The 62,526-nt window shown below is 38.5% G+C and overlaps 3 protein-coding genes across 5 annotated transcripts; 2 read left to right on the top strand and 1 right to left on the bottom strand.

The window, feature by feature from the left end:
* Positions 1-12,106: 12,106 nt before the first annotated feature.
* On the top strand, positions 12,107-45,350 carry LOC122655665 (formin-like protein 20). 2 transcript variants are annotated; one of them, XM_043849923.1, is made up of 19 exons: positions 12,107-12,472; positions 12,535-12,698; positions 14,469-15,172; positions 15,250-15,471; positions 15,551-18,261; positions 18,563-18,695; positions 18,898-18,969; positions 20,089-20,187; positions 20,390-20,431; positions 21,380-21,460; positions 21,536-21,586; positions 21,674-21,755; positions 22,950-23,044; positions 29,752-29,823; positions 29,917-30,033; positions 40,198-40,266; positions 40,364-40,430; positions 43,975-44,270; positions 44,995-45,350. In XM_043849923.1, the coding sequence occupies exons 2-18, from the start codon at positions 12,626-12,628 to the stop codon at positions 44,124-44,126; spliced, it is 4,842 nt and encodes a 1,613-aa protein (XP_043705858.1). In that variant the 5' UTR covers positions 12,107-12,472; positions 12,535-12,625; the 3' UTR covers positions 44,127-44,270; positions 44,995-45,350. The 2 variants fall into 2 exon arrangements, with proteins under 2 accessions (XP_043705858.1, XP_043705857.1); XM_043849922.1 differs by having other exon boundaries at positions 12,107-12,698.
* A 7,391-nt stretch (positions 45,351-52,741) lies between these two features.
* On the top strand, positions 52,742-60,637 carry LOC122655666 (probable protein S-acyltransferase 22). Of its 2 annotated transcripts, XM_043849925.1 has the most exons (11): positions 52,742-53,008; positions 53,080-53,092; positions 53,189-53,236; positions 53,321-53,434; positions 56,334-56,741; positions 57,533-57,601; positions 57,683-57,754; positions 58,096-58,224; positions 58,416-58,496; positions 58,697-58,879; positions 59,483-60,637. In XM_043849925.1, the coding sequence occupies exons 3-11, from the start codon at positions 53,195-53,197 to the stop codon at positions 60,275-60,277; spliced, it is 1,893 nt and encodes a 630-aa protein (XP_043705860.1). In that variant the 5' UTR covers positions 52,742-53,008; positions 53,080-53,092; positions 53,189-53,194; the 3' UTR covers positions 60,278-60,637. The 2 variants fall into 2 exon arrangements, with proteins under 2 accessions (XP_043705860.1, XP_043705859.1); XM_043849924.1 differs by lacking the exon at positions 53,080-53,092 and having other exon boundaries at positions 52,742-53,021; positions 53,188-53,236.
* Positions 60,638-61,126: 489 nt separating this feature from the next.
* On the bottom strand, positions 61,127-62,110 carry LOC122654859. Its single transcript, XM_043849126.1, has one exon. It carries the CDS (start codon positions 62,108-62,110, stop codon positions 61,127-61,129), a length of 984 nt encoding a protein of 327 aa, XP_043705061.1.
* Between the last annotated feature and the right edge of the window lie 416 nt (positions 62,111-62,526).

Genomic DNA, 62,526 nt, shown 5'->3' with positions numbered 1-62,526 from the left:
TTATTAGCATGAATAAGTGGGTCCTTACGTCACTCTTTCTAAACCCTAACCCAGTGAAGATTATTAATTTAATACATTGGTGACGGTTTTATTTATGATTTATTAAGATTTAAGGATCTTAGGGCATGATAACACTTCTTTTCCATATTTCTCTCTCTTATGGTTTTTGGAACAAAAAAGGATAGAAATCTGTTTGTTAATAATGATTCATTTTTTTGTTCTTGGGAATGAATCGGGACAAAAAAAATTGCTTAGAAATAGGAGAAAAAAAATTTCTTCAATTTGAAGCTTCTCTGTACCGAAAATACAAAAAAGAAATAAAGGGGAGAGTTGTTCTTTAATAAGCACATGGTTAATTTGATGAACAAAGCACAACGCCACTTTCAATGCAACTTCAACCACCACAACCACCTCTAACAAAATTTTGGGTATTTACTAGTATTTTTTAAAATTTATAGAAATTTCATAAATAGAAATTATTGTGCAGAACAAATGCGTTTCTATTTCTTTTCTGGCCCAAAAATAAAAATTACTATGCATTACCAAACACGTTTTTTTTTTAATCCAGAAATTTGATTCAGTAATAGAAATACAAAAAAAATCATTTCTGGAATAAAATTTTGGTCCAGAAAACATAAACGTTATCATGCAAGCCCTTATTCTTTTTTTCTTTTCTGAAAATTCTATTTTGGTTCAGTTCCCATTGGCTAAGTGGTAGGGAAATAGGATCAAGTCTAAAGAGACCCAATTTTTGGCCAATCACACCTAACCAATAGAATGATAGAGAACCTTATAGAGCTAATATAAGAAAATATAAATGTTAGGTAAAGAATATATATCTATGTAAGAGAAGAGAATTTTCTTGTTCAACTTTCATACTTTTCAAAACGTTTTATGGCCACTTATTATATCTTTAATTAATTAGCATAAAATATTGGAATATTATACACTAGGGTTACATAAAACAATCAAAAAGAGCGGCTTCCACGGTTGGTTGCTCTCCAAAAGCCAAACATTTCAAGACACAATAAAGAGAAAGAGAGAGAATTTGAAAAATATATACGGTAGGCTTGCATGGACTCCATGCAGTTTTTTGTTTCAAAAAAAAGATCAAACAAACAATTGATCGTAACTCGAGAACTGATCACTGAGATAGGATTTGTAAGTTCTAACCATAATTATTAAGCTCAATCATTTGGATTAATGGAAAAATAGAAATAAATTAATTAATAACTTATCTTTTTCTTTTGGGAGGGGGGGGTTAAAGATTAATAGAAGAAGTGATTTAAATTCTAAACCACTCAATATATATATATATTATCTTGTATAATTGGGGTCCCATAGTAACCAATCTTAAAAGCAAACTTTAATGAAACTTGGATGATCTAGCTAGGCATGGCAGGCTAATAAAATTTGTAGAAGCCTTCAATGGTAACGCGTTTTCTCTTCTCTTCATGCATCAACACTACATTTGGAACCAAGAATTTTAAAGTTGTTAATTAAACATCCACGCCAGAATCAAGGCAAGAATTCTGTAGCAACTTGTTGAATTAATATGTATTTTTTGCTTCTAAATTTCTTTAAAAAAAACATATAATTAATGATTTGAGATCCGGTCCACCCTTTTCATTAGTTGTAAGGTGCAACACTATTCTATTTTATAAATTTAAAGAGTTTGTATCAAGTCAATGGTTTTGATTTATATTATTTTATAGGATAAAGAATGTCACTCGGTTGCGCAGTGTACGTCGTCTTTACGCCCAGACACAGGTGCGTGCGTAATGATCGCTACACCTCTGAAAAGATGGAAATGATTAGGGGTATGGTGGTCATTTTGTACGTTCCTATGTCTGATACAAAGGCGGCATATGCTGTGCGATTGGGTGACGTTCTCTTTGCCTATTTTATATTTCAATTTTTTAAGTTCAAATAAAGCCATCAATGATTCAATAATTAAATTATAAGATTTGCTCTTTTCTATTTATCTTTGTAATTAATGTTCTTTCTTAACAACTTTAATATGATCCTTCCGAGGCAAGTTTAGTATTATTATACTAGCAATACTAGTGGTCCAAAATCAAAAACCTTGAAAGAGCTGATATTGATCAGGTGGAACCGCGAAAGAAACCAAGAATAATAATAATAATAATAGTAAACAATACAATCGAGGGGGACTTTAAAGTTCCCATGTCACTACTTACACGCAAAGCTATAACTAGAGTAATATTTTGGAAAATGCATTCAAGAACTAATTATAAGGAGGGAAATCACATGGAAGAAGCAAATGCCATATGTTGGGATTAGTGGCAAATTAAACACTTTTGATCTTATTTTACTTCAAACTGATTCATGGGTTTCCTCTAGTGTTACCTTTGCTGACTTGTTTAAGTATGGTAGCAAACTGATTCATGGGTTTCCTCTAGTGTTACCTTTGCTGACTTGTTTAAGTATGGTAGCATGGATGTTAAGGATAAGAGAACGCTATCGGGGCATCTAGATTGAGCTTGCACACCACGTTGACCAATGGGATTATGCACACAAGCATCGACTTGGATGGGATTTTCATCTTTCTATGGGGGTAGGGCAGTTTTGTGTCTAGCAAGAGCCATGCTGACCACACGATCAGCTAGATAGCATTCTTTTTCCCATATATTAATTTGATAGTTAGAGTAAAACTACAATTATGAAAGCCTAGAATAAGAATATAACTCTATGTCGTCTCACCGCCAGTAATTGGTCATGGCCAAGACTAAGGTTGACTTAAACCCAACATCAGCCAAACTTAACCCAACTAAACTTAGACTAGACAGTCACTCAACACTTCACAATGGTGAAGAAAGAACCTCTTAATCCATGGGATCTGACTCTCCTGTTGTATTGAGAAAGAGTATTTCGAATGCAATATAGGCGAGAGTTAATGATGAAATTCACTATTCCATGTCCATGAATCCAATTCTAAAATCAAATCAATTTGGATGAAGATATTCTCTCTTCACCCTAGGTGATGGGTGGCAAAAAAAATTTCTTTATCACAAAAATTAGATTAGGGGATCTTGAGGTCTACCTATTCACAAAATTTGAGTCCATCCAAGTGTCATATGATAGTTATTAAGGACAATGACGACTAGAGAAGTGAACTTTGACGTGGTGAGCCCTCTTACTAGTCAGCTGACCAAGTAAGAGAATCTGTGGTCGGGAGTCGGGACACTTAATTATATCACATGGAATAGCAATCTACAAACTCATCTTGATTGGACAAATAAAATGCAAGACTTGAATTTAACCATATATCCTCACAAAGGTTAGTCAATGTAATAGCGTACCTCACATACATCTCAATGACCAAATTTTAGTCCAAAGTAAGCAGGGAAAGTTGGTTAGACTCTGATTCAAATTTTTAGTAAACTTACCAAAACGTCATCAAATGGAAAATACAAAATGACATCTTTTGTAATTTTGGCTACTTTCTCAACTCATTTTAAGTTGAAATTGAACCAATGAGATGCTTGCTGATCCTCTATCACGTGGACTAACCCATGTACTGCTATGTTGACAAATAGTGAAGCATTATACTTCACGCATAGTGATGGGAAGAAAATCCATTCTTAAAATAGAAGTTGGAGAAAAAAAGAAAATGCAGCCAGTGCAAAGGATCTTTTCCTGTCATATTCTAATGGCAAGCCCACTTATCCAATGGGCCTGGGCTCAACTCAGCATGTCAACACTTTAAGTAGGGCGGGAAAAATTTTAGGTTGTGTACACGCTAGTTATGCTCTTTTTTACTCCCAAACTATTTTTCAATGGATTCAGCTCCTCTCCTTGGAGAGCATTGCCCAATGAGGCATCCAATGGCTGGGCTGTGTTGCACACATTTTGATGGCTGACTGGGTGAGCGCGAGGATGTGTGCAGTAAAGCCTAGCCTTTGGATGCCTCATTGGGTACTCAATGGGCGATGCCCTCCAAAGAGAGGAGCCCAATCCTTTTTGAATCCTCATCCCACGAGCATGATATAATGGTTTGATTGTATTCTTCCAATTAGAATCCTTTAAAATTTTATGACAGTAGGATCTTAGATCAAGATGTATTGTTGTGTTTGTCATAATTTAAAATGTTAATAGCATAGTCAATATCCAATTCAGACATTTTAAAGTATTAAAACATTATGATTGAATCTTATCCTTCAAATTAGAATATTTTTTAAACTATTGATGGTATGATCTTGAATCTAATTGTATCATAATATTTTTTTTTCTCCATGATTTTATAATGCTATATGAAAGATCATGGTCTAAATCAAAGGTAAAAAAATGTAAAGAGTCGATGTTGAAATAGTTGAATCATATCCTTCCAATTACAATCTTTTTTATAGATATAAGAACTTAGACATTTTGCTCATTTCATCATCTTATGTTAACACTTCCTTGACACTGTTTATGCTTGGCTAATGATGTCAGATACCTTAAACATAGTTTAAACGTTAGGTACCTCAGGTGTAACTAAATGGGCTTGGCCTCTTCTTGGTTAACCTGGGCCCATGTGAGCCCGAATTCAAGGAACTATAAATTTTTTTTATTTTTATATTTTTGGGGGCTGTAAATAAGAAGTACATAGGGTATTATAGAGTCCAAATCAGGTTGTCGTACGCCCTTAGGCGCACAAATGGAATCCAAGAGAGCCTGATCCAGCCTCGCTATAACAGAACTACAGAATATTACAGGGCTACAGGATTACAGTACAATATAGAACTACGGGAGTACACAGAGAAGGATAATACTTGAAAAAGCCATGAGAGATCCTGGCGGTTGGTGAGGGAGTTGGGGGTGGGGGAGCAGTAGGGAGCTGATAATGGGCATAACCCAGAGAAGCCCAACTATTTGAGCTAAGGTCCATGACCCATACCATTGTGGGTTCCAATTCTATTCTTCAATTTTTTTTTTCTCTCTTTTTTATCAACTCTACCAAGGGCCATAGGCCATTAGAGGTGACAGCCCAAGAGGGCAGACAGGGTGGGGTCCCGGCTCCAAGAAGAGAGGGCGGCAAAAAAAAAGGGGGGGGGGGGGGGTTGGGAAATAAGAATGTCTAATATTCGATGGGGAGAATCAAACCAACAACCTCTCTTGGACGTAGGCTAGTACCTTATTGCACTGACAGCCATGTCCGCACCAAGAAGGCTGCCTTCCATGTTTTGCTGGATGACAAGGACCCGATAAATAATAACCAAAGGGAGTGCCGTCTCGGCACACCCTCACCTAAAGTAACATAGCATGTCCTTCAAAAACTATCACATGCAGTTCAGATAAGGCTGATTTTGTGTATAAATAAACCCTAAGCTCCTCTTGCTCTGGGCTTATCAAATAGCAAAACAAGTTATTGAAAAAAAGAAAAAGAGAGTGAACTCTATTCGGGAGCATAACCCTACGCTAGTGCCTTAGCGAAAGAGAACATGTGCACGGGCATCGATCAGGATGGGCATGGTGGTCATTTTGCACATCTGTATGTCTGGGCATAGGGGGATGCCCCTGACAGCCATGAAAATAATCATGGGGACTAATTAAGCTAGTCTTGAATCTTTTGATTAGAAAGTAAACCTGGTTAAATAATCTCAATTATTCATTAAAAATTGAGAGGGGACACGACTGTGCATGCTTATACGGCCGTGTATGAAAACTTCCCCCATATATAATTTATAATAAAACTTAAAATCGGGTCGGGCTGGGTCGGGCCAGACTTAGCCTGAGGCTTCAACCCTAACCCAACTCGACCCTGACTCAGGGTTAGAAATTTCCAGCCCTGACCCGCCCTCATGGCCAAGATATCTCAGTCTAGGCCCTGTTCGGACTCAGGGCGGATTCGGGCCGACAGGGCCAAACTTGCACCCCTAGTTCTAGGTCCATAAAAGGGAGATGAACTTTAATGGTTTCGAGATGATTCCATTATTAGAAAACAACTTACAATACAAAACCAAGATAAATTTTGAGGTTCTATTTCTTCAAACTCCTAAGATTTTTTGTAATCTTCTCAAAACAAAGTGTTAAGAATTATTAAGATGAGATAAACAAGCCAATATATGATTTTACAAAACAAATTTATAGAAAAACCAAAGGTCTAGTAGCTGAAACCTTTATAAGATAAAATACCACTAAAATACATCAAACTAGAGTCATAAAATTTTAACACAAGAATATAAAATATACCTTTTAAAAAAATACTATTAGTTTTGGTATCAAACCAATATTTTGATACTAATACCATTAGGAATCCCATCCTAAAACCATCATGTCTCATTTATTATTCGATATCAAAATCAAATTTCAGTATCTTTCAATTTATTAATGGAACGATCCGATACCAAATTTTAACGGGACAGTTCCCCATTCTGATTAACCCACCAGGCATGACTAGCCCAACCATCATGTCCTGTTAAAACTTAAGGCCTCGACCATATGTACAATACAGACATAAAGTGATGGAGAAAGGGGGCAATGGACCACATCACCGATAAGAAAGTGGCCAAAGTAACACAATAATTACACCAAAGTCTATCATGGAACCCCTCTTCACTTTTTAAATATCTAATCGCATTGTGGTGGGAAATCTGTCACAGTTATCCATGTAGGCATATCCCATCATTTTGGTAACAAAATAAACTATCATTCCATATAATTTCCAACCACATGGACCCTCTTTAATTTTACCAAAGATAGTACAGAAGTCAGCTACTATTATTTTTATGATTATTATTAGCCATAAGGCTATCATAAGAATGTGATAAACTGACAACCACATACCATGTTAGGAGAAGATCGTTAGCTAGATATAGAAAACATGAGAAGGATTAGTAGAGGATTAAAGTAAGCAATCTCCCACTCAAGGTTTGTTTGCAATATTTTTTTTTGAGGTGGGAGGAGAGGGAGATAAGGCTATGTTTGCATTGCATATCCATTTATTTGTGTGTGTGTGTGTTTTTTTTTGCCCTTTTTGGAGTTGTTGATGGCATCATAGTTTGAAAACCAGATTTTGAAATAATAATGAATAAAAAAACTCATCCATGCATGTTGATGCCCCTATGCGTGCTTTCATTGGCCTCTGCAATGGTACAGGGATTACACAATCAATATCAATGTCTTTCCCAATGAATACATACATATAACGAGGGGTTGGGCAAGTTGATTAAGTCGAGTAAAAAATCATGAAACTTAGTCATGAGTCATGGCGAGTGGATACATTAATAAATGACCAGACCAGGTTTGAGTTAGTTCGAGTTTTTATCAAATCAATGTTTTTGATCAAGTCATGTGAAACTAAATAGAATTTAGTTTTTTTTTTTTTTTTTTTAAATTTATTGTGCTATATACAACTCTTAAACAAAAAGTTTGTGTTAGAATTAAACATAACCCTAGAATTTTTGTTTGCTGTCTTCAATATTAACCCCTTTTTTATTCTCACTTGTGAAGTAATCTTAGTCTCAATCCCTCCTCACTAGGAGAAGGAGAAGAAGTAAGATATTAAAAAAATAACAAAAAAATGACTCGTCATGACCAGTTTTGACTCACCCGACTCACCAGGTTTTTTAAAAGTGTGAATCGAGTTGAAAAACCTGGTTTTCCGACTATGGACAACACATTAATTTTTTTTCCCAATGAAAACAAAATAAACTAAAATTAAATAACCAGAGAAACTACAAAATCTTTAACCTCCTTAGATACCTCATGCCTCCACCTCTCAATCCTCGCTCACTCGGATGAATATCAAGAAAGAACCACAACAAAATTGTCACACCTCTTTATAGTAAAGTTGGGCCACATATAAAGATGACATATCAATTTTGACCATTGGATATCTAAGGAATGGTCTTGTTTAATCATATGCCAAATTCTTAGCTCTAATTCAATCATTTACCCTCTCATGTAATAGTATATCTTTGCATGTATGTACATCCATCCCTTATGGTCCAAGAGCTTTCGTTAATAGTCCTAAATTTTTAATGCTTTGTTTTATCATATGACAAAATTTGTTTATGTTGAAATTTGACATGTCAGCAACGGACCATGGGTCTACCTATCTACCAAATTTAATATAAACCCATTTGGCTACAACCTAACACACGTCTACATAATGAAATGTGGATGGAGGCGTCTATGGATCCTTAGTCCTTTTCCTTTTTACATTTTTTGTTTGTTTGGGTTATTGTGATCACTTTTGTTGTATCTTCTCATGTTTTAGATTTTATAATTAAACCAAAAAATTAATAAATATATCATAATATTTCCTTCTTAGTCATTGGGAGAATTTTTTTTTATTTATTTATTTCCAAAGTAATATTGGTCTACCACTATGAGCTTGAAACTTTATGCTTGCTTTTGGTGGTTGAGCACTTGAACCCTCTTAGCAAAAATTGGATTATTAACTACATTTTGGAGTTTTATTTTTTTATTTTTTAACATTAAAACTAGGAAGATGATTCTTTGAACAAATGGCATAAGGGAGTGCACTAATGAGATGTGATAAAATAATATCGTACATCAGAGGACAACGAGATCATTTCATAAAAGGAGCAATGAGATGGACACAAAGGGTGTTAGCACTTAGCACATCCTATCCCAATGATTCGGAGAACTTTTTCCTCTTAATTAATGAATACGAGAAAAAGAACACTGTCTGGTCAAGTGGTTCCTATACCTAAACATAGATGCATGCAAAATTACTGTTCTAACCCTTGTGAAATAAAAAACCTATCTATATTAATATCCTTATGCGTGCTCTCATTGGCCCCTGCATTGATGCAATCACTAAATCTCAGTCAAAACCAATCAAAATCTCCGAATTATCTAGATTTTGGGTTTGATCGAAACGAAACTCAAGATAAAAACCTATGATTGAAACTCAAGTTTTGACCCTCACCCTGAGTTTCGATCTAGAGAGGCCAGGATCAAAATCCAGTGTCGAAACTTTGAAACAAGATCCAAGACATCTTAATTTCAAATTTGACCAAAACCAACCTGGAAACTAAGATTTTGAATCTTAATTAAAATACAGTCGGCAAATAAGACATGGCATATATTAAGACCCAAGGATGTGGTGGTTAGAAAACGATATACTGATGTGTGTTGGTCTGTTGGCGTCTTCATCTTCCCTACCATCACCACGTGAAATGCGCATGATTACATAATATCATATTTGGTAAACAATGCGCATGAGATTAAAATACTACTCAAAAGTAAAAACAACAAATCGAAAAAGAAAAACAGCTCTAAGCATACACACTATAGCTTTAATAAGTCGTAATCACCTGATGGCTAAGATTAGGCAATCAAGCCTTTTTTTACTACCCAATTATGGGCCCACTAAGTTTACACATTTGTCTCATATCAAGTAGGTTGTATTATAGTTAGGTTATACGTGGTAGGGACCATTCAACATTTTCCATAATATTTTTTTTTTTGTGGTAAATTACACGTCACCTTCTGGTTTTCAAATGAAACTTAGATCACCTTCTGGTTTTTGAAAAAACTCAAATCATTCCTTCTACATTAACGGTGTTAGTCTGCTGTTAGTTAATGGTGTGAAAGGACTATTTTATCTTTGTACTAAAATATTAGAATTAAATTTACAATACTATCCTTCCTTCATCTTCAACATTGGTGTAGGGTAATTTAGGGATTTAAATTTAGTTAACTGGTTGACATCATCACTTAACAGTATAAAGCTAACGGTAGGAACTAATTTATCATATTGGGGGTCTAAATCAAGAGGTGATTTGGTTTTTTTCAAAAACCAAGGGATAATGTGTAATTTACCCTTAATTTTTTTGGTGAGTAACATTTTCCATAATTAGATTGTTTCATTTTGGAATTCATTGCATTTGGGTCCATGAATTAAATTGATGCTTCGAGATTGTGACTGTATGATTTGTTAAATAAAAAAAATTATGTATGAGGTCATGTTAGGTTTTACTCGCCAAACAAGTAAACATCTTCTTTTAATTATTTTATTCTCGTTTTGGTAATAAGTGCTAAGTAGTAAGTAATCCCGCCATCGAGATGCATCCATTTATAGATTTCGCTTTAATACTCTCCACGGTTATCTAAAGGAAATTATTTAATTGCAATTAGCAACTATAGATAAAAGAAAATAAAATTTGTTTTTGGAGAAGGGGGATTGCTACAAGGCTACGTAGTCGTTGCACTAGTGTGAAGGCCAATGAAAACATGCGCACGGGCATCTTATAGGGATGTAATTTTTCATTTCGTGAGGGTAAGGCGGTCATTTCATCTTTCCTGTGTCTGGTTGCACACAACCTTTTGTTTTTAAAAAAGGTATCTTAAATGGTTCATCATCATTTTAAATTTATGTAGACAAATGATGTGGTAGTTCTAATCGTTGGATATAGAGGATAGAGATTGGATAAACCAAGTGTCAAATTTCATCCGGCATCCAAGGGGAGGGCGAGGTGGTCACTTTATTGCTCCATATGAGAGAGCATAGAGAGCACTGATAGGCAATGTTCTTTTTCCTTTTAATCAAATAGCCTATTCTAATCGTCTCTGTATATTTACAATACTTTGACTCCTATTCTGTGCTCTTCCATATTCTTGGATTTTTTTCTTTCAATTCTCTATTTTAACCACTAAGTAAATTCTGTAACCGACATATAAGCAAGAGACCTAGGTCCACAAAATCAACATTATAATTGAGTGTTTCTCAGATTTCATTACAAGAAAAGATAAAAGAGGGGCGGAAATTTTTCATTGTCATGTACTCACGTATTCGTCATCGGTGATTTAATGCTATGATTGGACTCTTGAAATAATGTGTCTGATCATTAACTCTTGTAGTATTGCCTCTTATTAACAAAAGTCTAAAATACCCCTTATCGATGGAATTAGAGGGTGAAACTCATATTCTGCGACTTAAGAGATTCATTTTATACCATGGTGGTAAAAACAAACAAGAGACTTAGAATAAAAAAGGCTTAACGAATTAGGAGTGAAAATTTCCTTCTCAGGTCCCATTAATCCAATGGTTTAGGTCGGATATCTTCTGGATGATTCTAATCGTTCGCTTACTTTTATTTAAAGCTATGCCTAGGATTGAGTTCCGTTTGGCATTGTTCGGAACTTAAAGTCACGTGCCCATGTTAGAATCAGAACGTAACGTTTTCGTTGGCCTTTTCCAAGTTCCAACACCAACCATTGTTATTATGTACGTATTAATTCAAAGAATTCAAATTCAGCGAAAACCAGCTTTTTTTTTTTCGGTTAAAAGAAACTTATATTAGTAGAATAAAAGAGCTGACAACCAGCTTTTCCTTTTCATTGTTCTCTCAGATCTCTCTGACTTCTGGACGTTGAACGGTTGAACCTGACTAATAAGCCCAAACGAATACGGACGAAGTATCACCAAAATCTGCTAAAATGCGCCAGATCCCATCAACATTCGATTCCGCGATCGGGATTTAAAAAGGGACACTGTCCTTTTTGTGGGTCCATTTCTTGGATCTAACGGTCGTCAACTTGCGAAACGTGAGTTTTTATTACTTTGGGGTCCACTTTTGGAATGCCAGTTATGAGACTCTCTCCATTTACTGTCTATCGTCTCTATCGAGTTTTATAAACTGCGCCTCTAGTCAAAGGTCGCCACCCTCTGGCGCATTTTAGACTCCATGTTATTGATTTCTCAAAAAAGGAAATAGAATAAGAGGATTAATAATTATTACTAATAGATTAATCAAATAAATAAAAAAGAAAAAGGAAAACGTTTCTTTCTGTTTTTTGAAAAAAAGGGTTAACGTATTAACGTGTCGTTGGATTTGATGACGTTTGACATGTCACCTACTGAACAAGTGACCGAGACCAGCCGCAGCGGTGATTTCGGGTTCGGGGCAATCCCGGCTCCCGAGTGATGTGGAAGAATTCACGAAACACGAGGGAGGGAAGCTTTTTGAGACTTGCTGGGGACATAAATGGAACTAAGTTCAATTTCTATTCTCTCTCTCTCTCTAATGAGAACGCAAACCCAGTACAACGAGATCGAAATGATTAATTTAAAACAGGAACTTGCCCTCCCTTTTTTTTTGTCAGTATTTTTATTTCCCCTCTCTCTCTCTCTGGCCTACGCAGGCCACGGGGCTTTTCCCTCCACATCCCTATTGTCCGGACTTCCAGTAGAAAACTCTCATTTTCCTCAAATTTTTTTTTGGGATTTGCCACGTGTATGCTCTTGTCCATGGATCGAGCAACCAAGTTGCAGGTCTAAGAGCTTCTCTTTTTCAGTCCACTTCGTTCCTTCTCTTTCATATCTCTCCCCATGTGAAAGGCAAAAGAAAGCAATGATCTATCTCTTACATGTTTATCCAATCTCGGCAAATCTCATCAATCGGAACGGCGACGATCTCAACTGCTACTTGATCTTCCACTGCTGTTGTACTGTTCGATTATTGTTTCTCAATTTACAAGAAAACTTCTGTCTCTCGCTTGTTCTTCTTCGTCCAATAATTCTGATCGAGAGTTTTAAAATTCGACCGTTGTTTATAGAGATCCGTCTTGTTTGGAATTGGTGTGATCTCCGAGGTGTTTTGGTGAGACATCGTTTTGGATCCGATCAGGGAAGTGGCAGCGCCGGACGATGGCGCTGTTCAGAAGGTTGTTCTATCGAAAGCCGCCAGATCGGCTTCTGGAGATCTCCGAGAGGGTTTACGGTATGTTTTCCTCCTTTGTTTTTTCCCCTCATTCTTGTTAGTAAGATCTGGAAACCTTATCAGCTGGGGAGAATTATGGTGCATTTCGGAGGGAATGTTTTAGTGGTTACTGCTTTTTAATTACAAACTCCTAGATTTCCCCCCTTACAAGTATATAATTCCCTTGCACATTGCCTCTAATTCCATTGCATATTGCCTCCACCATTATTCATCCAGAAATTTTTTTTTCTAAGTTAACTTGTTGAAATTTGTAATTTTCGATGGTAAGGATGTGCAAATTCATTTTTTACTGAACTATTTTTTTTTTTTTGCTGAGCTTGAGGGGTTATTAGGAATTCGGAGAACAATCAGGCATTTCTTTGTGTTCGAATATCCCTCATCCTATTTTCTGTCTCTTGATATTCATGTTTACTTGCAAATTTGAAGAGACTCGGGGAATTCCCCATTTATTTGGTAGTATGCAAGCAAGGTCATTAGAAGAATTGAAGTATTCTATCCATTGGACCTTTGGAGGTCCTTTGCATTCGCTTCTTACAATTTAGGATTCGGATATTCTGTACACAAGATTAGTGAAGCTGTCATGGTATTTGGAAGGGTTCTATTGATACTGTGATGAAGCCCTTACCCACCTCAAAGAGAAGCTTCGGTGATTTCACTGAATTTTCTTGTTGCAATTGTAGATGCTGCATGTCTTTCTTGACAGTAGCTGCTTTTCACCTTTGGTTTCTTTCAATGATTTTTCCACATGGTTGCTGAATGTTTCAATCTTTGGTATAGGTAGATTGGATGGAAAATTTTTGTAACTAAATCAATTACTTTGTGGTCAAAACTGGGGGGCTTTTATTTTGTTTTAGGTACTTTGTTGTGTCAGAAGAAACTGAAGCTCTCTCTCTCTCTCAAAATTTAGCGCTTAGTGACATTCTTGGTTTCTTCTTTGTGTTGGAATCTGGCAACTGTTTCCTCTGCATTTGCCATGTAATTTCTTCTCCTTAACGCATGTGGCCCTTTGTTTTCCTCATGAGTACAAAAAGTAGGGGGTTTGTGTAAAAAATAGAGAAGGATTGTGGTTTAGCAGGAGATGATTAATTGCTGAACTTCTTATATTCAAGCCTTCTCTCAAGTCTTTTAGGATAATTGGATTTCTTTAGTTGTGAGAACTTCAACAATCTAGGATAAGGCTAAAGTTTCTCTTCACCAACGGTGAAAAGAATAGAGGTTCATAAATCTCCCCCCCCCCTGTTGTACAAAGTCCGACACTGCCCTTAAGAGTTCCATCAAACCTCAATAAAGACAGATAATCTCTTCACCATGGGTGAAGAGAAACTCGATCCTTGGTATAATGCCAATCTTATAATTATTTTCTTATCTTTTTCTGTTTCACAAGAAATTATTACCATCAGTGCTCAAGATTGGGCATTGCTTTAGCAAAACTTTATTTCACTGGGTGAATTTCCGGAGTAGTCCCTCAATAGGTGCTAGTTATTCACGTTCACAGGCAAATATTTTAGTAGAAGAACAAAATCATCTAGCATAGAAGGAAAAAGTGTAATCTTCATCTTGGAAATACACATTTTAGACTTTTAGGGTTCAGGCGACTTTTCTCTTTCTATTTCTTCCCCACTATATTTTAACTACTTTCTGTTGTAGACTGCAGTTCCATTTAATTATTTCATCTAAATTTTTTTAAATTATGCAATATACATAGTTAATTGTAATGGATCATGATTTAGCATTTGCAAAATCTGATTGTCGGTAATGCATGTGGTGCAGTGTTTGACTGTTGCTTCTCCACGGATGTTTTGGGAGAGGATGAGTACAGGGTTTACTTGGGTGGAATCGTGGCACAGCTACAGGACCATTATTCTGATGCCTCTTTCATGGTGTTCAACTTTAGAGAGGGAGAAAGGAGAAGCCAAATATCAGATATATTGACACAGTATGACATGACTGTCATGGACTACCCTAGGCAATATGAGGGGTGTCCTTTGTTACCATTGGAGATGATCTATCACTTCTTGCGGTCAAGTGAGAGCTGGTTGTCACTGGAAGGGCAACAGAATGTGCTGCTGATGCACTGTGAGAGAGGAGGATGGCCTGTGCTTGCTTTCATGCTTGCAGGTCTTCTGCTATATAGGAAACAGTATACTGGGGAGCAGAAGACTCTTGATATGATTTACAAGCAAGCTCCTAGGGAGCTCCTTCATCTCCTGTCTCCTCTAAACCCACAACCTTCACAAGTGAGATATCTCCAGTACATCTCCAGAAGAAATCTTGGTTCTGATTGGCCACCAGTCGATACACCTTTGAATTTGGATTGTCTTGTTCTCAGAGTACTTCCCATGTTTGATGGAGAAAGGGGTTGCAGGCCGCTAGTTCGTGTTTATGGTCAGGACCCTTCAACTTTGAATAATAGAAGTTCGAAGATTCTTTTTTCAACTGCAAAGACAAAGAAAAGTGTTCGTCACTATCGGAAGGTAATGCCGAGTTCCCACATCTGATACCTAAAAGATGAATCTTGTTGGTACTTAATAATTTTGATCTGTAAATGCAGGCAGAGTGTGCACTTGTGAAAATGGATATCCATTGCCGTGTTCAAGGTGATGTGGTTATTGAGTGCATCCATTTGGATGAAGATCTGGTGCGTGAGCAAATGATGTTCCGAGTTATGTTTAACACATCATTTTCCCGCTCAAATGTATTGATACTCAACCGTGACGAGGTTGATTTTTTGTGGGACTCGAAGGACCAGTTTCCGAAAGACTTCAAAGCAGAGGTATGTGATTGTTTTTCTTCCACGGTATTCTTTTCTGCTGATACTATATAAGGTTTATTGATCCCTGTCTTTGAACCAGGTAATATTTTCAGACTCCGAAGCTGTTGGTTCTAACATCTCTTCAGAAGTGGCAACTGAAGATGGAGATGAGACAGAAGGGGCTTCAACAGAGGAGTTTTATGAGGCAGAGGAGATCTTCAGCAATGTTGATGGGCAAAGTGGAAAAGGGGATCCTGATATGCAAGAAATCTCAGAAAGCATGTTCTATGATGTGAATTTCAAACCAGAGAGGAAGGAGGATATTGATCTCAAAACAAGTAAAAGGAGTGCAATGGATGAAGCGAATCAGAAACAAGAAAGAAATCAGGACTCGGATTTACAGACAAATGAAAACAAGACCTTTGATGATGGAAACCATAGATTGGCAACAAATGAGGATGTAAACCGAAAACTAGAAACGATATCCCTGACCACTAATGTGCAGCATGAGATAGAAAACAAATCAGTGACTTTTAGCATGAGTTCCAAACAGGGGAGGAAGGAGGGTATTGATCTCTTTGCAGTTAATGAAATGTCTGAAGGGAATCAGAAACAGGAAATGGAGGAGGATTCTGATTTACATATAACTCGAGAGAGAACTTTTGACGATGAAAATCACAAGTTGGAAACAAATGCAGATACACATGGAAGACTTGAACCAAAATTATCGATTACCGATGTGCGCAATGAATCGGAAAGCAAAGCAGTGATTTCTAGTACGCACAGAAAACTAGTTGAGGTGGGAAGTAAAGTGAAGGCACAGAATATTGATACTCAGAATAAGAAAGATTTGAAGGTTCTGCAGCAAAATCTGGACACAGATATTTATATTCCAAAACTTGAGAAATTGCTCCCACCCACATCTAAGAAGCAGCCAATTTCCAATGCAAAAATATCTTCTGACCCAGTTCTAGCTAAACAAAAGATTAAAAAGCAAGAATCTGAAGGAATTTCTTCGAAACCAACAAAACCAAGGACTGTACCTCGATGGATCCCACCAAACAAAGGTCCTTTCAATCATTCTGTAAATGTGCCATCTCATCCTCCATCGAGATATAACAGTGCACCACCTGTTCTTGCCATTACTTTTGATTCAAATGATTATGGTTCAAGCGAGTCTCCTAAGTCTTTTCCATCTGTTTCTGCTGATCCTGAAGATGTGGTTCCATCTGACCATCTACCTAAACCAACTAAAGAAGAACACAAAATTGATCGAGTTGCACTTTCAAAATCTGTGGAGGATGCACCGGCTCCCAATCCATCGCCATTACATTCACCATCACCACCTGTACCTCCTCCTTTACCTTCTTTTTTGGCAGGTACTTCTGTCCCATCCCCACCAGTTCCTTTCTCTAGCACTTCACTGCCTTCTCTGACCCAAAGATCACCTCCACCTCCATCTCCATCTCCACATATACATGAAAGAACAACATCCCCGTCACCTCCTCCTCCTCCTCCATGTAATAAAGTGCTGTCTATTTCCCCTCCCCCTCCCCCTCCTCCTCCTCCTCCATCATCTATGAGCATGCATGCGACTTCTCAAGGTCCTTTTCCCACGAAAAATGCAGTTGGATCAATTATGCCTCCTCCTCCCCCACCACCTCCTCCTCTACCCCCGTGCTATGGTGTTATTCTCTCCCCTCCACCTCCTCATCCTCCTAGTAAAACTTTTGATGGGTTGGTTACCCCTCCTCCACCTCCTCCACCCCCTTGGAAGGTTGAAGCTTCTTCAAATAGCTCTCTTGTAGCACCAACACCTCGACCTCCACCCCCTCCACCCCCTCCACCCTCATTTTCCAATGCAATAAAGTCCATTGGAGTCCCATGCCCCCCTCCCCCGCCTCCCATTAATGGACTCCAACCTCCTATGTGTGGAGCTCCACCTCCACCTCCACCTCCTCCACCGCCCCCTCCTATGTATGGACCTCCACCTCCTCCGCCACCACCTCTTACGCATGGAGCTCCACCTCCTCCGCCTCCACCGCCTCCTCCCTTACGTGGTGGTCCACCTGCACCAGTACCTCCCCCTCCACCACCACCACCACCACCACCACCTCCACCTCCTATGTATGGAGCTCCACCTCCTCCGTCACCACCTCCTATGTATGGAGCTCCACTTCCTCCACCACCACCTCCAATGCATGGAGCTCCACCTCCTCCACCACTACCTCCAATGCATGGAGCTCCACCTCCACCACCACCTCCTCCCTTACGTGGCGGTCCACCTGTGCCACCACCTCCTCCCTTACAAGGGGCTCCACCTCCACCACCCCCTCCTCCATTACGTGGAACTCCGCCTCCCCCTCCTCCACCTCCTAGCGGAGCTCCACCGCCACCGCCGCCTCCAATGCGTGGGACTCCACCTCCACCACCTCCTCCTATGCGTGGTCCACCGCCTCCTCCACCTCCAATGCAAGGAGCTCCGCCACCACCACCCCCTCCAGGTGGGGCTCCACCTCCACCGCCACCTCCTGGAGCTGCTCGTGCACCTGGTGCTCCTCCCCCGCCTAGACCTCCAGGTGGTGCACCTCCTCCACCCCCGCCCTTTGGAAGTAAAGGAGGAGCTCCACCTCCTCCAGCTGATGCAAGAAGTTTAGGAAGGGGTCGTGGTCTAGTACGTCCTGGAGGTGCAAATCTGTCTGCTGCTTCACCTCGAAGGTCATCATTGAAGCCACTACACTGGGTGAAGGTAACAAGAGCAGTGCAAGGAAGCTTGTGGGCAGAATTACAGAGATATGGGGAACCTCCAACGTACTGCTACTTTCTTTTACAAATATTATTTTTCTGATTTTGTTATGATGTTAGTGGATTTTTGTCTTTGCTATGATCATTTCCCCTTTGATCCTCTAGCATAAGTTTGCTCTGTTTCTGGGAATTTTAGGCTCTGAAATGTGTCGAGGCTTGTATGGATTGCAATGTAGTTTCGTTTTCAATCCCATCATGTTCACCTTGAAACTATTGTTTTTAGTTATGTTTTATGGTTATTTTATTGCTATTAAATATCTCATTTTCTTTTTCACATCATTAATGTTGTTCACTTCTTTTATGCTAGTGCACCTGAATTTGACGTTTCAGAGCTTGAGAGTCTCTTCTCTGCCACTGTTCCGAAGCCGGTTGATAGCTCAGGGGGTAAATCTGGAGGGCGACGCAAGTCAGTCGGGTCAAAAACAGACAAAGTGCACCTGGTAATTAATTCAAATAAATACTTCTAATTAGAAGTTTCAGTGCTCTTAACATTCATGTTTTTATCAGACACTAAATTTCTTTTTCTCTGAGATGCCTAGCAGTAACATCTTGTGGTTCTTGTGATTCATCTCTTTGTTGTTCTGAACATCTTTATCTCAGCTACACTAACTGTGCTTATACATCTCTTACTGTCTTTTGTAGATTGATTTAAGGCGGGCCAATAATGTTGAAATTATGCTCACAACAGTTAAGATGCCACTTCCTGATATGATGGTAAGCTACTTTTGCTTTCAAGGTCATTTATGCACTAGTGATTTCTATTTCTTGAGGCATGAGATAAAAAAAATGTTCGTGGGGGAAACATAGAAGACAGTAGAAATGCTTGTTTGTTACCTCCTTTAAGTAGTTATATTTACAATTTAATATCAATATGTATGGTCTTAGATCAGCCAATACCCTAAACTTCAAAAGCTAATTAATATGATATCTAGTATCAATACTAAATCTTCAAGCCATTTCTAGTTTTGTCATTGTGCATAGGATAAATAATTCGTTATTTTCAGAAATGAATGATACAACTTCTGCTTAAATAGAATCTTGAATACCAACGGAATTGCTTTTAGTTCCAAATACGATATGTAGTTTTACAAGATGGGGAGTTTAGATTACCATTGGGGTATGCTTGGAGGACCAGGGATTTTTTGGTATATTTTTCTTTAATTTTGTGTAATTGGGGATTGGGAGCTGAGCAGCAGTCATAATTTGGTTTTAACATCTATTGAATTAGCTTTTGGTGTCCAGTGTTAGTCAATATATGATGTACTTTCATTTTATCCACTATTCCAAAATTGGACCTATTTGGCGGTGCGTAGGGATCATTCCAAACCTTTTGTGTTCTTTTCTGTCATATCCAAAATCCCACGTTGTGGATATTTATGCCTGTAATAGAAAATGGTGCATTTTGGTGTTGATCCATGTATTTAGGATTTAGGATCCTTGGGTAAACTTAGCTGCTGCATGTGCTATTTCGAATTTTTACTTAAAAACGATTGAGTAATCAAACTTGTGATTGTTTTATTACTTAAACCCCTTTTGTCCTCTTGATCCCTAGAAAGGAACCCATCCTAAATCCCCTAAATTTTTTTAATCATCTTATGGTATTTGTAGCATTTACGAATATGGTTTCCATCTTGTGCCAGTTACCTTATATTACAGATTGATTCTTAGTGTCTCAAGGCTTATTATTAATGCCGATATATTCAATATTTCTCACTCCCAAGTCCCACCCCCTTCGTGTCTCTATGTTCCACATGCTATACTATGCTTTAAGCTTAACTAAATGTTTTTTCTTCTTTAATTGACCCTGTTAGCTGACCGCGTAGATGTTTACAGAGTGCAGCGTTAGCATTGGATGATTCAATTTTAGATGTTGATCAGGTGGAGAATCTTATAAAGTTCTCTCCTACAAAAGAGGAGATGGAACTTCTGAAGGTGAAGATATATAGACAATCCAATTTTCTTGAGCTCTGAATTCTAATGAATTTTCTTTGTTGCTGCCAGTTAAAATAAGTTTCTTATGTTCTTTTTCCATGATTCTTTTATATGGCAGAAGTTATCTCATGCCTGAAATGTGTTTTGAATATTTGGTCTGATATTCCTCTCTTTGCTTTGATATCTGTCTTTTGTTGTGCAGGGCTACAGTGGTGATAAAGAAAATCTGGGGAGGTGTGAACAGGTCTGTGAAGTCTGTGTCCTTGTCCAGATAATATCTTACTTTTTAGTGGTAGATTTTTCCTTTTGATCTGACATTTCTACCTCCCTCTGTAGCAGAATATTGGTAAATAATTATGAATGTATGGTGTCGGCTTTGTTATTTTGCCGTAAATTTGCTTTGAGAGGTTTTCCCGACTCTGGAGTTTGGCAAATGGAAAATATGGTTAATGTATGGTATGGGCATGTGGCTCCCATTCAGGGATGTGGGGACTTCACCACTTGATGTATTGATTAGTGGCCCCTTGTATCAATCCCTGCTGTCCAATGAATAGAGTACCAATTTGACAGACCATAACCTGAACAGTTCATATCCATAAAATTATATCCTATACCGCATTTCTGGGAAGATTATCAGATACATGGACAACAACAACACAAATTATTTCATTAGTTGGTGGTTTGAATAATTCGGTTCATGGTTTCTTTCTTTTCCTATATCCTATGCTTAACCGCATTTCTGGGAAGATTATCAGATACATGGACAACAACACAAATTATTTCATTAGTTGGTGGTTTGAATAATTTGGTTCATGGTTTCTTTCTTTTCCCTTTTTTGTGACTCGTATCCTATATGCTATATCTATTTTATCACCTGGATTTACTATACATTTCCTTCTATTTGCCTTTAAAGGAGAGGACTAGCACTATCTCTTTGCCTTGATTTTTCATTCCTGGTAGCTATTCTCGGGGATCTGATATGTAACTGTGGAGAATCCTTTAGTCTATATGCTGATGTGCAATTTATTGAATTTGACTTCTCTCTCTCTTGTTTGTTGGAAGCTTTTTTAAAGTCTTCTAAATTATCAAGTGTATGATGTTGTCATATTACTTTCTCTTTTATGTTTCTAGTATCTCTTTCTTGATGTTTTGGTTATATTGAAACATTGATAGTTTACTTTTGATGTTGTAGTTCTTTTTGGAGTTGATGAAGGTGCCGCGGGTGGAATCCAAATTACGAGTGTTTTCTTTTAAGATTCAATTTGTCTCTCAGGTCCAGTGCTGCCTTTAATATTTTCTTAGTGTTGGAAAGTTTAGTTGTTGTCTGATTCTTGACCTTTTTTTGCAGACTACGGATTTTAGAATGAGTCTGAATAGCGTAAACACTGCATGTGATGAGGTATTCTAATAATGGTTTTGACATCTTACATTCATCTGATAAAATTAATCTGACCTTAGTACTTCACTTTTTGGAATGTTAAATCAGGTACGAAATTCAGTCAAATTAAAGGAAATTATGAAGAGAATCCTATATCTTGGGAATACGTTAAACCAAGGAACTGCAAGGGGTATGTTACTTTCTGAAATGCTCTGAAGCTATCTTCTTCTTAAAATTTTTCCAGTTGTTTGGATATATATGGCACTAAAGAAGGCTACTGCATTGCTTTAATCATTGACATATTTAACTTTTGTAATTATGCTAAGACTGTGGCTCATCAAAAGACGAGCATAAATATTTTGATCAAACTCTCAGGAGATTGGAACCCCCTGGTGAAAATATCGTCGAGCTATCATGGACCATAAAATGCAAAATATGTATATGTACCATCAAGAGTTGTTTTGAGATGGTTTGTTCTCAGTTTTGTCTATGGTCTTTTCGATACAAACATTGATTAGTCAGAAAATCCTCCTTTATTTAAGAGGGTTTGGAAGGTGAAGGTCCCAATCAAAGTTAAATTTTTCTCTCAGCAGATCCTAAATGTGGACCATTCGAGATCTGGAGGATCCAAAGAGTTGCATATTATGTGAGAGGGGGATGGAATCTGTTACTCACCCGTTGCTTGCTTGTCCCTTTTATTCCTTGTCTATTTGGTGTGAGGCATCAAGTATGAACAGGTTTGATCAAGTATGAGAGACATGCATATTTTGATTCTTTTGTGGATGAGTCTTGGCTTGGGTAGAAGGGACATGACTTTATTAAATCTCCTCAGCCATGGTGTGTTGGGCTGTTTGGAAAAGAGAAATTCCACAATTTTAGTGAATCAATATATATATTTATATATATATTCTTATTTACGTCCTTAGAACTACAGTTTTTTGGCGTCTAACTGCAGGGTCTAAAGAAGTGTAAATGAGGATCTTACAGTTTTAACTGGTGGTCCATATTTTTTTGGATGAGCAAGAAGGGAAAAAAAAATAGAAAATATTTAGCAAGGATACAAGAGATGGAAAAGACAAGACGCAACTCCCTGATAAACATCACCCAACAGCACCTTTGTAGCCCACAACTGAAGAAGCAAGAAAACCATCTACAACCATAGCAAGCACCCAAAACTTCCCCCACTCAAGTGGCAGGACAAAAAAAATGTAAGAAAAAAAGGGGGGGGGGGGAAGAGTGGGAGAAAAGTGGAGAACAATTGGATTTAAATCTTGGTTCTGGTGGTTGTTGATAAACATAGCTTTAATAATTTTTTTTGTTTATTTATTTTTTCCTCTCCTTTTCATGTGGTGAACTGGTGATTAGTTTATCTGAATGTGTACAGGTTCTGCAATTGGGTTCAAGTTGGACAGCCTTCTAAAACTCACTGATACACGTGCTTCTAACAGCAAGATGACTTTAATGCATTACCTTTGTAAGGTATGGCTACCTCATGATTTTTCATTTTATGCAGTTAGATTTATTTTTTTTATGCAACAAAGTCAAGTTCCATTCCTGTTCGGCCATAGCTCTATGTATTGGTGCTCCGAAGAAAAAATAAGTAAATCTTGGACAGAAGCTAATCTTAACAGAAAATATTTCTGTCAAAGAGTTTCTTCTTCCTCTGGGTTTTCTATGTTGGTTTTGTGTGTTGGGATGAGTCAAGAGGGGAATTATCAACTAGTGTGTATTCTTAAGGTAGAACCTTCCACACAAACAATGATTTCTTTTAGCTTTTTTTTTACACATCTTTCAGTTGTGAGCCATCTATGGCCATATTTATCATCTTCCGCGGGGTGGGAAGAGGAGAGGGTTTCCATGTACACATGCACAGGGAGAGTGAGTGAGTGGGGGGGGGGGGTATTGCTTCCATATCATCGTGAATGCCTCTGTAATGTCATCATCACAGTTGGAAAGTTGTGCGGTTGGTTGATGATTTGACGTTGAGGAAGAAGTTCCAAGCTCCAATGGGTTCATCTCAAGTCGTTGGGGACCTGATACAGGGGATGATGATAAGTAATACTTGCTTTACTTGAGAGAAGAAATGGAACATTTTTTATGAATTTATCACTAACAACAATTTATTGTAATTTCATTGACTCACTTGTTGAAGGAGAAACACATCTTATCTACCGCAATAAATTCGTTACAAGCTCATAGCCCAATCTAATAAATACCTGGCAATATTAGCACAAATCCTGGGAAGAACTCATTAAAAAATTCTTCTATTCCTTTCCTATCACAACACCCAAATAATAACATAACGTAGCAGGTCCCATAAAATCTCTCCTTCACAAAAATGGCATCCATGCTTGATGCAGGTGCACCACAACCTAAAAAGGCCAGCACAAGAGGCCAGATCAAGACAACTCAGCCCTGTTCCATGGCTTAGCCTGGCCAGGCTATTCTCAGTCTTGCCGTGGACCCATTTGGGCATCCAAGATCCAGCCAGCAGTCCCTAAAAGCTGACTGTTCAATATGTTCCTTTCTAGTTTGTCTTTTCATGTTCCTAGGTTAATTAATGTAATGAGTTTTACTTTCCTAGGTAGGATTAATTAGTCTTTTAGTTTTCCTATCTAAGTAGTTATTATTGCTTGGTTATAGTTTTCTATGTCTTGTTTTTGTTGCTTAGGTCTAAGGGTTTGATATCAATGTATGGGTTTTAGTTTCTAGGTGTTGGAAATTCTATTTAGTCTTGGAATTCCATCAGTCCATTTAATTCAAGTTGATGTAACCAAGGGGCAGTTTGGCCTCCTTTTTCCCTATATAATGGAATTGTGGGTTGCTGTTACGGCATCCAGAACTTTGTGAAAATCCTCTCTTTGAGAACTTGTGACTTGTGAGAATCAAGTGTGCCTAGGTGGGACTCCTATGGCTGAGCAACTAGTGGGACTCTAGCAAGGTTTAAAATCTCGTTTCGTTTCAGTCTGACCGAAATTTCGATGACGTCGAAATATGGTATTTTTTCTATGAGTTTTGCTTGGCCATTTGTGGGTGTCAAATGCCAAAATGACCAAGATATCCGAATGATATTTGATATGTCACATATGATCTTTAAGTAAAAACCAAGCAGTTACATATAAATTGAACAAAAAAAATCTTTCAGTAATTCAGTTCAATGATATGTGAAATGTCACATATGATCAGAATTGATTCTAGCAAAGAATTAGCAATAAACAGTAACAGTATAACCAGATACAACAGTATAGCAAGGTTTAAGATTCAATGACTCCATGTATCGCAAGCAGTATGACCCGGTACACTACCAAATAAAAAGGTGAGGAAAAGCATCTATATATGTATATATATATATATATATATATATAAAACAGAATAAGACGCCTGCCCAGTCACCAATGCAGACCAAGGCATCCAAGGAGGTCGCCTTACCTACATCCATTAAGGCAGGACATCGCCTTGACACCCTGAAGGTGCCTAGACGTCTGACAACTATGCCGCTCTCTTCTTCTCCAGTCCCCTCATCCCAGTACTCTCTCTCTTGACAAATCTGCAATGGAGGGCAAGTAAATGCATTATGGAGAACAGGGCCTCTCTGTTCAACTCTGGAATAGAGAGGATGGGGACTGATGTGTTTAAAGAAACAGGTGCTCTGAACTCTGATTGGGTACTCTCCTCCAATTCCGCTGACCCGTACCCTTCTCACTTGTCTATATTGTTCATCAATTTTTTTCTTTCTATTTACATATATTATATGTTGAGTTTTTATTTGATATACTGTTTGTTTTATATCCGACTATTTTCATTCATTTGATTTCATAAAAAAGGTGTTTCTTATATTTATGTAGATTGTTGAGTAAATAGGCCCAGTTGTAATTTAAAAAAAAAAGAAGAAAGATTTTTTTTTTTCTGTTATAGTCTTTATAAAATAAAAATATATAAGATATACATAACTGTTTGTTGTGCTTTAGAGACGCTCTTGAATTTAGATTTCTAAATCTTGTTTGTTGCGCTTTGGAGACGCTCTTGAATTTAGATTTCTAAATCTGGCACTCTCCCATTCCTGTTCACTGGTGCTCTCACTCTACGTTTGGGCAGTTAGTTCCTGACTTAGGCAGAAATAACAATTATTGCTAGCTTCCACCTTTTATTCTTAACATTATCTAAAGTTAGAGCCTTATCGAGTGCCACCGCCAACCAAAAATGGCTACCCTTGTAGGAGCTCCCCCATCCATATCTAGCTCAACTCCATTAGTCTTCTTTCATTCTCACTATTAAACCCCTTGGCTAAGAAATTATAATTAGAGGCAACTGAGAAGCAGCCTCCTGAACCACCTAACCAGATCCTTGAATCCTTGTCCACATCTTCAATCTCAGGATTGTATGACATGGCTAGCAGATTATGCACTTCCTCATTCTCTCCCGCAATCAAGTTTCTCTAGGTAAATTGAACTCTTTGTTACGACTGACGTATTAGCATTCTGCATGAATGCGATAGTTTTGAACGGGCTGAGATCAAAATGTCATGCTCAGACTAACATTCAGAGACCATGAAAAGCTCCCAAAATCAAGGGCCATGTAATGCTGTCCATGAAATTTGATTGTATTCTCTGAGGGAACTCAAATATAGCAAAAAAATTGTTGGCTTCAGGATTAGCAGATTAGTTGCAGGAGTTCTCATTTCATGCAAAGTTGATATGCAGAGGTGGGTCACTATGTCAAGTGGTGCATTGAGACTTGAGATTATGCTCTGGGCATGATGCATTTAGGCTTTAGGGAACCTTCATAATTGTGATGCAGGTCCTTGGTATATTAGCATTAAAGGTGGCAACAGTCTCTTACTTGTGCATATTATTGATTCCACTCCTTTAATGGAGCATCGCACGAAGACCTATATCTTTGAGGTGCATTTTTGAATATTTCAAAGTGTTTTGTGGTCTCCAAGTTATTTACCCTGACACTCAATGCTGCTAGAAAATTGCTGTGGTGGAGTCATTGTGTTTTGGAAAGGGTCTGCCCCCACAGAAAATGGAAGGAGTATTGTGGCCTTTTTCTGTTTAGTGCATAAGGGAAGGTAGGAAAAAGAATATTAAGTAATTAACGGAACTTTTTCATTACAGTCTTGTTTTGTATAGTTTCTAACAGGTTTCCCTCAAGGAAAAAGGGCAGTGACTTGTGAATTAAATATGGATTTCAGCCAAAAAGGAGGTAGTTGCACACCTTTTGGGCTGGTTTGGGTGGTATCAGCTGCTAGTACACAAAGAACAAATGAGGGCGCTACACTCTGTATAGTTAGCAAAAATGAGAACGATAAAAAAAAAATGGAAAACGGACGGTACGGGTTTTAAACAGTGTAAAATTCTGAACGGTACAATCAATAAACGGTAAAAAAAAAAAAGGAAATAGACTGCACGGGTTTTAAACGTGTAGATTTCAAAAAAAAAAAAAAAAGGGACCAAAAAAAGGCAGTATACTCATATATATTGAGGAATTATTACCTGCATCTAATGTTCCTAAACAACTATAACATCCAACATTAATGCATATATATTCCAAAACCCATTATAATTTCCAAGACATATCATCCAAAGTACAATTCCAAAATTCATACACCATAAAAAAACATGTCCGAAGTCCTTTTAAACAATGTGGCTAGGCTATGGTGTTGTTCATTGTTGTCTACACAACCAACTCACTCTCGAAGTGATGCATGTTCAGTTAGAGTTGGGAGTCATCGTTTTAGAAACCCTTTCAGAAGATACATCAGTTTGTAGTTCAATTTGGGGTTACGTGCATTGAACAAGAGTTAAAGATGATAGTGTGAGAAGTGTATCCCTTCGAGTCAGCTTTACGTCGACGAAAGAATCAGGTTGATTGTAGTTCGGTAGAGAGAGATATGGCCACTTAAGTAAGCCATTGTTCAACAAGTCTAAGCTCTTGAAAACACCAAAAAAAGGGGGAACGTGTTTTCATAGTTGTTACGACATCTAGACGAACCAAGGCGATAGTAGGGGGCTTGGATGCAAGGCGACCAAGTCAACCAAAACGCCGCCTAGACGACCAAGGTGACACTGGATGCCAAGGTGGTCACCTAACCGACGCCTTGACAACTATTCGTGTTTTAAACACGTTTAAAATGGGAATGCTTGCTGTTTGCTGTTTTTCCCGTATTGTTGGGAAACAAATGGCAAAACGCGTTTAAAATGGTAAAAAACGGGAATGCCGTTTTAAGTGCATTTTTGCTAACTATGGTTTGGAGTACAACCTGGGCAGTGGTTGTAGTTGGGAGGTGGTCGGCTGGTTATAGTCTCTAAATTTTGGTGGGTTCTCCCAGAAGCACCTATTATATGTTTGTCCTGACTCTTGATTAAGAATGGATCATGAAAGGCACTTGATGCAATTAAGATTGTCCAATTGTGCTAATTGGGCCTCAAAATACTTTATTTTGGCCCAAGGTTGGGTTCTGGACCTTGAGCTTCTTATTTTTGAGTTTATTGATGTAATGGACCTATTTTATAAGTCCATATTTAGAGTCGTAATTCTTTATACAGGATCAAGTATATAGTTAAGAAAGTGTGGGTCCCATGTGTTGTTAAGTGAGTTAGTTTAGTCTAGAAAGAGTATTCTATTGTTAAGTTTAGTTAAGTATTTTATGTCTTATTTTTAGTTAGTAGTTTATGTTATTTGGAGTCTTATGTCTTCTATAACAAATATTTGATCATTTAAAATTAGTTTTTGTTTAGGTAACTTGAAGGAATAGCTGTTTACTTCGTTTAGGAGTCCAAAAGTGAGTTTATCTTATCTTTATAAATAGGGTTGTTACGAATTTATGAAATTTTGGAATGGAAAAGTAGATTGATTTAGTTAATATTGAGGTTGTGCCTCTGTCTCTCTCTCTCTTTCTCTCTCTATCCCTTCTCTCTCCTCTCTAATTTTCAGATTGCATAAATACTTCTGGAGGTTGTGAAGATTTTCATTGAAATGATTCATTGTTCAGAATATTCAAACACTCCATGGATGATGACAGTTCAACCTTATATTGCTTCCTTGAATGTTTGAGTCCTGGGCTGTTGTCTTAGCTAAAACTTTTAGAAGGCATTGCTTTGTATCTTTGATACTGTAGCCCTATTATCTACCATGAATTTGTCCTCTCAATTCAAGATGCTTTTTTGCTTATCATATCCCAATAGATTCTAGAGGCGTTGCCACCAGTTGGTTAATCTGATATTCAAGATTATATCTTCTATAAAACTGTCTCAATTTCCACAAGGTACTTGAGGCATTGCTTGGTAATGGTGGATAACTGATAAACTAAAAGTATACATTGTCAATACAGGTAAAAATAAATTTAGGTGTAAAGATCTTGGTATTGGGAGAATGGATCAATAAATACATGAAAGTAAGGCATATGTAGGGATGCTTGGCTGCATGATTTCCCCCCCTCCCCACCGCATGTTAAGGCATTGCTTGGTAATGGTGGATAACTAATGAACTAAAAGTATATATTGTCAATACAGGTAAAAATAAATTTAGGTGTAAAGATCTTGGTATTGGGAGAATGGATCAATAAATACATGAAAGTAAGGCATATGTAGGGATGGTTGGCTGCATGATTCCCCCCTCCCCCGCGCGTTCTAGGGAAGGGGTTTCATAATGCTCATGGAAGGCGTGCTTTGCTGTTGATGTGTATTTTGTTGCTGGATTGGGTTTTTTTTTTTTTTTTTTGGGGGGGGGGGGGGGAGAGGGTGTTTACCATTTATATTAGTTTTTCCTCATTCTCCTTTTTCCTTCCCCCTCCCCTCCCCCATTTTGGAGGATTGGCTCCGCTCAAAATGTATACTTCTCACTTACTCCTGAATTAATATATATGTATGATAGGAATACACAAATATCCTAATATTATGCTGGTATTTATTTATTCTAAGTTTTTTTTTTTTGGTTTCCTATATTATGCTGGTTTAAGTTGTGCTATTGTAACCTGTTGGTTTCGGGTTTAAAACTTGGAACAACCTCTCCTGCGAAGCAGGGGGTTAACGCAGCGTAGTGCGTACATTTGCCCCTCCCAGACCCTGCAGTAGCCGGAGCCTCGTGCACCGGGTTACTCTTTTATTGTGTTCATCTGTTTGGTTGAACTTATTGTTGTTATCTGTATATTGTGTAATCTGAATGTTCAGTGTTGATGATCTCAGGTGCTAGCCTCCAAGACACCTGACCTTCTAGATTTTCACCAGGACTTGGTTAGCCTGGAATCTGCATCAAAGGTTCTATCCTTTTCCTTTCCTTAATCTCCAGTTTATCTCAAAGACTGTTATTGGCATATTATAGCGTCAGGACCTTTTTTTTCCCCCATTCAGATACAATTAAAGTCCTTAGCAGAAGAAATGCAAGCCATAATCAAAGGGTTAGAAAAGGTCAAGCAAGAGCGGGTTGCATCTGAAAATGATGGTCCTGTGTCAGAAGTTTTTCGCAAGGTATTGTGGTATATTCTGTTGTCATTATTTTATTACTGATTATCTGAAGGGTTGTGAGTTCTCACACATTTGTGCTGTATCATTGACAATCAGTTGACATCCCAGTTTTCTAATTTAGCAATTCTATGTCTACAGTTGACTTATGGTTCAGCTCGTTCATTAGTCTTAGTACTGATATTTCCTTTACTATAGAAACAGGATCTAAGTACTGATGCGATCTGGGGTTTGAAAACCCTGTTATCTTTCGCTGAAGACCCACCCAATTATACAATAACCTAAATTTGGAAGAAAATGGCAATTCTGTGAATAATTGAAGATATCTAAGGAGGGTTGCAATTTGGTACTAAAACAGAATCTTAAAGGGTTGCTTTGGAAGGCAATTATGGGCTAGGATACAAGGGGGAATCCTATTTAAAGAACGGGCAAATTTGGAAGGAAAACTAATTGAAGGGCATAAGTGGGTTAGAGGTAAAGGTAGGGGTAATATTGGTAAGAAGACAAAAGAGGTTAACACTTTAAAGATATGGAGAAGGGATCATCTTCTACCTCCAGCTGAAACAGGAGGAGGAATACACAATCACTCTTTAAGGAGAGAACTCCTTCGACACGTTTCTGCTGGTCCTGCGGTTTCAGGAAGAGGTCAATGTTGAAGAGGCATTTCGAATGCTCACCAATAACAACCCAAACATACCTATTAAAAAAAAAAAAAAAAAAACATCAGAAAGAAAGGAAGTAGTTGAAGACTGAAACTAAGGCTGGTGGTAGAACAGAGATGAGCTTTGTTTGTGTTTGATCTGACAACAGGTGAGGTGCTAAGGCTTGGGGTTCTAGGGATTAAATTGCCCTAGTGGAGGAAACTTCCTGATTTGGAGAGAAAAAGAAGGATAAAAGAGGATGGGTTCAATCATGTAAAGCTGCAAGTGTACCCACAGAGGTTAACAGCAGGAGAAAAGAATAACAGAAAATGAAGGAAGAAGGAAGAAGAATGAGGAAGGATAAGAACAGAGAAGAGAAGGTCTCGTATCAGGAGGGAGGCCCTTATAATAAGCTTCAGAACCAGTCCCAAGGTAACAAAATCTCAGCACCCAAAAGTGATCAGATTTGAATAAGAGATAATGCACAACAGGGAATATCTTCAACCAATCTTTCAATAAATGATAGAACAACTTCAAAACTTACTTGATATTGCACTGATAGAATAGAGGAATAAGATAGAAGAAGAACAAAGATATGATTTGAAGAGTGTCACCCCAACCCAAGGATAGTATCTCACCAACCACCCTAGCATCTCACCAGGAACTACGTCTCACTACAGTTTCTGTCACAGAATGATAAAAACCAAATTTCATTCAAATTCTTAATTTTTTATTAAAACGCTTACAAGCAGCTCCTTTTATAGAGGTTGGGAGGGATCTAGACCCTCATTGGTACTTCCTCCTAGACTTAATGGCCTGTACATTTCCTGTTTGAATTTATGTAATAAGGGTACTTTAGGAACTAGTTTGTTGTCTAGTTGTCTTATATTGTATTTTCTCTTATTTACTTTTTACTTCCCTATGGAGGTGTATGTAATTCCTTAAATCTTACTAGGGAAGTAATATAGGTGTGGTAGAGATAATTCTCTAACACACAACATTCCACCATCATCTCTCTTCTTCTTATCCTCTTGTTCGTTTTTCTCTCTCTCTTTGGAACTCTAGGTTACAAAGGGGTTCCAAGGAAAGGATTATTATGTGAAATGTTTGAAGAAATCTTGCAAAGAGCATGAATTAAGACCATGGAGACACCAAAGAGGATCTCATTTGAAGAAATAGACACTTGGAGCTCACATCAAGCAAATCCAGCCAAGTACCAAGTTACTGCCAGCTTTTTGGTACTCTCTCTCTCTCTCTCTCTCTCTCTCTCTCATCCAGCCAGTATTGAAGCTGAGGTGAGACTCTTTTGGATCGCCCTAGGGTGTACTTCAACCCCTCATGGCCTTGCTCCATGCTTTTAAGAGTTGCTGCTCCACAACTCACTTTTCCTTTGGTTTGTAAGTTACTGCCAGCCTTAGTTTTTCTCTGTTTTGCATGTAATATGGGTCTGTGATGCCTTCCAACTGCTTGGTGTTGGTGAGGTATGTTGTTTGAGCTTCTCTATTGGTTGTGTGATGAAGCTATACTTTGAAGAATGTGGTGGAGTTGAATTTCTTTGAGACGTTGGTCTTATATTGGTTGCTGGACTGTGTTTACCAGTGTTTGAAAGGCTTTTTTGAGTTGAGAATATGCTCCCCATTTGACTTTGGGTGTCAACCTTACTTTGTTAGTTTGTTTCTTTATCATGTCTGGGATCAGTGAATCGACAGAGGTTGTTTTGAGTGGTGCTCCTCCTACTCTGGTGGTTTTGGAAAAAATACCTAGATTTCCATTGTAAAGTTGGACAATACCAACTACTTGGACTGGGCACATACTGTGAAGTTTTCTCTCCGGAGTAGGGGGAAGCTAGGGTATGTTACAGACACCTTCAAAGCCCCCAATCCAAATGACCCAATGGATCCAAAATGGAAGATTGCGAACTCTACGGTTATGACTTGGCTTATCTTCTCTATTAAGCCTGAGATTGCGTGGAGATTTATGAGAAAGGAAACTACCAAGGACATCTGGGATAGTGTTTCCAAAACTTTTGACCGAGTTGGTGGCTTGGCTAAGGTTTATCAACTTCTCCTGAAGATCATTACCATGAAGCAAGGGGATAGGTCTATTTCTGAATTTTTTAATACTATCATTGGTCTCTGGGAAGAGTATGATCCTTATAGGGATCTTCAATTATCCAGCCCAGAAGATGAAGCAAAGGTTTATCGAACCCTTGAGAAGGAGCGTGTTCTTATTCTTCTTGGTGTCTTGAACTCGGAGTATGAGCCCATCCGTATACAAATCTTGGGCAGGTCTCCTCTTCCATTTTTAGATGAGGTGTGTAGTTATTTGTAGAGTAAGGAGACTCGTAGGGTAGCCCTGGAACTTGCTTCCTCCCTTAAGCCATCTTCTCTTTCTTCTAGCTTCCAAAGAGATAGGCATGGTGGTGGCACAGGCCAAGGGTCACCCCATGTATACGATAAACATAGGCATAGTTGTAACCATTGTGGGATACCTAGGCACACTAGAGAGAGGTGATGGGTTCTTAATGGCCGTCCCCCTGGTATACGTGGTGGTCATCAAGGGGGGAGCTACAACACAACATGTGATGACTGAGACTGATACTTTGGAGTACTCACCTAATATATAGGCTGATTCAAGTTCACTCACCAAGGAGGATATTACAGCATTTTGCAGGGTCATGTCACAACTGGGTATCTCACCTTCTACATCTACAATGCCAGATTCCTCATCTTCCGCTTTGTAGGCCTCCACATCCACTCCTACCACAGCCCCATCTTTGGTCATTGACTCTAGTACCACTGACCACATGACTGGTACATCCTACTATTATGATTCCTACTCCGTTTGTTTTGGTAGGGATAAGGTCAGGTGGCTGATGGCTCCCTTTCCTCCATTTCTGGTAAGGGTAGTATTCCTGTTACATGTTCCATTTCCCTTGATTTTGTTCTTCATGTCCATGACTTTGCCACTAATCTTTTGTCTATAAGTCACTCAACTAATTCCTTAAACTATTGTGTCACTTTTTTTCCTTCTCACAATCTTTCTCAAGATTTGGTGACGAAGAGGATTATTGGCAGTGGACGTGAGGAGAAAGGGCTCTATCTTCTTGCCCCTCGACCACCTTTTTTGCCACAGCTCAGTCTTATGTGTGTGGCCGTAGTCATAGTAGTTATGTGGATTCCGTAATACTATGGCATCAATGCCTTGGCCATCCATCTTTTGTAATGAGGAAACAATTACCTCATTTATTGTCTTCTTTTTCTTTTTCCCATGTCTTTCAATGGGGACCATGTATGTTTGCCAAACATCGTCGTTCGTCTTATTCATATCATGGTAATAGATCTATTGTTCCTTTTCATATTGTGCAATTGATGTTTGGGGACCCTCTCCTACTACCTCTTTATTTTGATATCGCTACTTTGTTTCATTTGTTGATAATTATTCCCACACTACTTGGACTATTTTGCTGAAACATAAGAGTGATGTTGGTGATGGCTTAAATTTTTTTTATCAAATGATTCTTAGTTTGAAACTAAAATCAAAATTGTTTGTTCTTATAAAGGGGGGGGGGGAGTACATGTTTGGTGGCCTCCAAAACTTCTTTATTGATAATGGCATTATCCATCAGCTAGCTTGTGTTGACATACTCCAACAGAATGGGGTAGCTGAGAGGAAAAATCTTCATTTATTGGAGATGACTTGGAGTCTTTTATTTGGCATGCATGCTCCTAAAACTTTTTGGTCCGATGCTCTTCTTTCTAGTTTTATTGGACTATTGTCCTACTAGCTATGATGTACGGGGCGGAATTGAGTAGTTGAGAAGTGTCGTATAGCGAAGCTATGTGTTGCAGAGATGAGGATGTTAAGATGGATGTGCGGCAAAACTAGGAAGGATAAAGTGAAGAACGAATGTATTAGAGCTGATGTGGGAGTTGCCCTGATCAGCTCCAAGCTCCAAGAATGTCGTCTAAGGTGGTTTAGACATGTACAACAAAGGCCGGGGGACGCCCCAGTGAGAAGGAGTGAACTGATTCCGATTGAAGGAGCTAAAAGAGCTAGGGGCAGGCCTAAAATGACCATAGGTGAGGTTGTGAAGAATGACATGCATAGTCTAGGTCTTGTGCCAAGTATGACCTCAGATAGAGCCTATTGGAGGGTAAGAATCCACGTTATCGACACTATGTAGCTGAGATTTTCCTGATTTTCTGGGCTATCCTCTTTCCTCTTACTTTCGTCTTTTAATTTTCATTTCTCACTTTTCTTATCTCATTTCTTCATTTTCTTCTCCATTCCTCTTTACTTTGTTTTGATAGGATCCATGGTAGCCGACGCCATTTAGTTGGGATAAGGCTGAGTTGTTGTTGTTGTTGTTGTTGCTCTTCTTGCTGCTACTTTTCTCATCAATTGCATGCCTACAAAAATCCCTGGTTCCAAATCTCCTTTGACAACCTTGACTCCTTAGGTTTTTGGTTTTTCTCTTACTCCCAAGGTCTTTGGGCATGTTTGTTATGTTCATGTTAGCAAATTCTCTCGAACTAAACTTGACCCAAATGCTACCATCCTCTTTAGGGGGAGAATAATGGGAGCGAAAAGCTTGCTGATGGCATTCCCTTTCTTTCTCCTCTACCCATTTCCCCTTATATTTTTAACATTAGGAAACACAAAGAAGTAGATGGGGTTGATATTGGTGATCATTCAGGTGGTGGTTATGGTAATAATAAGGTGCTAATTGTGTACAAGAGAAAGAAAAAACAGAAGGCGGCCTGCCAAGAGTCCTCTTTGGATCCACATCCTAAGAGACATCCTCCTCAGTCAGGTGACATCCCTTCTCTTCCTTCTGATTTAGACCTTCCTATTGTTGTTAGAAAGGGAAAGAGAGTTTGCACTAATTCTATAGCCCAGTTTGTTTCCTATGATGCTCTCTCTCCCACGGATGTTGCTTTTACTATTGCCCTCTCTTCTGTTTCCATTCCCAAAAATGTCCCTGAGGCTATGTCTGACCCAAAGTGGAAGCAAGCCATGTTTGAGGAAATGATGGCTCTTGAGAAGAATGGTACTTAGAAATTGGTAGATCTCCCTTGGGGAAGAGTTCCAGTTGGATGCAAGTGGGTCTACACAATCAAGTATCAGTCAAATAGTGCAGTTGAGAGGTACAAGGCAAGGTTGGTGGCCAAAGGATAGAGTCAAGTGTCTGGGATTGACTATCAGGAGACATTTGCTCCTGTGGCTAAGCACAATTCTATAAGGGTTCTATTATCATTGGCAGCTAATAGAGATTGACCATTATATCAATTAGATGTGAAGAATGCCTTGGTCCATGGTGACTTGGAAGAGGAAGTGTACATGCAAACTCCACCTGGCTTCAAGCTTCCTTCAGCTGAAGGGAAAGTGTGTCTTCTCAAGGAGGCACTATATGGTCTCAAACAGTCCTCAAAAGCATGGTTTGAGTGGTTCAAGCAGGCTATTTTGAAGAATGGGTATTCCCAGAGTCAAGTTGATCACACCTTATTTATAGGCAAGGTAATGGCACCATTACAACTCTAATTATCTATGTTGATGACATTGTAGTAATTGGAGATGACAGGTTTGAGATAGCTAGGTTGAAGACCTATTTGGCCCAAGTGCCCAACAATTTGAAATAATATCTTGGGCCCTTGAAATATTTTTTGGGAATTGAAGTGTCAAGGTCCAAGAAGGGAATCAACATATGTCAAAAGAAGTTTGTTTTAGATTTGTTGAAAGAAACAGGGATGCGGCTGCAAACCAACAAGTTCTCCTATTGAGCAGAACCACAAGCTAGGAGAAGACTATGGCCTCTCTATTGTTGATGCAGGGAAGTACTAGAGGCTAGTGGGGAAGCTCATCTATCTGTCTATGACTCGCCCAAATATTTCTTATGCAGTGGGAGTGGTGAGCCAATTTATGTATGCTCTAAGAGGGGGTACTTGGATGTTGTATACCGCATTCTCAGATACTTGAAGTTCTCTCCAGGGAAAGGACTATTGTATGTTAGGCACAACCACTTAAGGATAGAAGGTTTCACAAACATAGTTGTCAAGGCGGCGCCTAGGCATCCAGGCGCCTTGGTCGCTGTAGGTACCGTGGCCACCGGATGCGGGTTTCTCTGCGTTACAGGCGGGATCCGTTGGGTTTCCGTGGCCCCTTGGTGACGAGGGCTTGTCGATGGCATCACATCTCAATGTATTAACATAAGGGGTTGCAATCATGCTTCATAAATTAAAATAAATGGAGTCGCCACCTAAGATTCGGGCCTAGGACCTAATGGGTGTAGCCCCATCTGGGGTGAGTGGAAAGGGCTACCTGATTCCATATGGTCTGGTCAGAGATTCTGGGTAAGTGGTCAGGTTACAAGCGTGGGAAGGTATTAGCACCCCATCTTGTCCGGTTAAACCGGTCTTTCTACTAGATGCTAGATTCCGAAAATTCTCCCTTAATAACACGTCTTATACCAACATGCAAAGCTATATCATGATGCATTAAACATAAACATAAGAAAGAAAGAACAAAAATAATTTACTATGTACACTAAAGTGAACTATTTTAATGGTCTGCATTGTGCCAGAAATAATAAGAAAGAAAAAGACAACTACCTGTCAAGAAACAAAAGAAATAAAGGAAAATGTACCAAATATGAAATACATGATGTGCCACGGCTCAGGTGGAGATGGACGATCGGCTTGCCTTTCTCTTGTCGGACAGAGTAAGGGCTATGTGAGATGGATTTCGTTAGTCAGACTTCAGGTAGAGTAACGACTATATATGAGATTTTCGTTACCCGGACTCGGACAGAGTAACAGCTAAAAAAAGCTCTGACTATTTTGATATGGACTAAATAATGGTTAGAAAATGGACAAAATATGGGTCAATGATTGGGTAAATGTGAGACTTCGGACCAAAACCACCTTTAGGTAGGGTAATCGAAGGATCTACCCATAGGAATGATGATCAAAGCTAACAAAAGGTAGCTAAAAGGGATGTGGGAAGGCTCAAAAGGAGCAAAATGGGGGTGGGACCCGTCCTTGGGGCTTTCTAGCTTGAAAAATGAGGGTGGGGGTCATCCCTATTTATAGGGGTAATCTGGTCACTTGGCTGACAAAGGCCTGCAGCACTGTACCTTCTGCGGCGTCGCAGGGCTTTGCGCGGCGCCGTGGCTTAGCCACCCATGGCACTGCAGTTCTGGCATCCCCTCAGTCCTCAGGTTTTGGGCTTTTTTGGGTTTTCAGGGGTTTTTCTGGGGTTTTCCCTCTCTTCTGACTCTTCATAAAATGCCGGACCAGTAGATATATGAGCACTGCATAACAGATCTATTCAGCTCTAGACAGTTAGCATATGAGAGAAGCTTGCCTTTCCATAAATGAAGCCTTTTACGCAAATGGTCCAAAATGGGGACAACCCATTTTCAAATTTGAAAACTCTAGTATTGCATTTCCTTTTGCTTTGATTCTTCAAGTATTGATAGGATTAAAATTTGAGAACTCAAGTTATTGCCAAGAGAGAGAAAACAGATTACAGTATAAATTAGTTGTTTAGCAATAATAAAGAAGAAGGTTCAGTAACTTGAATATTCAGAAGCAACCATACAAATTGAATTCAAAATTTGGGCATTGATTTTCCTTTCCAGGTCTGAGAATCAAAGCTCCAAAGCATTAATGCAGAACAGCAACAGGAAGAGTTGAATCATGCCTGCAAAAATACAAATACAGGAGCAATTGGCTGCAAGCCATGGCCAAATCCTAAAAGAGAAGAACCAAAGCAGCCAACTCTATATTCAAGTTAATGTTAATGTATACATTTACGTTGCCCTTACTTAACAGTTCGAGCTTTTAGGCTAAGAGGTAAGCCAGTAACGCACATGGTATCAGAGTAGGGAGGTTGAGTGTTCGAATCCTGGGAAGTGCAACGGGGTATGCAACACCTCTTCCCCCTCGGTGCCATGTGATGAGTGATCCCACATGAGTGTGTGTCAGGTGCAAGGACCGTGTGTATACAGGCCTGCACATGTGCTGGGTGCTGATGTATACATTTATGTTGCCCTTAACTTAACAGTTTGAGCTTTTAGGCGAAGCGGTAACGCACAATTAATTCAAAAACCAGAAACCTACTTGTCTCTTACAACTTGTATTTATAGAAGAATAAAGGGTCCTTCTTGGCATCAACTATGCCTAGTGAAGGGTAACGCTTCACTATTTGCCACTTGGAAGTACATGGGTTAGTCTATATGATAGAGGACCAGACAAGCATCTCATTGGTACAATTTAGTCCAAAGTAAGCAAGGAAAGTTGCTCAAACTTTGATTCAAAGTTTTAAAAAATTATCAAAATGCCATCAAATGGAGATGAATATAAAAATACAAAATGCAATCTTTTGTAATCTTAGCTACTTCCTCTACTCATTTTAAGCTGAAATTGGACCAATGAGATGCTTGCCTGGTCCTCTATCACATGGACTAACCCATGTACTGCCATATGGAAAATAGTGAAGCGTGATACTTAACTAGGCAGAATGACGGGGAAGAAAACCCAAGAATACAGAAAACTGCTAATATAATTCAAGAACTGAACTGACTCTCAAAGACACCTTTTGGAAACTGACAAATTGTTTTTCCAAAGGGAAGCTTAACTTCCAATCAATGAACCCAATTGGAAATAACCCAATTTCAAAGGTAAGCCCATAATTTAAATCCAACCCCAGGAAACTCTAATAAAAACAACTGTGGAATTCAGAATCAAATTTTTGGTTTATGATGTATGCAAGTTGATGTGGCATAAGATCCCCTTGGGCCTTGAAGGAGTAAAAGTTGGCTATAATCCAGTTTTGTACAGTTAAAGACCAAACATATAGAAGTTGATCATCACTTAATAAAGGAGAGAATGTGATGTAAGGCCTGATTTGTGTTTGTAAAGGATAATGTGATGTTGGACCTAATTTGTACGAATGGGTAGCCTGGAAACCAATATGCAATTTTCCTTGCCAAAAGGATGAGTTGTGGCCATCATTACTCAAGTAAGTTCGGCATGTAATACCCATGTGTTAGTTTGCAAGAATTACTGTGATATGGATGATAATTTGGTATTTTATATCTTCTTTTAGGAGATTAATAGTCTTCTTATGCAAGACATAATATGGATGATAATTTGGAGAAGAGACACATACCATGCTCTTTCCCTTTCTTGTGTCCTCTTGTTCTCTTTCTGCTTCATGTTCTCCGAAACCCTAGATTAGATGACCTTGGAAAACAGCTAAACATTTTGCTGATCCAACAATAACTTTCAATGGTCATTCATCGGAGATCTCAGTGTCCTCTATATTGCATAAAAAAAAAGAGTGTCCTCTATGGGATTGAAGTATTAGACCAAATTTTAATTCATTAGAAGTAAAAGATTCTGCATTGTTTGCTTCATGTCTCGAAGAGCGCTTTTGTATTTTTTTTTTCTTTGTTTCCCTTGATAAATTTTGAATATGCAATTGGATGTTTGGTTTGCTGTCTTAACAAATATTTGTTGATTAGACATTGAAGGAATTCATTGGCGTTGCTGAAACTGAAGTGGCGTCCTTAACGTCATTTTATGCTGCAGTGGTATGCCACTAAACATCTAACCATCTGTTTGATGATATGTTTAGTGATGTCTATTCTTTTTTAATGGTTCTATTTGATCATGTTTGGTGGTGAGCAGGGTAGAAATGCAGATGCACTTGCCCTTTATTTTGGTGAAGATCCTGCCCGTTGCCCTTTTGAACAAGGTATGCACAATATCACAATTCTTCTATTGTCCGTGTTCTTATGTGTAGAATACCTAGGACCTGTAACCAATAACTCTAGAGAGAAGAAAAGAGAGAAGAGAAGATGGAAATTGTAAAATACTTGAATTAATTAATTGATAGGTAAGCCCCTCTAGGGGAAATTACAAATAGACTAAACTAGGCGATGTGGGACTAAAACCCACATTGCCGACTGTACCTAATAACATAATAAATAAACTAACCCCAAAACGACCAGAATACCCCCACGGTATTCTGGATTACATATTCCAACACTCCCCCTCAAGCTGGATCGTACAAATAAGAGAAGAAAGAAGATCCAACTTGAACTAAAGAAAAAAGAACTCCTAATAACGCTAACATTATGTATTCTCCAATGACTAAATATAGGTGGAGTGGTTTCTGGCCTAAATGGTCTCCATGCTTTTACTATTTTCTCTTTCCAAAGCTTGTGGTTATCGTTCAACTTAATGAGTCACTGAAGAAAGCCAATATTATGTGTTCAATGTCATCATCTATCCTTCTAGTAGGCTTCAGCCTAAATGCATTTTCCAAACTTGGAGAAATAAAGCTTTTGGAGGTACCAGGCTTTGTGATTAAAGGGGTTGGGTGTTTGTTTTTTGGGTGGGGGGGGGGGGGTGGAGGGGGGATGGAGTTATCACATTGTTTGATGGAAGTGGATTTTTAGGTCCAAATGACTTGGGATCTGGAAATTAAGCCATTTCAGTTGATTAAGTATGCTCTTATGTGCAGAATGTTTTGGAGATTCTGTTGTGATTTTTGTGGCATTATGGGGGAATGCAGTAGGTCAGAAACATATTTGAGGGCACTAGGATTATGTCTGCCCTGAAGAACATAATGAAGTGCTATGAAGACTCTGGTAGGATGGTTGACCTATAATCTGGGGAAGAGGAAGAATTTAAGTCTTAGGAAGATAATCAGTTAGATGGTGGAAAGCTGGGAGGACCTTTTTTATGATTATACCACCCAGCCATGGAGAAGATGATCAGATTTGATTAATTTATTTTGGTGAACAATGACAGTGTCTCTTTGTATCATCTTTTCTCAAGGGATGTCCTTGATGGAGAATTGGAGGAAACTTCTTCCCTTCTAGAAAACCTATATTGTCACAAAAATTGGTTACCCTAATGATTTATCACTAGGGAAAAAATACGAATATCCTAATGAGGATGCTAGACTTTTTAGGAGGTTGGAGCAAGAGCAATATCTTCAATGGAGGCTCGCTGAAAGCAGCAGTACGATTTGGATCAAGAGGCACTCATCCTGTGAGTGAGTGGAAGCTATCTATCTTTCAAACAAAAAGGTTGTACATTCTCTTGGATTGTGTTACAAAATATTGACTCTTGACTTCCTGGCAAGGTTCAAAAACTCGTCTCGAGGAGGTGTCTCGACCAGGTCGCGATCTCGGCGAGACAGTGCATTTTATTTTTTTTTGGGTTTTGGTGGGAAAATGGTCATAGTTTGCTTTGAAACTTTAAGAGAAGCTTGTTTTAGGCTTAATAAACATATTTAAATCTTCAAATTGTAAAAAAATTCACCCAATTTTGTTCTTTGGATTTGCACCCTTGGTTGGCAGTAAACATTGAACGGATCCTTATGTAATATTTGCCTATAAACATTGTTTGAGTGCTATGAGACATAATGGGCAAATAAAACAAGTAAATTATGCAATAATGGATGAAGACACATAATATTGAATAATTATTTAAGAAATAGTTAAGGACTAAAATAAAAACTACAAAGTACAATGATGAGTGAACAATGCATATTAAATAGACACCCAAGTACAGTGAACAATGCAAATGTCATAGACACCATAGTCTTCCCAAGGGCTAGGAAGGAAAGCCCAGCCTGAACCCCAGCCAAGCTTTTGGGATTGCCAAGCCCGAGCCCAACACAATCGAAATTATTCAAGCCAACAGCTGGGCTCTGGTGGTTTTGAGTTTCGTTAACATGTTGCAGGATGTGACAATAAAATCAAGACAGAAGGCCTATTTACATTGATATGTGTACCATCATCCTATAATAAATAAACATAAAAGCCTCAAACAACAATATCTTCCTTCTAAAATAAACTCACTAGTTGGCTACATAAATCATTGACAGGACTAAGATGTATCTTAATTGGACAAGACTAGGACATATCTTAATTGCTATGTGTATTCTTTTGGTTCGGGTGTTGCGGGCTACCTAAGTCATCAATGCAAGCTCAACCACCCCCTCCCCCGTCCAAAAAATAAATAAATAAATAAACGAAAACCTCTGGCTTTTCTCAGGTTGGGAGGGGGTTTAAATAAAACCCACCCAAGCTCCCACACCTATCATTATGGTCAGAGCAGCATTTTTGGCAGCTACTCTGGAGGCATTTAGGGCCTGCCAGTTCACCTGTCTCTTGAGAGGGCTGGAGTTGCTTAGTAGATCTGGTTCTTATCTTCCAACCATCATGCATTAGTGGCCCACTTATCTCTTTCTGTTAAGATTTACTTTGATGGGAGCTTACTAGCCAATTCAGATCATGACGACATTGGGGGGGGGGGGGGTTAGAAAACACATGAGAATATTGTGGGTGTTTTAAGGTCCAATATTGTAGTTCCAGTTGCAGCTTGAAAGCCTTGTGCTTTGATTGAAGGCTTTTCCATCCCTAAATTGGTTCATCTGGAGTATGACACTTGGCTCTAACAATCTAATGGATGTTTTAATGCTGAAATCCCCTGGAAGAATGCTCACCTAATTGAGCATTCTAGATCATTTCTAGCTTTTGAGGATCTCTCTCATTCTGGTTGAGGGCAGGCAGATATAGTGACACCGTAGGTGATGATATTAGTACAGTTGTATCTTTTACAGATCACATGTATTGGGCCATATCCTATCATGTTGTGGTGTCATACTGTATTGGGGGGGGGGGGGGGAGTTCTCTTTTAAAACAAATTATGTTTATTTATTGAAGTAAAAAGGTGTAAAAGATCTTCAAGATGGGAGACTGTGATTCTGTGAATGGTGAATCTTTTCTTGTGACATCTTGTCTGTGTCTTGTTTCCAGCAGTGGTAACAGTTAGTTCTACATCAGATTTTTTTATGGAACTTCTAGACCAGATTGATGTTTGTCTAGCCTTCCAAATGTCCCTTATTTACTAAAGATGTGGTCCTTTGATCCATCAGTTTAGACTATGCAATCCTCTCCTGAACATGAAGGCATTATTGCCATAAAATCTCTTCGAGTTCCGGTCAGTTGAACTTTTTATGAGCTGGTGGTTGAAGTAGGTCAGCTGGAACCTGTTGAAGCTTGGCCTGGAATTAGATTCTTTTACTAATAATATTAGCTAATTTAGGCTTTCCTCTTTTTCTTTTTTTTTTGGACGGACGGGGTTGGTTTGTATTTCCACATTTGTTACTTTATTGTAGGCTAACTTTCAATTGAAACTAGAATCTGGTGGTCGTTTACTGTTATAATGATGATAAAATTAGCCTCTGTCTGCACTTACTAATGCTGAACTGAAATTTGCAGTAACTGCAACTCTCTTAAATTTTGTGAGGATGTTCCGGAAAGCACATGATGAGAACTGTAAGCAAGCTGAGCTGGAGAGGAAGAAAGCCCAGAAGGAGGCGGAAATGGAGAAGGCAAAGGGTGTTAGCCTGACAAAGAAAACTGCAACATAGCTCCAAGTGCTTTCTCCATAGCTTCCCACACAGGAACCCAAGTTCCCCTATGCAGCTGTCGGGGGATGTGAATAGAAACATACGACAGCAAAATTGAACTGCTTCAAACTCGGCCTAATGCTCATTTTCAGGAATCTTGCATTGGTAAGCTTTCTAAAAGGATATACCAATATTTTTTTTTGTACTTATCTGATGAGTGATGTCAAATCAGATGAGCTAATCTGAAGCTTACTGCGCTTCAGGCCCTAAATGCCTTGTGTGGCTGGTACCACGTAGGAGTGAGGGGCAAAGCTATGAATTGAGCAATTGCTAATACCTAACTTATCCATCACTCTGATTTGAGATTCAAAAATAATATGTAAAGCCTGAGACCTCTATGTATATATTAGATGATTGTAAACTGGAAACTTACCACACTGTATGAAGCATGTTGTCCTAATCCTGAACCATCTGATCCAAAGAGTTGATGTTCTATAAACCTCGTAGGGAAAAATGGCTGGGAAAAATCCAACCTTGAGGCTGCATGTGACGGACACTTCTCCAGATAGAGAGCACCCCACCTGCAAGGACAGTTGTGCTCTTTTGTGTCGAAGTAGCCAATTGTGTTTCGACATGCATCTCCTCCTTGCACAAATGTGCCAGGGATCAAGATCCAATGGCTTAGTTTTTTACTGCAGGCTTGTGAGAGTGTGATCAAGCTTTGTGCAACAGCATACCTCTCCCTGAAGGGCGGTTCCCATAGTGGAATCCATCAATTGAGGTTCTGGCCTCACTAGTCACTATCCTGTTAGTAGTCAGTCTAAGACTCTGAATCAATCCTATTAATTTGTTCATGATTTTGAGTAAATCTTCTCTCCACGTTTGGCAGGTATTTTGGGAACCAGTGCAGATGTCCTTGCATTGTAAAGCACAAGTCTGGGATGTATCTATGAACTGTGTACATAGCTCTAACCCTACTAACAATTGATTCTTTTTTCATGTAATATAAAAGGTAGTTTTGTTTTTCTTTTTGTTGAGATTTTGACAGGAGCAACATCATGAAGATTTTGTATAGAAGTTGAGAAATTAAAGGAAAAGTGAGGAGGCAGGCATTCTTACTGTAAGTGTAATATAGCCACATGTAGGTTGTGAGTTGAGAACGCTTTTTTTTGTTGTTTCACTCACCATTTGTTAGAACATTTCTCATTTCACAAAAAGAAATATATATATCAAGTCAATCTATCAGGTGCTGTCTTTGATTCCGTTGCAGAATGCTGAACTGCTCTCATGTAAGGTGGAAAATTGTTTATATTCATGTATGTAGTTTGTCTTCAATATTGATAGTTGATCTTATTCTAGCAGGAGTGCATGTTCTGGGTGACAATAATATTTAAAACTTTAGTAGGTGAGAAATCGAAGTAAATTCTTGTTGGAGGATCCTAGTTCTGTTGTATACTTAAAACTTTATTAAATTAGAATGCAACTTTTTGAGCTATATTTATGCTTGCACAATAAGATCTGAAACTATTTTATATTATTTGTATGAGAGGTGCCTCATGAGAGGAGTCGGTATCAATTTATGCCGAATTGCTCCACATATAGTTCCTCAAACCACATTTTCTAAGCCAAACAGAGCCAATCCCAATTGATTTTGAATTTAGTAAAGACCAATGCTGTGAAAGTGAAACTAGGGCCAACCACAAACACATAAGTGAGTCAAGGAACCTGGTAATTGGTTATTTTGTGGATTAAGCCTCTTGCCAGAAATATGGCTGTCACACGTACCCAACTAATTACATATTGGGTCTTGAACCAATGTTTTGCTCAGAGCCAAGGCTGTGTGAACCATACTGAACCCACCCATTTGAGCCCTAATTACATTTCGTACTTAAATTTTACGAAATGGTTTTTTTAGTTCTGAATTTATACGATGATATGTTTAGGTTGTTCTGAGAAACCAGCTTTGTTCCACGAGTAATGATTGTTTAATTCTAACTACAACTTCATTTGCTAAGGCAATAGAATGTATAAATGCTCCTACCTTGTACTGAACGAGGCTTCCCTTTGGGCTTTGGGTATCACATTTGGATAGTTTTGTTTTGCTGATTTCCATTGCATCTTCTTTATCTGGAAAGCAAGGATTATTTTTATTCCTTCATACTTTGTCCTGTAAATCAGATGAAAATTTCTTGTTTGAACTAAAATATTCGCAAGGTCCTATGCTCTCGTGAAATAAGTGATTTTTTTTATTCATTTATCATATTAATTTCTGTTTTTACCTTCTTTTCCTCTCTCTCTCTCTCCCTCCTCCTCCTCCCCTCCCCACCCTACCCAAACAAAAAAAAGGGTGAAGGCTGGATTCAATCCGAAGGAGGAGAGATACGTTATCAGATAGGAAATTATCTCCTTCAGTTTTTTGTCCGGCCCAGTTCCCCAGTTCCTCTAATAGGGGGTGGTGGACTTCACCCGGGTAGACTGTTTGGACAGGGGTAGGGTGGTCATTTCAGTACCCCCTTGTTAGAAGAACTGGGGAACTGGGCCGGGCAGGGAATTGGAGGTGATAAAGATCTTGGATTTCTGTTGTTTAATCATTTCTGAGAAATCACTTAAAAAGAGATTTTCAGTCTGACATAAGTTTTTATGAAGTATATTTTGTATTAAAACTTAGAAATTACCATCTCTGTGTGGTGTATCCAAGTTTTGTGGAGTGCTTCCATCTGTTTCTTGTTGAAGCATCATGGTTCAACTTTAAGCATTTGACAATTGGTTTGATTTCTGTTTCATCGAGAATCCAACAATGGGAACAATGTTAGTCGGAGAAAATTTCTTAGTAAAGGATTTTTTTTGTTTTTGGGTAACCTGAATTGGAGAAGGTTATTAGGGTTGTGAACTTTGGGAGGGATGCAGAAATCAATCAATATTGAATAGTATTATTAATTTTGGGGGGTGAATGGTGATGGTTATTGGAATTCCAATCTTAGAAGTAATATTGGGGGGAGAAAAGGATTTGGTGTCTCAAGTAGGAAAAGCGATGAGATGCAAGTAATCATTCATGGCCCTGGCATAGTTGAATGGCCTCTTGCAGTAGAGGTGAGGAAGGAGCAAGAATGCAATGGCAGTCGGACCATATTTATTTACAGTAAGAAGTTGGGCCTAAATTATCTTGAGCTCAGGCAAGTTATCAAATAATCAACTCATCTGTCATGCCTGGCTTCAGTAAAATCTGGGCATCCAAGAGCGATATCTTTGCTTTCGCTTAATCGGCTCTATAGTCTGCACATCCGGGTTTTGAGCGTGAGCCCGTATTGTCACAAAGCATTCGTTGCTTCAAAAAATAAGTTAAAAATTTTCCAAGGGGCTATCCATCATAATCTACCATTATAACTTGAACTAATTCTAGACTAGAATCTAAAACGATGTGGAAAAGAATGGAAATCATAAAAAAAATAATCACACAATGGGCATAAGGATTTACATGGTTCGACAAGATTACTTATGTCCACGGTGATATGAGATCTGCATCACTATCAATGGAGAAATCAATAGGTTATGGTTGTTCGGTCTCACACCTCTCTTAGATTACTTAGAGAGAAAGTACACTCGTTACAAATTTATAACAAAATCCCATACATGCAATTTATTGAAATACCAATATACTCTTATGTCCTCTAATCCTCTTTACTGAGACTTGACTTTTTACAAACATCATAGGATCATTATTGTCCAGATTCGTGGTCCATCATCCACTTTATGCTATTTATGAGCGACTACGAGTGAGTGACTTTAATGTCGTATGATCCAGTTTTAAGTGAATGCGATTGAAAAGATGGATGTTGGCTACGATCATCTTTGTTTTGGGTAAAATTGGATTTGATATTATTGATTTTCTTTAGTTTCCCTTTGCAAGCAAGCTTTGTGTTGAAGTAAAGCCCTCAAGACTCTGGAATAATAACACTCTTGAAATATTTCATGTTTAGATTTTAATACAAAAATGGGGCCTATGAGCTTCCATGAATGCAACATTAAGAATCTCTTCACAAGCTGTTCTTTGGATTGAGCTTCGGTGCTTCTTCAAAGGTGATGGATAAGGAGAAAAATGGTTTCTTTAAGTTCAAATCATGACCCACCAGTCCACCACCCTTTATAAGTGGGGTGGATCTATCAAGAAAAAGAAAATGTTGATTAGTTATGGTTGTTCTTTAAATATTTGAAAAAAAATGGTAAAATGTAACAATCCAAATGGCACGAAAGTGACAAACCTTAGGAGAACAACTAGGTAGGTAACATTATTTTAAGCTTTATTTGGGTGGTTGCAAAAAGAAAAGTTAAGTAGTGCAAGTGCTACTTTGCTTAGAATGTTAGCTAACAGACTTAAAGGAATCTATCACATTCATCCTTTCTCGAAAAGCGTGCATTATTGCCTGTGACTTGTGAGAGTGAAACTTAACTCGCTTTCCTTGACCCTTAAGTACATAGCACCAAAAAATTCAAACACACTTTTTAAGTATGTCACGGATTAGACTGTAACCTTGCCCCCTGTTTAATGTTTACTTTCAAGGAGTTGTACAACTTGTATTACAAGGCAGATCACAGGTTAATACTCTTTCACTCTCTGCTTTTCTTTTCTTTTCTTTGTTAAGAGAGGGAGTTAAAATAGCTCTCTATAAGCCATGGGGAGAGGGGAGAGGGGAGAGGGGAGAGGCTTTTCATCCTTGTGATTTCTATTGTGAGTAAAGATTAGCCTCAAGGGTGACTAAAGATATTCCCACGTGGGTGAGTGAAGGGGAGACCATGGTCCTTACTTCTTATAAGGATTGAAGTCTTCATTCCCTCATGAGACTTTTTAAAATTGTGAGGTTAAGCTAGTTTTGGTGGATATTATTTCCCGATCTCATCAGTTGCCACAATGAAACCCAACTTCTTTCCCTTCCATAATGGAAAAAAATTGCTATGTTGCTAGTGTGCAATTCCCCTCTCATTAATTTTTCATTGTTTTCTCACTTTTGATCTCATGTGAATAACACTTTTGTAAGAACACCTATAGTTGCAAGAATTGGCAAGTGAATGAATATGAATATAGGTTTAATTGGTACTTTCATGATATTTTTAGAGCAGGAAAAAGTTTACTACTGTAGACTTGATAATCAAAGCCCATTAGTGGTGATAATATTTTATCGCCTTTAAAATCTATCTTTTTGTGGCGGTAAAAATTATCACCACTAAAGGTTCTGCCTATAACCAGTTTCTTTTAGTGAGCAATGGATAATAAAATTCGAATGAATTTAATCATCGCTATTGGTAAAAATGTTTTATCGTAATCTATCATTTCTTGTTGGGTATAGCCTTTTGCAATCAGTCTTTATTTGAATATTTCTATTTTTTCATCTACACCCTTCTTCCTCTTATAGATACTCTTACGTCAGATGGACTTTACGATTTCTAGTGGATCAACAAGCATTCAGGCATGATTGGAATGCATATAATTTATTTTAGAGCACATGGTTTATTTCTAGCGTTTTGCATCTACATCCTTTATATTCTTAAAGTAGGTGTTGGAATCTAAATCAGAGTTATTAGATACTCCGTAGAACTCTTCTATTTTTTTTTTAATCTTCCATGAGAATATATTGTATTTAAAGTCTAATAACCCTCCAACTATGACGAGGTTGTTTTTGGATGAATAAAACATCAACCTTTAGTGCACTATAAAACACAAAAACCAACTGCAATAGTAAGGATTTCTCAAGTTTAAAGACCAAAATAACTATCGAAAAGAGTTTTATTTCTTAAACAACTAATGACAATTTATACAAACCTCTTACATGATTCAATTCGATATATATATAAAATATAAATATTCACATTTATATTTTTCACAAAAAAAAAAAAAATACTCTCATTTATATTTTAAAATATATAACGTATCAACCTTATGAACAAAATATCTAATACCCGATTTTCTAAAAATGGTATAGCAGTGACACAATTTGGGTCGTATCTTTTTCTTTTTCCTTTTTTTTTCCGGGTAGAATTTGGGTCTTTATCGGGTAAGACAAAAAACATGACACATGAGATTGCAGAGAAGTGTGTAGAGATCTCTTGGATGGGAGCTGTCACCGAAGCTGTCTGTTGCGTTGAAGGGGAACCCCAAAGTCCCAAACCCGTGAGGCTGTGACACTACTGACCACCCCCAACCAAACACATTACTTTCTTAACTTTTATATAACAAACAAACAAACAAACAATATTAGAGTTGTCCAGTAGGTCCCACATAGAATCCTAGGTACCATGTGTCCCTGACTCCAGTCCGGATATATCTCCACCATTGCTCCATGGAATGGTTGAGGAGAGAGAGACAGAGATAGATTTGGAGTTGCTTCCTTCAAAATCCAATACAAAAAGATCAATTTATCACTTGCCAAACTCCAACTGGTGCCAACGATATAATGCCAAAAGAAGGCACTCAGAAATGGAATATAGAAACCCCCCCCCCCTTTTTCCATCTCATCAAATGTTTGAGAAATTGGAATTGGATCGTAGCGTTTTTTTTTTTCTTTTTTTTTTCTCCTTTGAATCAATGATTATTCATGTTTGATCTTCTCTTATTGCCACTGTTTTTTACTTCTTTTATACAGTAAAATAGTAATAAAAATTTAAAATTAATCTCTTTGTAGCAAGATCCTTGAATTTATTGAATAAAAAAATTTCATGAACTAACAAATGATGTAAAATTTTGACTTCTTCCTAATAACATTTCTAGGGTTTCAATGATTTTCGGCCCATATAGAATCAGAATTAACGGAAAATTGATCCAGTACCATTTCTCTACTCTTGAACTTTTATCTCATATTGTAGACACTTCATGTTGTCACCTTGGATGTGTGCATGGCGTAATGATCTGATACCCTTAGATAGAGTATATAAAATCTATTTTATGGTTTATCTCAAAATGATCAAAAGTTGTAACTTTTAAAAATGATCAAAATACCCTTAAAAAAATTGGCCTATTGAAAATAAAGTCAAGCAACATTAAAATAATTTTAAATTTCATATGCAATTTTTATCATTAAAAAAGTAGTTTGCAAACGAAAGAAAGATTTTACTTTTTGGCATCTTGGGACTCATTTTCAAATGGATTTTCTAAAATATTTTTTTGTTAAGGTAACTTCTTGTCTTTATGCTACTAGATATTATTTAGAATAATCTTCTCAACACATTTTGAATCACTTAATTTTGACTTACAATTTGAAAGCCATGAAATTTTAAAGATTTTAGTATAAATATGTTTTCCCCCATTCAACCCAGATTTTTCGATGTCTAAAGAAAATCTTTTAACGTCTAAATACCCTTTATACTCCAACTTAAAAATTTTTGAAAATAAGATTAAAGGGTAAATGAATAAAGATGTCAATTTCTAAATACACCATAAGATGTTTGAACTCGACACTCTCAAAGGAGAAGGATGAGACCTTCCAAAATGATTTAACAAATTTTTTTTTCCAACTTAACAAAAAAAAAAAGAAGACTGCCAAGTGATATAATGCTTGCGCCACACAAAGAAAGAACAAAATGACCATCCGCCTCCGATAAAATGAAAATTCTCACCTATGTTGGATGTCCATGCACATCCTCTCATTGATTCCGTGCTAATGTAGGGGCCATGCAACCGGCTAGGAATCCCCCTCCCATTAACAAAACAAAGCACCAAAGAACTACCTAGCCTCTTTGGAAACAGGTCTAGGTTCAACCACGAGCATGGAGTTACAGTCCAGATTAGAGTGGGATTAGAAGTTAACCATCTCCTAAACGTTCCAAATGGCCATAATTGGCATAAATTATCATAATTGGCAGGGCCACTAGATCCAAAGGTCTTCTTGTAAACCAAAACAATCCCATTTGGACAAGTGAAAAAGGTTAATTACTCAGTCCAAAAGCAGTGCAAAAGGTCACAGATGCTATCGTGTAAGAGGGACCATCTTCCCTCTGAACCATTTATTATGCTTCTCCCCCCTGTCTGTCTGTCTCTCTCTCTCTCTCTTTATCTATAATAAAGCAAGCATGAAAGAGAAGCATTGATGAGGATTAAGAGTCATTTGAAACGTCCAATAGGAATCAACCTTTAAAGCCCCTACCCCACCTTTGTTCTGATTCAAACTTGCATCAGACACTCTTAGAACTAATCCAACGGTTACAAAAAGCCCATCCCATATGAGAGCCTACGAGCATAGCTTAACCCATATTAGCTTCATAATATTCTCCCTATTCCTTTAATGGAGTTTACTGATTTGGAGTTTGACCAGATTAGAGAAAGAGAGAGAGAGAAAAGGGTTTTGTAAGTTTTAAAAAATGGGTTATTAGAAACTACAAGCAGATACAACTAAACAATTATGAATGTATTTGTATACTGTGTCTACTGACGAGACAGAGATGATTTGTACATAGAAAAAAAGATGTCTACACGAGAAACAAGGAAAAAGAAAAAAAAATAAAGGAGGTTTGGTTTGGAAGAGTAATTATGAGCTTTACAAAGGAAAACCCAGTTCCCTCTCACTCTCTCTCTCTCTCTCTATTTACTCTCAGAGACTTGGGAACAGATGTTTGCAGTTTGCTCACATTGAAGAAATAACCCAACTTGCATTTCTTCTATTGTATCTCTCTCCATGGCTGGAGAGATGATGAAGTGAACCAGACAAGCTTTTCTTCACTGTCCATTGCTTCCTCTCTCTCATCCCAAGACCAATCATCATCTCTCCCCCACCTTTTCTTCTTTTCTTTTCCTTTATTTTTCACTTCTTCTTGATTAGAACGGTGGAAAGTAGACATGCAATCCTCTTGTTTGTTGTTAGTGCATCACATCTGTCCCTGAGTAGTAGTAGCAGTAAGCAGTAGAAGAGGAAGGGAGGGTGAAAAAAGAAGAAAAAAAAAATGAATAGCTTCACATTTGTTCCTGAGCAGTAATAGTAATAGAAGGCAGAGGCAAAAAAAGGGAACTGTTTCAGTCTTTCATTTTGGTCTTTTATACTCTGGTTTCATTCTGGTTTTGTAGTTTCTCTCTATTTTGCATTTTGTCTGCAACATTTCAGCAGGAAATGAGGAAGCATGGATGGCAGCTTCCCTACCATCCTCTTCAGGTATTCATAAATCGTTACTTTTTTTTAATCCTTCTTTTCTCGCATTATTCTGCTGGGGATGCTCATTCCGCCCTTTATCTTTAGGTGGTTGCAGTGGCTGTGTTTCTGGCACTGGGGTTCGCGTTTTATGTTTTCTTCGTTCCGTTCGTAGGGAGGAAGGTGTTTCAGTACATTGTGATGGGGCTTTACACTCCTTTGGTCAGCCATTTTCACATCTTTTTCCCCCAATCTATTTTCCTTATATGTGTATATTTTATTTTCTTCACTTGTTTTTTCATCGTTCATGGCTTGAGATCTGCTTGATTTGCTTTTGATGGGTTGTTATCTGATTCATGAGCTGGCCCTGAACCTATGACCTGTCTCTTAAATAGATTTGTCATTAGCATTTTCCTCTTTTTACCTCATTTCCTCTGACTAACCTTTCCGAATTTTTCATGAACTTGTGGCCTTTTTGTGTTTATTGACTGATCCTTGAGGTTCCGCATGAACTTGTAAATTTGGAATGGGTAAGGGTTTCTTGTCTTTTAATCTCTTTGATGTATCTTTGAGAGATCTCTAGCTTATTTAGGTGAAGCCACAAGAGCTATTTATCTCATGTGAGTGTTCAATCCTACTACTGTGGCATGTAGTGTTAAAACATTGGGATGCCTATCTCAAATAATCACAGTTTTTAGGATGGCTGTCCCATATGTGAAATAATTAGTCAGTCCCTTGTATAGTTGCCCCTTATTGTGCCTTCAAATTCATGGCTAGTTTTTGAGAATCTCTATTCTCTTAGGGGAACATTTGTATTCGTATGAAGCTTCATTCTGAACATTTTCATGGGCTCCTTTGGAGCTAATATGATCTTATAACTGGAATATGGTTGATTTTGAGCCAGTAGAAGTTAATTCTTCCAACCATAGAGTCAACTAAAATTCCAGGCAACGTAATCTAACTGGACTATAGTGATGAGATTGGCTTTAAACTTCAGGATAGGAAGATCATCGAGGAGTCTATTTCTTTCAAGTTGCCGTGTTACAATTTTTTCTAATAGAAGCACATCTCAAATTGTCCGCGCTGTGTCATAGTGGACATGTGTATGGCATTTACATACTAGGCTAATGCAAAGCAGATAGGCATAGTCACAAGGAGAAAGTTTTCCTTGACCGTACAGCCATCTATGGCTATAAATATCTGCTATTCTGCCCCCTATTTACAAATGGTCGAAAATACCTCTCACTGTTGCGTGATACCCTATGGACACCATCCGAACCCCTCAGTCAAGAGACTGTGGGTGAAGGAAAACTTGGTCCTAGCCATAATGCTTAGCTCCACTTTTTGGTATTAGAATTGGCCTCTCAGTCCCTGTATAATTTGTGGCATACTTCAATGCTGAGTTGTGGATGGGCAGCATCTTGGATCTTCCTAGCAGTTGCATAAATGAATGGTTTTAACTGCTGCTAATTGCTTTATTTGAAGGCTGAGGAAGAGTAATGCAACTCTTCATTGGACATAGAATATGGTGTAGTATTATTGGAGTTGGTTTTGTCTTCTTGGTTGTGGATGGGAAAGAGGTAACCGGTATTGAGATGGGCTTCAGTTGAACACTGGATGGAACTGAAGCTTGTAGGTTTCCTTTTAATAAGCATCGTCAGACATTTTCTTGTATGGCAAACTTGGAGAAAGATGGCATTAATGTTATTCTTTCATACATACAGCATTTGTGTTGGGATCAATTGTAATGGAATTTGTATTAAATAAACTTGCATAATGCTTCTTTCCAAAATAAATCGTAAAACCACTTAGCATTTCTGTAGTAGCTATATCATATGTGTTTGATGCAGTTGGGATTTGAGATAGTTTGCCTGTTATCCATAGATGTTTCACATTATTCATTTATGAGAAATATCACCATCTTGCTTCCGAAACTTCAGGAACGTATATATTATGTTTTTTATTTCTGTGGAAACCCGATAGGGAGACCACCTAATTTTCAGTAAACTTTGGAATCACAAAACTTCAATCTTCATTTCCTCCACCCCACACCCCCCTAAAAAAATACCGATTCAATAGGGTGAGGAAGAAAACTCTAAATCACAACTGGTTTATGTTTGAGATGGTCATGGCAGTCTTCGTTCCTTTTATTAATGGCACGTATCTAATCGTAACCGTCATCCTCCACCAATCACTTTGTAATCTGATTATGCTGCTGCTACCTGCTACACCTTCCAACTACAAACTAACGAACTCCCTTTTGTTTCAAGCGAATAACAAGAGTTAGGGTTTAGATAGACCTATTAAGCCTCAACCCTATTGTTTCTCTCCCCCTTGATTGTGTTTTCTGTTAGATCATTCATGCTCAACCCGCAAAAGAAGCTTGAGATGGATTCCAGCAGGGGATGGGAACAGAGGTGTGGTGGCATTTGCAGATGGGCTGCAACAGAGGGACGACGGTGGGGGGTGGAGGTTGTGGTAATCAGTGGTGTTTGAGATACCCAAACACTGCCTCACAGGGGTAAAATTGGAAATAATTCTGATTTAGAACAACACCTGTTAAATAGGAACCCCAAACATCCATTTTTAAATTTAAGGTATCCAAAACATCCTTTATGCAAATTTAGGGCACCTCAGATGTAATTTACCCAAAAGGAAAAAATAAATGCATACACACACAAACCAAAGGAGAAAAGCTCTTTCTTCCTAGGTGCTTTTGGAATTAAAATTTTGAAAATAAGCAACTAGCATGACAAGGGGAAGTGATCAATACATGGCAAAATACAAAGCTGATAGGGACTTAACTACTGATTCATGGCCGACCCAGGAGTTCCCTATCCAATGAATAGTCTGTGTCTGCCATATCTTCCATATGAATGGCTGAAATAGGGATTTAATCTTATGACTCTGAGGTTTGAATTCATTCGTGAGAGTTCTGTAATATGTACACTCTTTTCATGTATTGTGAATTTTAGTATCATCAGAATCCCCTATGTTAGATGTTGTCTGGTCCCTTCAAATTTTTTATGTAACCCAATTGAGTTCACTTGAAAATGCATACTATTTTAGTCTTCATCCCCTTTCTTTCTTTGATTCATATTATTAATACATCTACTGCCAGATTACTTGTGTCTTTGGTCTGTACATTTGGTGTGCGGCTGCTGATCCTGCGGACCCAGGAGTCTTCAAGTCCAAGAAATATGTTGGCACTGCACACTGTGGAAAGCATAATCAGCACAAGGAATCTAAACTAGGAGGAGAATCAACTTCTTCAACATATAAAACTAATACTGGAATGATTGGAGAGAAGCCCTTGGATGAGAGTGTGACGGGCATGGAATCCATTGGGGAGGACACCACTGATGAAACTGACAAGAATTCATCCTCTCATGGGCAGTCTTGTTGTATGGTTTTATTAGGGTTCTGTACATGTGCTTTTATGTGTAACTCCTGCAATCAACGTGAACAATTTTCTGAGCAAGAAATGAGTGAAGAAGGCATGTTCTACTGCAGTTTGTGTGAGGTGGAGGTATGTTGAAGCATTTGGTACCCACAATGATGTTTATATTCTTTGAAGAAGTTTTATTGTAATAGTATTATATGAAGGAATCTTGGGACCATGTTCTGTATATCTTTATGGTTGTCAATCGATTCCCTGTATTTGTGCAAATGTAGGTTTCAAATCCACCATGTTATAGGTTTGGCAAAGTAGATCTTCAACAAAATTAACTAAACCACACGACTGATTCTATCTGTTCCATGGAACAGATGTTTCAAATGGTCCATATTATCAGTTTTATACTCACCGGCTGCATTGTTCCAATTAAATCTGTTCTGCAAAGCTCTAGACTGCTCATATTGTTATTTGTTTCCATCCTAAAGGTTGTCTTAAACTTGGACCTTCTATGTAAACTATCAAGTTCTTCACTGCTTTCATAATCTCTTTGTTTTAAATTTTAAAATTGTTTGACTATCTGGTTTCCTATCAATTCTGGTGGAAAAAAAGGTTACTGGTTTGTTTCCATATCTTTTCTATCTGAAACCAAATAATAAAAGGTTTTGTCTTCAATACAAAATTTGGCAGGATATAACTTCTATATGTCTGTTCCCTCCCCCCCCCCCCCCCCCCGGGTTTCTTCACTTGCTTAGAAGAACATCAACATATGCCCACCCAAAAGAGGGCAGGCCAGGGGGGATGGGGAAGAGTCTTGTCAATTTAGTTGCACTTGCTGGCTCTAGAATTGCTCAATAAATTAGTTCTATCATTACATTATGGATTTGATATAGGATATGTTCTGATTTGCTTGAGCTGTACTGCAGGTTTTCAAGTACAGCAAGCACTGTAGAGTTTGTGATAAGTGCGTTGACCGCTTTGATCATCACTGCAGGGTATACAGACTTTTGATTTGCTGGGAGTTCTCCTAATTCCTGGAAAGACCTCTAATGACTTCTTCATCCTTGGTTTTGTAGTGGCTAAACAACTGTATAGGCCGAAAGAATTACCGACAGTTTTTCACCCTCATGATTACTGCTATTCTCTTGGTAAGCTTGGCCTGTCTTTTTGCCTTGCTTAGAATCTTTGAAAATATCAGACCTGAATACTCCAAGCTGCCTCTGTGCCTGTGTGATCCCTTGGTGCCTTCAATCCAGCTCTGTTCAAAACCTTGACACTTGGTCTTCTCTCCACTTCCTAAATACTGTTTCTCACCCAATCCCAGTTCCAACTCTCTTTGGCCTTTAGGAGACTATCCTCACCTGAAAGTAACACGCCATTTCCCAGAGTTGACCTGAATCAAAGAGTAAGCAATTTACTTTCAGGTCTTTTTTCATTTTGGTTGACTATTGACAGGTATATACGTTGCACCTTGGGCTTGAGATTGCAGCTTATTCTACAATGGTCGATAGGAATACTTGTGATGATCTGCTGTTTTCTTGAGCGTAACCGATTCTCTGTGGAGATCACCACCAAGTTGGGGAGCAGTTTCTCTTTGGTTTCCTTTGTTGTTGTGGTGGTGAGTGTTTGATTCTCTGTCATTTTCTTCTCTCCACTACTATTTTGTCATCTCTGAAAATTTTCCACTCACTGGGTGCTAAGTTGGATATTTTTTTCATCACACAATGAAAAGAACTAAGTTGTGTGCAGAGTTCCAATCTTGTCAATTAAGTCTTACTTTGACTGATGGATGTAACTTGCATTAAACAGGCTTCATGCACCATTTTGGCTATGATTGCTACTCTACCGCTTGCTCAGCTTTTCTTCTTTCATGTTCTCCTCATCAAAAAGGTTAGCTCAGAATCATAACTTTGTTTCTCTTGTAAGATTGGTATGTTTCACCAAGGATGATGCACTTAACCCTCCATGTTATAAAGTTGGTGATCCACCTGGTATGGGTGTCAGTTCCTCCCCCCTCCCCTCTTTTCTCTTACATGTTTCAAGCTGCCAATAATGTGCTCGGTGCATGCATTTATATACTTGTGTCACAGGGAATCAGCACCTATGACTATATCGTTGCCTTGAGGGAGCAAGATCAACAAGGAATTGGAGGTCAGCAGAGCCCTCAAATGTCTACTGTCAGCTCCCTTACTGGTCTTAGCAGTGCAAGCTCCTTCAATACTTTCCACCGAGGTGCATGGTGTACTCCTCCACGCTTATTTCTTGAAGACCAGGTAGGTTTTAAAATCATGTTTCTTGTGGTAACATGACTACACATTAAGGCATAAGAATCCATATTTTGAAGTTGGCAAAGTCTCCAGTCTGAATTCCTGGACCATTCTACTGGACTGGGGCCCTAATAACTTCCACATTTGCAATGGTTAGAGAGGATCAGGACCCAATGATGAGTGGCCGGTGGCCCCTTTGAAAAGATCAGGTTAAACAAAATTCAGCATGGACAGTTAGAATGTGTCCTTTTTTATCATTCATGTAAATGGTAAAAAAACTTTCAAAATTAGTTCCTAAAGTTTGAAGAAGTGACTAGGATTAAAAATAATCTGTTCATTATTATTTGTATTGTATAAAATCTTTATGACGGTGCCTACTCACGTAGCTCCTGATCCGTTGAACATTTGAGATGTGGTGTGTTATTGGTGCTCAAGAAATGTTTCCTGGTCTGGTTGCCCCGGACTGGGCTTCTCCCAACCTTCTGCTTGATGATGCTACGCAGAGGCTATATTTGTTTGGTATAATTTCTGTAAATGATGAGGCTCAAATTGTTTGTTTGTTCCTTACCCCGAATGGGTGAGCTGATGGTGACACTTTTGGTTTTCCAGTTTGATGTTGTTCCTCCAGACACTGCCATGTCTGTTAGCTCGTCAGGTAAGAGGATAGTGGTAGACGAATCAATCAGGAAAAAGAATGCCGGGCCTGTAAAATTAAGTCCTTGGACATTGGCTCGGTTGAATCCAGAAGAAGTCTCAAAGGTTGCTGCACAGGCAAGGAAGAAGTCCAGAATCTTGCAGCCCGTGATGAGAAGGGAAGCCCCACTTGGTTTAGAAACAGACAGAAGCTTTGGCAGCAACAGTGACCGGATGTTCCAAAGGCCTGAGAATCGGAGACGAGCAAGTAAGCGGGTCCGGCTCCCAGCTGAACTTCCTCTTGAGCCACTCAGCAAGATATCTGCCAAGGATGCGAACAGCAATCTCATTGATCCAGTGGCAGATACATCCACCAGTTTGGCTCCTTTGCAGCACGAGGCACGGAGTGCATTTCGCACAAGCCGAGCCATGTCAGCCTTGTCTGGGGTTATTGCTTCTTCTCCTGAAAGTAGTCTGGATTCACCAGATCTTCACCCATTCCGTGTCTCCTCATCGGGAGCAGAAGAGGGACGAGGGCTCACTGCCAATCCTGCTGCTTTCTCTGCTGCTCTTAAAGGAATTCCATTGTCAAGGTCAACTAGTGATGGATATGAAGCATCAGGTGGTGAAGATAGTGACCGGGTTCCCTCCAGAGTAGTCCAAAGGTCAACAAACTGGAGTAATCTCCTCTTCAGCTCCAGGCATGAAGAGAGGTCAGTTAAATTGAAGGCATCATATTCATCAAGTCAGGCAAACAGCAGAAATCTTTGAAACTAACAGAATTATGTTGTCCTTTTGGCTTGATATTCTTTTATTCATGATCAAGAGTTCAATTTGTCTGTGAACAGTTACTAGTCTCAGCTCTGCTTACTAGAAATGAATATTGGGGTAAACTTGTCTCCTTCAATTAAGGAGAAAGGAGACGGTAAATGTACTGAGAGTACTCTGTATTTGTGGAGAATGGCTTGAGCTCCTTGAACTTAGTTGCGGTATCTTGTACCTGGTTCTTGCCATTTAGAATAGAAGAGAACCTCGTTGTTAGGCGTGTTGCATTGTGACTACTACTACTTTGCTCTTTTGAGTGGGTTTCTGCTTAAAAAGGAATTACTCATATCGGAATAGCTAATCATTCAGTAATTCTGGATCTGTATGAATAAAATGCTTTTAACATACAAATACTCTCCAATACTCAATAACTTAATAATGATATTTCATTAATCTGGCTTTGGGCATTCTTGCCCTTTTTACAATATAAGAACTCACTTGTTCTTTTGGGTGGGAAAACTAAAGCTTCTGGAATATGTTTCATACACAGGATGTGAAAACCAATGGAATGAAATTAAAAAAAGAAAAAAAAGCCTTTGCAAATGAAAAATGAAACTGTAAACAAATGTGTCCATCTACAAGAAGACCAATCAAATCGATATTGAACTCAGTGAAGCAGAAAAATGAGGTTGGGGGCTATGTTGCCTTCTCCTTACTCTTTCTGACCCTTCTTTGAGCTTACCACTAATTGATCTTGTTTTCGGCTCAGAATTTGATCCTCGAATCCCAAGCATGCGAGTCCTAAGCTTATTCGAAGCAGTTTCTGTACAAAATCATAACAAATCTCCTTCAGCTTCAGAGAAGTTCTGGCAAATTCTTCGAGTATGTAAAAGCGTCGAGGTCTTCTTCCCCCATGTTCTGTTCAAGGTAAACATATCTGCTCTCAAGATCCATCTGAGAACTTGACTTTAAACTTTTGAATAATATACAGCTTGCAATGGTGTCAAGGAGAATGAAGAGGGAGTATAAGTATGCAATTAACATCCCTTCCAAGGCTATGGAGGGGCTGAGCCTTTCAGAATGACTAAACACTCTTATGATCCGGTACTGAAACAAGGCTTCCACTAAAGCCAGTCCCAGATTGACAGGGAGAGCCAGAGAAAGTGCGGTCGAGACCCTGCCTCTGATCAGCACACAGGCCCTGAGGATTGCTAGAAACCCGCTGCAGTTATCTGTCCCTGCTATAACCAAAGATAAGTTGCAGACAATAAGAGTATTAGCAAGGATGACAGAGTAGAGGATGGCAGCAGCGGCTGAGACGATAAGAATGATAGAGGGTGAAGAGAAGCCAGAGGCATCAAGGATATTGAAGGCAAGGAAGAGCACAGAGAAGGTGGCTGCGTTTGCTGACATGATAACAAATGAGTTGCAGAGGTGGGTGATGAGAAGGGGAGTGTAAAGGGATAGGAAAGAAGAAAAGGAAGGTTGATGAGATACTTTGTGATGATGGAGAGCATGAATTACACATGCTTTTGCTAGAAGGAGAAAGGAGAGGGTGAAAGGGATAGATAAAATTGAGGAAGATATGGTTTGAGATAACTTCAGATTGAGAAGGGAAAAGAACTGTGATGAGGGGGGAAACCCAGCTGCATCAAAGAGTGTTTGAAGACGAAAATGAATGACTGAAAGGAGAGGTAACAACGATGGTACAAGTGATTCAGAGAGGAGAATTGAAACAGAAGCAGGGAATGCAAGAATTGCAGCAGTTGAGGTGAAGTACTGGTAGTTCTTGAGGAAGGTGTAGATTGTTCTCCTGATGATCTTGCTGGTTCTCTCCATTGGAACTGATGGCCTCTCTTTCATTGAGATTGAGATTGAGATTGAGATGGGAATGGAATGATGACTCAGAAGCTCAAAAGGGTACCTGTATATAAAACAAGAGAAGCTATCAATATTTATCCTTCTTCCCCTATAAAAAAAAGAAAAAAAAAGGGAAGTTCTTCAATGGATAATATACTCTCTGAGGAGGTGATGGTGGTGGTTTGGGGGTGTGTTTGGGGTTTGGTGTTTTAGTTGAATAGATTGGCCAACAACTAAACTGACACAACTACACAACTGCAAAGGTGGATTTGTTTGGGTTCAAGAAAGGGAATTGCTTAGGTGATCTCTATTTATTTTGATGCCTAGCAGTTGAACAGAGTAAAAAGCATGAGAACCTGACTTTTCTTTTCTTTGTTCTTGCAAAATACTTACAG

This window comes from Telopea speciosissima, chromosome 3, assembly GCF_018873765.1.
Source record: "Telopea speciosissima isolate NSW1024214 ecotype Mountain lineage chromosome 3, Tspe_v1, whole genome shotgun sequence".
In the NCBI taxonomy this organism is placed as follows: domain Eukaryota; kingdom Viridiplantae; phylum Streptophyta; class Magnoliopsida; order Proteales; family Proteaceae; genus Telopea; species Telopea speciosissima.
Note: the sequence above shows the minus strand (reverse complement) of the source record. Positions and strands in the feature narration are given on the sequence as shown.

Excerpts from the sequence above, each read along its gene's own strand:
- LOC122654859 (XM_043849126.1), bottom strand. The coding sequence starts at position 62,110 with ATGGAGAGAACCAGCAAGATCATCAGGAGAACAATCTACACCTTCCTC.
- LOC122655665 (XM_043849923.1), top strand. The coding sequence starts at position 12,626 with ATGGCGCTGTTCAGAAGGTTGTTCTATCGAAAGCCGCCAGATCGGCTT. Across the intron at positions 20,188-20,389 it reads AGGAGATGGAACTTCTGAAG|GGCTACAGTGGTGATAAAGA; the intron begins GTGAAGATATAT and ends TTTGTTGTGCAG. Across the intron at positions 20,432-21,379 it reads ATCTGGGGAGGTGTGAACAG|TTCTTTTTGGAGTTGATGAA; the intron begins GTCTGTGAAGTC and ends TTGATGTTGTAG.
- LOC122655666 (XM_043849925.1), top strand. The coding sequence starts at position 53,195 with ATGAGGAAGCATGGATGGCAGCTTCCCTACCATCCTCTTCAG. Across the intron at positions 53,237-53,320 it reads TTCCCTACCATCCTCTTCAG|GTGGTTGCAGTGGCTGTGTT; the intron begins GTATTCATAAAT and ends CTTTATCTTTAG. Across the intron at positions 57,602-57,682 it reads GCTTTGATCATCACTGCAGG|TGGCTAAACAACTGTATAGG; the intron begins GTATACAGACTT and ends TTGGTTTTGTAG.